The sequence below is a fragment of the Petromyzon marinus genome, chromosome 1, assembly GCF_048934315.1.
Source record: "Petromyzon marinus isolate PM22_M1 ecotype Great Lakes invasive population chromosome 1, UKy_Petmar_22M1.pri1.0, whole genome shotgun sequence".
Classification (NCBI taxonomy): Eukaryota; Metazoa; Chordata; class Hyperoartia; order Petromyzontiformes; family Petromyzontidae; genus Petromyzon; species Petromyzon marinus.
In genome coordinates this window covers 8,766,915-8,839,003 of record NC_133667.1, presented here as the reverse complement: position 1 = coordinate 8,839,003, position 72,089 = coordinate 8,766,915, and the positions used below count along the sequence as shown (strand labels likewise).

The 72,089-nt window shown below is 46.1% G+C and overlaps 3 protein-coding genes across 5 annotated transcripts in view; 2 read left to right on the top strand and 1 right to left on the bottom strand.

Moving 5' to 3' along the window:
• Nucleotides 1-2,748, bottom strand: part of LOC142912166 (dual specificity tyrosine-phosphorylation-regulated kinase 4-like) — a 15,369-nt gene extending 12,621 nt beyond the window's left edge. For both annotated transcript variants that reach the window (XM_076060467.1, XM_076060478.1), the window contains exons 1-2: nt 1,993-2,748; nt 497-633 (exon numbers count right to left, since the gene is read on the bottom strand). In XM_076060467.1, coding sequence (XP_075916582.1) covers nt 497-633; nt 1,993-2,157 — 302 coding nt within the window. In that variant the 5' untranslated portion in view covers nt 2,158-2,748. The remainder of the gene's footprint in view (nt 1-496; nt 634-1,992) is intronic.
• A 15,417-nt stretch (nt 2,749-18,165) lies between these two features.
• Nucleotides 18,166-38,139, top strand: LOC116941496 (pescadillo homolog). Its single transcript, XM_032952623.2, has 15 exons — nt 18,166-18,319; nt 21,179-21,258; nt 21,690-21,843; nt 22,654-22,763; nt 23,370-23,541; nt 24,277-24,366; nt 25,145-25,261; nt 25,730-25,795; nt 27,090-27,194; nt 29,036-29,166; nt 30,737-30,862; nt 32,294-32,469; nt 33,102-33,253; nt 36,240-36,404; nt 37,836-38,139. The coding sequence occupies exons 1-15, from the start codon at nt 18,296-18,298 to the stop codon at nt 37,914-37,916; spliced, it is 1,749 nt and encodes a 582-aa protein (XP_032808514.2). The 5' UTR covers nt 18,166-18,295; the 3' UTR covers nt 37,917-38,139.
• A 4,160-nt stretch (nt 38,140-42,299) lies between these two features.
• LOC116943213 (NADH dehydrogenase [ubiquinone] iron-sulfur protein 8, mitochondrial) lies at nt 42,300-52,529 on the top strand. 2 transcript variants are annotated; one of them, XM_076060349.1, is made up of 7 exons: nt 42,300-42,384; nt 44,167-44,218; nt 45,551-45,613; nt 46,791-46,880; nt 48,114-48,286; nt 49,684-49,812; nt 51,729-52,529. In XM_076060349.1, the coding sequence occupies exons 2-7, from the start codon at nt 44,179-44,181 to the stop codon at nt 51,858-51,860; spliced, it is 627 nt and encodes a 208-aa protein (XP_075916464.1). In that variant the 5' UTR covers nt 42,300-42,384; nt 44,167-44,178; the 3' UTR covers nt 51,861-52,529. The 2 variants fall into 2 exon arrangements, with proteins under 2 accessions (XP_075916464.1, XP_032811817.1); XM_032955926.1 differs by having other exon boundaries at nt 42,383-42,456.
• The last annotated feature ends 19,560 nt before the right edge of the window (nt 52,530-72,089 follow it).

Here is a 72,089-nt window from a genome sequence, read left to right as displayed (position 1 = left end):
AGTAACACTGACGAAACCTTTTTTGGCAATGGTCCACCTTTTTCTGACCTCTTCTTTGTTATGGAGAGAAACCGTGAACCCATCTCGCCACACTCTTGTTATTGCACGCTTAAGAGGCATGAGGATGTACAAAAACTAGGATGACACCACCAGCAGAGCCCCCGAAGACAAGGCTATATGCTCTAATCCCGATTTGTTCTGCTTTCATGGAAAGTAACACTTGTTAATCATCTCAAAAGTTTTTGTTTGATCTTCGAGACAGTCTGGTCCCTTCACCTGATGAAGGCCGCTTGTACTGTGGCCGAAACGTCGTGATTTTTGTTGTTTTTTTGTTGTTTTATTTTTTACCTACGTGACTTTACCCAATAGAACCAAAGAGTATGGATCCTTGCAGTCACGCAAGCTTCAAATCTAGAATCAAATCTAGAATCTCACAAGTTGTGTTCTAGGCACATATCCAGATATAAATGTGGCTATTTCCATCGTGCAATCTCACCGTATGCAGTGCTGCAGCATTTTCAAGGCCACTTTTTCTTTGGTCTTGTGGTCCAAGCAAAGCAGCACCTGGCCAAAACGCCCTCTGCCAAGTACCTTTAGTATCTGGTAACGGTACGCCAGGTGGTCGTTCTTTTTCTGCGACAAAATAACAGAAGATTTCATTATTCAATGCGCCCTTATTCAGTCATCAATCATTACTCAGTCTTAAAGCGTCGCTCAATCAGTGCCCATTTAGTTATTGTTTTTTAAAATGTTTTGTATCGAAACCGATAGAACAATGTCTGTGATGCTTGTGATGTATTTGCCAGATGCCTCATAGCCCACACTGGACACCACTTGATCATGCTATGTAAAATGTGTCATAGACGGTCTCTCATCTCATGTGCGTATAAGTATTCGCTCAGAGATTGGCAGAACGACATTAATTGTGTGTGTTCATCGGTATCCAGCTGAAGCCAACAACTCCATACGAACAATTGTTATCAAGTATGCACCTTAATGAGGATCTTTTTACAAATTTAACACATAGGCTTTGAACCATTATGATTCATGATTGAATTTTGGGTTATATCGACACGTGTGTAAAATGCCAATGTGTGTCACACTCCTAATACCCTAATACAGCCAAATTGATGCTTCAGTGCACTAGCATGTTTTCGAAAGCAATCCACAACATTGAACAACTTGGTACGATGTTTATATTCTTGGTTCTTTCGGTAAAGTCACCACGTAGAAGGGAAACAATAAAATAATAAAAATATAAAACAATAAAATTCTCACGACGTTTCGACTGCAACACAAGCAATCATCATCAGGTGTGAAAACCACAGCAAGAAAATTTTAAAAAGTGGCGGGTTTTTTTTTACGTTAGCACTTTTTTCAAATTTTCTTGCTGTGGTTTTCACACCTGATGATGATTGCTTGTGTTGCAGTCGAAACGTCGTGAGAATTTTATTGTTTTATATTTTTATTATTTTATTGTTTCTCTTCTACGTTTTGACTTTACCGAAAGAACCAAGAATATGGATCCCTGCAGTCACGAAAGCTTTAAATAAAAATTTAACTTGATACGATGTTTCACTGCTAATTACAAACAACACCATCAGACCACACAGAGGATCCCTGAGTTAAATCTTCCATGAAGCTCATAGTCCACCCTAAATTGCATCCGCACAAACCATGGCAGACGCGGATACCTGATGCACAAATGGAAAATTAAAAACTCTCCAGTAGTGTGCGCTTGTGGTCATCCAGAACAAACTGCACAACATATAACGATGCAATGCCCGATCCACAAATACAAAAGGAGACATCACAGCGATATACTCCGCTACTCCTGATGCTGTTAACTGGCTTGACTGCCACCTGAATGTAAAATGGTATTTGTTTCTCTGCAAATACAATAGCCATGCGAAAGACAATTGCCTGGGTTGTTTGGGTTTGCAGTGGGATGTGGACTTGTTGGAATGAACATGGACCATATTGGAGACTCACCGGAATGTAGTCGTTATTTTCGTCGTCGTAGCCATTATTTTTACGGCCATTTCTTACACCGCTAGTCTTAAAATAAAAAATATTTTGGAACGCCTGGATTTCTATGCGTTCAAAAGAAGTCATCTTCTTTCGGAATCTATCCAAGATTTCTGCACCCACACACATACACACATGCGTTAATGAATGAACACATTCATATATGTAACAGAATCGTAATATTTATTTTTACTGAAGGAATCTGATGAGCTATAAAGCTCTTTTTAACAGATGTCCCGGAGGACAACACAAAAGCATGATAGGAGGGCAAAGTATAGGAAAGCTATGCACATCACTTAAAAAAATATACAAATCAAGTTTAAACTATTTTCTTTAACTTACCAGCTAAAGCCCATTGAGCTATTAACATTTTTCAGTATCTGGCCAAAAATTACAACTCTACAAAGTGGCTTATCATGTGGACATTCATAGAATCACAAAGCAACTAAGGACTTATGCATGACTTCAAATGTGCGTGGTCTATTTAAACGCGTAGGACCGTTCAGGGTTTGACTCTGGCCACGTGCACTCTGCTCGAGTGAGTGTGCCATTGTCTTATTAAAGAGCCTGGCGGTATATCACGTGGCTCAAAGATGCAGAATCGAGTGGTGTGGAACCTTGTGGTGTGAAGCTTTTCCCTGCCTTCGATGAGATGACTCCAGGCGCCATGATCGCCTGCCAATCACGAAACATTACAGAGACACATTTTTGTTGTTGTTTTTATTTTACTCCGTAAGACCCGCTGAGCTACAGCGCCCTTTTTCAGAAGCGACCTGGTCACGAATGATAGCTCAGCGAAGTAGCGCATCACGTGCAAATTTACGGCAGCCAAATTCTCGAAACGCACGTTTCTAAATGTGGAGGCAAAAAATAATCGGAGACATGCGTCCGGGTTGGGATCAAACCCACCAACCTCCTGTACACCAGGCGAGGTTGTGAACATCTCCTAGCCACCGTGTCGGTGTATGTGCACGTCGTCATTAGTGGTGGCCGTGGGCAGAAATTGAACTCGCGTCGCTGGGTTTATTGTGCCAAGGCGCTACCCTAAACCAACTCCCCATGTATATGTAAACACACCCAAAGACACGCAGATACGTGGACAGAGAGATACAAACACGGATTCACAGACATGCGGAAGACCCTTGAATATCGTTGGGTTTATCGTTCGCGGTTTCGACGCTATCGAGCGTGTAACGTCTTAGTATACCAATTTAGCTATCGCGGGAGTGAGTTTTTGCCCTTTGCGGGTATACTGTACGAGTCCGTACTGTTGGCTGATACCATGGTGTGGAGTGGGCGAGGGACACCGGACAGTCAATGGCACCTTAACCTTTGAAGTGCAATCATCTCGCGGACATAGACAAAGACCCCAATGGAGCCTTAAGGGGCCGTCCATAAATGACGTCACGCGATTTTGGACGATTTTTGACCCCCCCCCCCAACTTCGTCACACAAAGTCAGACCCCCCCCTCAAATATGACGTCACAAAGCTCTGCCCCCCCCCCCCAAAAAAAACGTGCTTCAAATCGCTTTAAACTATTGTCAATGTAGTGCGTATTTAATGTGACGCTGCATTCTGATGTTGTAGGAGACATTTATGAGGCTATCCACATAAGCACAGAGATAATTTCAACCGAGAAGATGGATTCTGGCTTAGAAATCATTGGAAGGATTTGATAAAACCATTTCAGGTCTTAATTGATTGTTAACGCTTACGGTGGCTTTCAGACAGCATACATTAATTTTTCGTCTCCCCCCTCCTCTTTTCAGAACATAGATGGACTCGTCCTTCTAAATAAACTGCCAAATCGCTGCCCGTGGTGCTAACGGTTTTAATAAATAAATACAAACACCACATTTTTTGCTCTTTCGGTAAATTCACGTTGAAGGGAAACAATAAAATAATAAAATATATACAAAACAATATAAATTCTCACGACGTTTCGACCATAACACAAACGGTCGTCATAACTTGTTTTATATATTTTATTATTTTATTGTTTCCCTTCAACGTGACTTTACGGAAAGAGCTAAGAATATGAATTACTACAGTCACGAAAGCTTTAAATCAAAATACAAACACCGTTTTAAAATAAATAAATGCGAACCACCACTTCTTTCAAATGTTTCTTGCCGTTGGTTTTTCACACCTGATGATGACTGTTCGCGTTATGGTCGACACGTCGTGAGAATTTTTAATGTTATATATATTTTATTATTTTATTGTTTCCCTTCAAAGTGACTTTACCGAAAGAGCTAAGAATAGAACGTGTTAAATTTTGATTTAAAGCTTTCGTGACTGCAGTAATTCATATTCTTAGCTCTTTCGGTAAAGTCACGTTTGTGTTATGGTCGAAACGTCGTGAGAATTTTTATTGTTTTATATATTTTTTTATTATTTTATTGTTTCCCTTCAACGTGACTTTACCGAAAGAGCTAAGAATAGAACGTTTGGCTATATTTATTTAAAGTTACGCATTTTGATGTGACGTCACATTTCTCAACCCCCCCCCCCTCGTCACACATCGTCACAAATGTCTGACCCCCCCCCCCCCCCCCCAGGTGCGTGACGTCATTTATGAACAGCCCCAAACGCTATTATTTAGGTCAGGCTTCGTTATTTAATATCGCGGTTTTGGCTTTCACGGCACTTTTCAAGACCATAACCCCCGCAATATTCAAGGGTCTCCTGTATTTCATCACTGTCACCACCAACACTACCACCATCACAAGCGTTATCACTATCACGACCTCCACAAGCAATTAAACCATCACCTCTGCCACCAACACCAACACTCATAATTAACTTCACATTACCATCACTTACAACACTCGACACGATCATAGAGCAGCTTCCACACCACCATCACCATTACGATCAATACGGATCAAGACAAACAGAATTGTACCATCTTCAACAACATCATCATCACTTACGTTGGATAAATCCCTCGTCGAGAAACTCCCGCACACACACAGTCGATGGGACAGCGCCTCTCAACAGTCACAAGTGGCAGAGCAAGTTTCTTGGGGGGGCGCTGTACCGCGAGCCGCGTGCTGCCTCCACGTTGTCAAGCGAAGAATGGCGCCGCCAGGCTAGTGACGTCAGTGACAACGTCACGGCATCCGGTTTTTTTTTATCAGCGTGGAGAGTAGTCACGTGGGCTTCTGGCCTCGGGACGCGGAGGTCTCGCGAGTTTAAGTGAATCTTAATCCACCCATTTGATAATTACATCGCAGTACAATGAATGTACGCATGTGTGATATCTATATGATGTAGTTGTGCCTATTATACGTGCTTGCATGTGTATATAATATAAATGCGAGTACATATTATGATGATGCATGTGTGTCTATTACACGTATTAAAATAAACACAATGATGTGTTAAACACAATGATGTGTTAAATTATATTAATATGCCTATACATTCAACCCCCCCCCCACACCACAATCATATGTATACTGTAATTACATTGTAGTACGTTCACCTGAAATATTTTTGAGTGTATTAAGTATGATTAATGTGCATGTGTATTACATATAATGTATTTTGAGCATATATAGTCACTACCTGTACTACCACGATTACTATCACTGTCATCGCTATGATCTCCATTGCCATTCGTAAACAGCACTACTGTCATCACGACTATCATCAGCAGTATCGCCACTGCCGTTGACCTGTCCATCATTTCCTACACGATCATCTATGTTACAACCAACACTATCACTGTAATCACCAACAGCATCTAACAATTCTAACAACACCACAAGTTCCATTGCCATCGCTAACACAATCACGAATATCGCCATCACCACCTCCACAAATAATTAAACCGTCACCTCCACCACGAACACCACACTTATAATTTACCATATTCACATTACCGCCACTTACAACACTCGGCATAGAGCCGTTTCAACACCACCATCACCACTACAATCAACAGGGTCGAGACAAACAACGTCATCGCTTACCTTGGATAAATCCCTCGTCGAGAAACTCCCAGACACACGATGGGACAGAGCCAAGACCTAGGGGGCGCTGGAGCGCGAGCCGCGTGCTCCCTCCGCCAAAGTTCAACGAAGAATGACGCGCCAGGCTAATGACGTCAGAGGTGACGTCACGGCATCCGTTTCCTCTCTCGTGGAGTCACGTGGCCTTCTGGTAATAATCATCGGCTTCTTGAGACGTCACTGAATGCCTCGTGTCCATTCACATGGGGACTCGTGGGTTCCCACCTTGGTTTAAGTAAATCTTAATCCACCCATTAGATCGCTAGATAACAGTACAATGAATGTACACGTGTATGATAACTATATGATCTGTCTATTATACGTGCTTGCATGTGTATATAATACAAATGCGGTTACATATTATGATGATGCGTGTGTATATTACACGTATTAAAATAAACACACGGATAAATACGTGCTAAATTATTTTAATATGCCTATACACCCCCCCACACACACCACCATCGTATGTATACTGTAATTACATTGTTGTACGTGCACCTGCAATTGTTTTTGAGTGTATTAAATATGATTAATGTGCATGTGTATTACATGTAATATATTGCGTGCATAGTCACTACCTCTACTAACACGACCACTATTATTATCATTCCACTGCAATCATCTATGTTTTTACCGTCACTATCACTGCTATAACCGTCACCACCATCACCACTACAATCAACACTTTCAAGACAAACAGCATTGTACCATCTTCAAAATCAACATCACTTACCTTATTCTTAGTTTTTTCGGTAAAGTCACGTTGAAGAGAAACAACAAAATAATAAAATATATATAAAACAATAAAAATTACAAAAAATAAACAATTTTATTGTTTTATATATATATTTTATTATTTTGTTGTTTCTCTTCAACGTGACTTTACCGAAAAAACTAAGAATATGAATAACTGCAGTCACGAAAGCTTTAAATCAAAATCACTTACCTTGTGAGTCCCATAGATTGAGATCAAACATAATAGTATGTGTATATAGTATCGTTTAATATTATGTACATGATGTAGTGTATATAAATTATGTACTTCCACGTGCACATAACACATATGCGGGCACATGCTATATATGATAGGAATACACATTTTGGAACGAACGTGTTTCATTACGATTTAAAGCTTTCGTGACTGCAGGGATTCATATTCTTGGTTCTTTCGGTAAAGTCACGTAGAAGGGAAATAATAAAATAATAAAAATACAACATATAATACAATTATCACGACGTTTCGGCCACAACGCAAGCAGCCGTCCTCAGGTGAAGAAACAGAGCTGTCGGAAAGACAGCGTACTAATGAACACTGCTAAGCTTGGCAGCGTATTTTAAGCTGGGTGGAAGGAGCAGAGCACCTTGACAAAGAAGTTTACATATCAACAGAGGAATTTAGCATATTGATGGCAAATGCCGATATGGGGTTAGTCACTCCTTGTGGAATGTGTAGGCGGTGGGGGGTCTCAAAGTCATATTATGCTAGTGGATTATGTAGGATTAGCAGTAATAAAGAGAGAGATTTTAATAATAAAGAATTGCAACAGCCCAAACCACCGCGTATAAAGCTCGTGCATTATGTGGAAAATTAAACGGGGAGTTTCTAAAGAACTACACATACCCTACTCCCATACAATAAACCGATGTGAAAAAAAATATAAACTACATCAATATATTCAATATACTCAATATACTCTCCAATAAGCTGATCTGTTAACATTAAGTAACTGGGTATACGCTACACTATATAATGACTAATGCCTACCATAGAGTAAACTGATAAAAAAGAATAACTAAAATATAAACTACATCAATAAATTTTGATTTAAAGCTTTCGTGACTGCAGGAATTCATATTCTTGTGTTTTTTTTGGTAAAGTCACCACGTAGAAGGGAAACAATAAAATAATACAAATATAAAACAATACAATTATCACGTTTCGTCTGTAACACAAGCAATCATCATCAGGTGTGAAAACCACAGCAAGAAAATTTGAAAAAAATGGCGTTTTTTTAACGTTAGCACCACGGAGAGCGATTTGGCAGTTATTCAGATGGACGAGTCCATCTATGCTCGGAACGGAGGAGGGGGGAGATAGAGAGAAACAAGCACAACTTTCCAATAAGCTGAGCTATTCACATTAAGTAACTGGGTATACACTACACTATATAATGACTACCATATAGTGAACCGATAAAAAAAAACTTTAATATAAACTGCAACTACCCTACTACTAACAATAAATTATTATACATTACAATTTTACGTTTCTTAACGTCAATATGCTAAAGTCCTCTGCTGATATGCAAACTCAGATTATTGTAGAGTATATTGATTATATTGATGTAGTTTATATTTTAGTTTTTTTTGTATATATATGGTAGTCGTTATATAGTGTAGTGTATATCCAGTTACTTAATGTGAATAGCTCAGCTTATTGGAAAGTTGTGGTTGTTTCTCTCTATCTCCCCCCTCCTCCATTCCGAGCATAGATAGACTCGTCCATCTTAACAAAGCTCGCCGCTTTCCGTGGTGCTAACGTTAAAAAACCCGACGCTTTTTTCGACATAGAAGTGTAATGTATAATGACTTATTGTTATTAGCTCAGCTTATTGGAAAGTATATTGAGTTTATTGATTATATTGATGTAGTTTATATTTTAGTTCTTTTTATTAGTTTACTATATGGTAGTCATTATATAGTGTAGTGTATTCCCAGTTACTTAATGTTAACAGCTCAGCTAATTGGAGAGTATATTGAGTACACTGATTATATTGATGTAGTTTATATTTAGTTTTTTTTTCACATCGGTTTATTGTATGGTAGTAGGATATGTGTAGTTCTTTAGAAACTCCCCTTTTTTATTTTCCACATAATGCACTAGCTTGATACGCGGTGGATTGGGCTGTTGCAATTCTTTATTATTAAAATGTATCTCCCTTTATTACTGCTAATCCTACATAATACACTAGCATAATGAGTTTGAGACCCCCCCCCCACCGCCTAGACATTCCACAAGGAGTGACTAACCCCACATCTGCATGTCATCAATATGCTAAATTCCTCTGTTGATATGTAAACTCCTTTGTTAAGGCTCTCTCCTGCTCCCACCCAGCTTAAAATAGGCTGCCAAGCTTAACAGTGTTCATTAGGACGCTGTCTTTCCGACAGTTCTGTTCCTTCACCTGAGGACGGCTGCTTGCCTTGTGGCCGAAACTTAATGAGAATTTTATTATATTATGTTTTATTTTTATTATTTCCCTTCTACGTGACTTTACTGAAAGAACCAAGAATGTGTTTCATTCCCTTAACATTGTCAATCTTCCTTCAAAAAATATCCTGCAGCAGATGATTAGTAATCCTCAGCCATGTATCGATAGTTAAAATTTAATGTGCAATTCAATTGGGTTGTCTTAGTGTGTTCTGGGACAGTTTTGTTATTTTCCTGTCTTGCCAAAGCTTGCATTTGGTACTCTTTGGTTCTATTCGGTAAAGTCACGTAAAAGTATAAAACAACAAAAATAAAAATTCACGACGTTTCGGCCACAACACAAGTGACCTTCATCAGGTGAAGGGACCAGACTGTCTCGAGGAATGTATGTACTTATGCCGGGTGTTCAGGGAGGACGCCCAGCTGTCGGTTTCTGGTGGTGGAGTCGGTCTGATCGAAGACACACGTGGCCAATTACACACATCTACACCATACATGGATCTCTTTATACAAATCCACACAAAAAGACAACGTTACAAAATACACATACATACACTTGGGTCCATTATGCACACATCCACGTATCCAGTACAGGAGAAACGCAAACGAATATACACGCGTGCACACACATTGAGGCTCATGACACACAGACCCATTACACACGCACACGAATATAAACACACAGGTCAATGACAAACAACACGCACCCATGTTGTAATGGACATACATCGACGCAGTCAAAATCACAACATTTATCCGTACTGGATGAGTCCGATGAGCTATAAAGCTCTTTTTATCAGACGTCCGGAATAATGTAGACATGCGTACATGTGCAGTCACAAGGCTAAACCGAACTTGTTTGGCCCAGGCTAAGCTCTGATAGCAAGCATCACTGCGGGGAGGGTCAGGAATCTAACTCGGTTTGCAAAAAATTACAGCACAGTCCAACAAAAACCGCTGCACCTCCACTGTTCCCCATAGCAATGCACGAACACACACACCCACACCCACGATGGCTCTACTCTGAATTAAACATTTAAAATATAATCATATTCGGATAAACATGTGCACACATACTCTTTGTTGTTTTTTTCGGTAAAGTCACGTAGGTAAAATAAAAAGAAAACAGCTGAATTAAATCACGACGTTTCGGAGGCAACACAAGCTTCCGTCTTCATGTGGAACAGTCACAGCAAGATAGCTGCATGTTTTAACATCTTTTTTTGTTTTGATTTAAAGCTTTCGTGACTGCAGTAATTCATATTCTTAGTTTTTTTCGGTAAAGTCACGTTGAAGAGAAACAACAAAATAATAAAATATTTATAAAACAATAAAAAACAAAAAATATATATTTTATTATTTTGTTGTTTCTCTTCAACGTGACTTTACCGAAAAAACTAAGAATATCTTTTTTTGTATTGCCAGAAAGGGTCAAACTTATTCTCTTTGGTTCTTTCGGTAAAGTCACATAGGTATAAACGAAAATAAATCACGACGTTTTGATCGCAACACAAGCGGAAAACAATCGAATCCAGCAGTGAACTTCTGGAAACGTCGTGATTTATTTTATTTTCTACCCACGTGACTTTACCGGAAAAACCAAAGAGTATGAATCCTTGCAGTCACGAAAGCTTCAAATCTATGTGTACACATGTTTTTTACCTTTAAACTGACATGACCATCTTAAGACACTCGGACTCCAATACTGAAATGCAAGCCCTCAAAAAGGTGCTGGCGCTGCGTCTTTCAATCAGCCCCCTCACAAGCGAAAGTCCCACACCACAGCAGGTTTTGAATGTCAGCGGGTTCTGGTCGAAGGATTTAAACGGGGTCACCTGTTTCGTCCCCATCCACCGCGTTGCCCCATATTTTTTGTTACCCAAAAAATTGGGCTCCTCGCGCAGTTGCGCTGCCTAGTTCATTCGCTCCACTGCTACCGCCACTGACATTCGTAGTGCTGGTGTAGTGCTCTGACACAGGTATACAGCATCGGCGTCCCACGAGAACCACCACCAATCGACACCAATCATTTATTTTCTTAATAAATGTTCCCTCTTAAACGAGATGAACAAACGGCCCAAGGCACTTGATGGTGGCCACCTGAAGCAGCTTGAGAGCAGATCCAAAACCAAGCGTCCCTCAAGAACGAGCAGGTGGGCGAGGCCTAACTCCCGGCCGCCTGCCCGCCATCCTCCAAATTAAAAGCCTAGTATCGGAGGGAACATAGTGAGGGTGTGGTTAGAGTACCGAGGGTCTCCCTGTCTCTCACCTATCACTGCCCGCCCACCCCCGGCCCACAGGTGGCTTTTTAGATGGAGAGGACATTCAAGCGAAACATACTTAGTGGCCAATAGTGGCCGACTCCGGTACCCTGTAAAACCACTCTGCAATAACGAATTCCAATATTTTAATAATATTTACTTCATACCATATTGCTTTTATATATGTATGTATGTTGAACTTCTTTCAAATTCTGGATTTGATGACGGTATCCCTTCATTTCTCACCTGATGACGAGGGCTTGCGTTTGCCCCCCAAAACGTCGTGATTTATCCTTATTTAACGTGAATTTATCGAAAGAACCAAAGAGTATTCCTTCGCATTGTACGTAGCCATCCGTGCCAATCGTAAGTGCGGAGGAAGGACAACAAACTAACACAAACATCTGTTCTAAAACGAGTTTGCATACTAGAATTAAATGTGCACAGCTTCAGTGGCATCACTAATATCGGAGGGAAGAGCGTTCCAGACGGCCGCAGAAGCTCATCTGAAAGTGCGCGATGCAGTAGCCGTCTTTGTTCGATGGCCAGCCAAAAGTCGCTACGAGGATGACCGGAGTTTTTGTGATGGTTTGACGAAATCAGCAAGATATTGCCGTTCATTTGTGGGGTAAGCACTTTGTGTATAATGAATGCGACCTCGCAATGTATTTCTTCAGCAACCGGAAGCCAACGCATGCCATCAAGCACTGTTACTGACAAGTTTGAAAGTTGCAGTTTTCTTAACGATACATGCCAAATAACTTTTGTACAGGCTGCAGCTTGTTAATGTTAGGGTAGCGAGTTGTAATAGTTGATCATTGTTGATACTATACCACACGCCACCGTCTTGGCGATGCCATGACTCAATAGCGCTCGAATGTGTCAGAGCCCTGATACGTGTCATAGAGCCCCGAGTATATTTTTGTATTTTCCTTGGTGCAAGGTCAATAACGTGTCTTCAAGACTACTCATAAGAGTCTCATCATCAACATCTGGTCTTCCTCTTGCTCGCTGAATTCTGAATACCACTCCAATGCCTATCTCACTTGCCTGCCCTCCTCAGTCCTGCAGACATTTCCCACCCATCACAACCTCCTATTTTCAATTACACCCACAACACTCTCTTACCCTGTTTCATACTGAACCTGCTCAGTTGCCTATACTATGATGTCATGGGATGTTGCACCAATATTAACGTGACAGATGATTTTATTGTGCCTATGAATGTATTTATATTGAACTTCTTCCGCACCGTACGTCGCCAACCATGCCCATCATCGTTCCCTTCAAGATCTCTTGGCATGTACAGTAACTGACATCACCCCTCCCTCAAACACTCACCTCTCAACATTAAAATCGGTTTGCATAGTGTATCAAGGATTCATCTTCTTTGGTTCTTTCGGTAAAGTCATGTAGAATGAGAATAAAATAATAAGTTAATTAAATACAATAACACGTCGTGAGAATTTTATTGCGCTATTTTATTTTATTATTTTATTATTTTATTCTCATTCTACGTGACTTTACCGAAAGAACCAAAGAAGATGAATCCCGGGATAATATGCACACTGCTGCCCAGACCCACAGGGTTCTTCACTGCCTGGCTCTGTAACCTGCTCTCCCGTATGTATGCCGATCTTATCGCGCATTGTACCCAGCCAACCAACTGTGCTAGTCGGAGGTGCGGGGGAAGGACAACAAACGAAAACACAAAAAGCGGTTCTAAACAAATGAGTTTTCAACCTAGATTTCAAGGTGCATAGCTTCAGTGGCTTGCTCCCCTTCATCCTGCACACGAGACCCACTCATAGCATTCCGCATCTCTTCCCGGTTGCATTTGAGGACGCCGCTGGAGCAATGCCTTATGGTCACTTCGTTGAGACAGAGAGCCGCTGCTTCAGGACCACGGCGCCGTTCGCGACCTGCAGCGGATGACAAGCAAAAAAACAAAAATACAGACACCTGCATTAGATCGTGCGTCGTGCAGAAACTTGTATCGCCGTACTGCGTGTCCACGCAACCCCCCCCACAACCCCCAACGTGAATCCTCCCCAACCTTGACCAACCAACCCAGCCTGACGAGCGTGGAAAAAAAAATGAATGTCAAGGCACCACCTCGACCCGAAAGAAGGCACGTGGGAGGGCAGTCATCCAGCGGCGGACAGACAAACGCGCCGCACGTTATCGTGAGATAATAGTTGCACGCAGAAGTGATATCGGAGGACTGCGTGGGATGGGCGATGGCACGGGAGAGGCCTTCATTCAGAAGCCGGACAAAATAAATAAACGGTGCACGCAGTCCTCGACTTATGCACACCCGACTCACGAACATCCGCACTTACGAACCAGCTTCGTTCGATGAGATTTTTTTCAACATTTACTTAAAAGGGCGAACATCCAATGTGCAAACTGAACCACTGAGCTGTTTTGTTAAGCGGAGCGATGCCCCCCCCCAACCACCGCAAGATGTAATGAGTCAGCTTCGCGCTGGGAGTGTTTGCGCGTGTACACGTGTGTGTGCGTGTGTGTGAAAGTACGTGTGAAAGTGAGTGTGCCCCTGTGTTCGTGTTAGTGGGGAGCGGGAATGCAATGGGTAGCACGCTGCGAGACCCACGTTCGATTCGCGCTCACGGCCAACACCAACAGTGACGATTTTATCTGGACCGGTCCTGGGCCTCCCCTAGGTCGACTCAGCCTCAAATGAGGACCTGGTGCGATGTGTGAATATCGCCACTGGGGAGACAAAGGCGGCCGGGCGTGGTGCTGGTCACCCACCTCCTCGCGTACCGTGCCGGCCTTCATCGGGTGCTCGCTAACAGCACTTGCCCCTACGGTCTGTTAAGGCTACACGGGGGGTCTTTGTCTTTGTGTGTGTGTGTGCGCGTGTTCCCCCGTGTGTGTATGTGCAATTGTGGGGACTCATTACTTTATGTTTTATTTGCCGTGCAATATATATGACATTGTTACATGCAAATGTGCAATATTCATTTGTGTTTCTGAGTTTAACGATAATTCCCTTTATTGTTCAACGGTAACGCATTTTATAACACTGACCGTATGTGCATTTTAATACATTACATTACTGTGAACCGACTTGTGAATGGAACCAATTCGTAAGTCAAGGACTGTCGGTAAATCATTCCAATATTTACTACTGGTTTATTGTATAAAACTAGCTCACAATGGCCTATTGTTCCAATGATGTCATGAAACTTTTTAATAACCATTTAAAGATGGCAAACTGTATTTTAATAAATTTAACACGTAGGCTTTCGCAACCAATATTTCTAGTAAAAGTTAGCGTGTCGTTAACCCACCACCACCCGACACAGCCAATTATTAAGGTTTGTCACGTAAACAAAACGTGCCAATTTGTTACTCCTTCACACACCGAGAGGCACACCCACGCACAGAGAGAGACACACACAGAGACACAGAGAGAGAGAGACACATATAGAGAGACACATAGAGACAGAGAGAGACACACACACAGAGAGACACAGAGAGAGAGACACACACAGAGGGACACACCCAGAGAGAGAGACACACACAGAGACAGAGACACAGACAGAGACACACCTAGAGAGACACCTAGAGAGACACAGAGAGAGACACAGACCTAGAGAGACACAGAGAGAGACAAAGAGAGAGAGAGACACACACAGAGACACACACAGAGGGACACACCCAGAGAGAGACACACACACAGAGACACAGAGAGAGACACACCTAGAGAGACACAGAGAGAGACACACCTAGAGAGACAGAGAGAGAGAGACAGAGAGAGACACACACAGAGACACACACAGAGGGACACACCCAGAGAGATACACACACAGAGAGACAGAGAGAGAGAGTCACACCTAGACAGACACACAGAGAGAGACAGAGAGAGAGACACACAGAGACACACACAGAGGGACACACCCAGAGAGAGAGACACACACACAGACAGAGAGACACAGAGACAGAGACACACCTAGAGAGACAGAGAGAGACACACACCTAGAGAGACACAGAGAGAGAGACACAGAGAGAGAGATACACAGAGACACACACAGAGGGACACACCCAGAGAGAGACACACACAGAGAGACACAGAGAGAGACACACACCTAAAGAGACATAGAGAGAGAGAGACAGAGAGAGAGACACATAGAGACACACACAGAGGGACACACCCAGAGAGAGACACACACAGAGACAGAGAGAGAGAGACACAGAGAGAGAGACACAGAGAGAGAGACACACACAGAAAGACACACCCACACACAGAGAGACATACACACAAAGTGACGCAGAGAGACACACATACACACAAAGTGACACAGAGACAGACATATAGGGAGACAAACAGAGAGACACACAAAGAGACACACACAGCAACATCACACCTGTTTTATTGCTGAAAGGATAAAGCCTATTATATATTTTTTCGTCATTTTGATACTGCCAAAAATATACAACAGAGTTATGAAGAAACTGGACCTCAACATACAAACCCCATTATAACAAGGCGTCTCGGTGGCGACATATAAACTACCTCGTCTGGTATGCAGAATCACGTGGGTTAGATCCCGACCCTGACGCCTGCATGTTCTCCCCGTGGCTGCGTGGATTTTGCTCAGAGCCCTCCACATTTAGAAACAACGTGCGTTCTATTTGGCCGCTATAAAATTTTCACGTGAGTATACCACAAAAGAGCTGTGAAAAAGAGCTATATAGTTCGGTGGGTCTCATCTGCAACAATAAATAAATGTCATGCGACCTCCCATGCCAGTGTCGAAATACAAGAATAGGTTTGACCCTTTCTGGCAATAAAACAGTTGTGCTAAGATGTTAAAATAATCAAATAGAAACCCTTTGAAAGGGAATCGTGTCCGCATGAACCACGTGTACTTGTGGTGAACATGCAAACAATAAAAGACATGCTCTGGTAGTGTACGATGATGGCATTGTCTTTGAAAGTGATTGGTCCACACCAGAGACAGCTTTCTTTAGAGCCTAGTCTCAAACGGTGTTCGACCAGAGGACGCCAAAAGGCACGAAGACAACGCCGTTATCAGGACATTGAGAGCTCGGGGTGAGCAGCCGCATGTTCACCACAAGTGCATTGTGGTTAATGCTAGACACGATTCCTTGTTAAGGGTTCCTGTTTGGTGTTTTAACATCTGAACACCTTTTTTTTGTATTGCCAGAAAGGGTCAAACCTATTCTCTTTGGTTCTTTCGGTAAAGTCACGTGGATATAAACGAAAATAAAGCACGACGTTTCGATCGCAACACAAGCGGAAAACAATCGAATCCAGCAGTGAACTTCTGGAAACGTCGTGATTTGTTTTTATTTTTTACCCGCGTGACTTCTTTACCGAAAGAACCAAAGAGTATGGATTCCTGCAGTCACGAAAGCTTCAAATCAAGTTTAATACAAATACATACAATAGTAGTGAAAAGCATAGGAAAGTTAAGCAAATCACTAAAAAAATACAAATTAAACTATGTTTTATTTTACCAGGTAAAGTCCACTGAGCTATGAACTTATTTTTCAGAAGCGACCTGGCCAGAAGTAATAACTCCAAGATGGGGGTTAATTATCACCTGGAAATGTATAGCAGCCAAATAATGTAAATACTATACTTGGTTCTTTCGGTAAAGTCACGTAGAAGGGAAACAATAAAATAATAAAAATCTAAAACATTATTTTATTGTTTCCCTTCTACGTGACTTTACCGAAAGAACCAAGAATATGAATCCATGCAGTCACGAAAGCTTTAAATCAAAATGTAAATACTATACTTATTGGTTATTTCGGTAAAGTCTCCTGCTGAGGCAGACCACGCTTTCTCACCTGATGACGGACGCTTGTGTTGCGCCCGAAACGTCGTGATTTATTTTATTTTCTACCCGCGTGACTTTACCGAAAGAACCAAAGAGTATGGACTCCTGCAGTAACGAAAGTTTAAAATCAAGGTAAACATATTCTTATAATAAACAAATACGGGATAGTCCTCTACTCACGATCGACATGCGTTACGACGACCCCAATCGTAAGTCAAAAATATCGTAAGTCGAAGATGGCCCTAGCCTACCCAGGAGTCTTAAAGAATGTTGATAATTTAGCAAAACAGAGGCAATTTACACAACCGTACTGTATAAACTATATACTGTATGCATTTATTAATTACAATACTGTATTGCACAGTAAAATGTAAAGTAAAAAAACAAGGTAAATTCTTAGCCTACCTATATGAACCGCAATTTAATACTGTAGAAAGTGTTTTTTTTCAGGAAACAATCCTATCTGCTATATATATTTTAAAAACTTTTAACATGCATTGAACGTATGTATCGTATCGTGATAACCCTAAAATGAAATCGCTAAAGCTACGTATCACACGCGCATTGAACGTATCGTTACGTATCATATTGTAACTGTACTCGCCAAGATTCTGTCCTATCGCTATCGCCATCGTAAGATCGAAATATCGTAAGTCGGGGACTATCTGTAGTTTTAATTGCTCAGCCCTGTAACCTAAGAATGTGACCATTGCCCCTTTAAGTGACCCAAGCAGCCTCGCAGTTGACCCCGGCGGCTCTTGACCAATTACGTGCCGAGCCTAGGGCCCCCCCCCCCGCCGCTACACCCCCCTCCCCACCATTCAACGCTTCACCACGTGTATCGGCACTCCACGTGGAAACACGCGGCGTGTTAATTCGCGCTCGCAATATAGCTTTCGACTTTTAACACAAAACACGAGCAGCAGCAAGCCACGATGGGGGGACAGCCGAAGAAAAAGGTACGCTATGAGCGAAATTCACCTCGCAGCAAACCGTTCGTTGTGAAGCGTTAAGCGTGCCGTGTTTAGGCCCCAACGGGCGCTACCGGTCTGAACTAGAGGCGGCCGCCCGCTCCCCAAGCGCATTGCGCGGTCGGGTTTCTTGGCGAGGCCGAGGCTTAGGCCTTTTGCGGCCTTGGTGCCGTTTAAAGTTGCGCCACGCTCTGAACGGCCGCTGTTTTCAGCGATGTTTAGCTACTTGTGCGAAAGCAATTTACCGAACTTCTTACATGTAACTGATAACTGAAGGCATTCCCCATCTCGTCTCGGCTACGTGTGTTTGACTATACTTCACCACGCTGGTTTTAGTGCGCTTTGGTGAAGGAGGTTCCGGAGACGGTTCAGATATCACTCAAACGAAACTTTTTATTTTATTTTACCAGGTAAGGGGCCCACCGAGCTGTATAGTTGCGATCGAAACGTGATTTGTTTGATTTCACTTCAACATACGTGACTTTACCTACAGAACCAAAGAGTACTATATAGTTATTTTTAAGAATCGACCAGTCCACACATTCTAGATTTGAAGCTTTCGTGACTGCAAGGATCCATACTCTTTGGTTCTATTCTATACCTACGTGACTTTACCGAATAGAACCTAAGAGTACAGTCCACACATGATAGCTCAACGAAGTGCCATATGTGAAAATTTATAGCAGCCAAATACTCTTAATCATTTTAGCCGCAGATGGGATTTTTTTTTATTTTGCCTGCATTCTGAATATTTGCCCAATGCCATTGCATTAATTAAAAGCTTTCCATCTGGGAGGAAACCCGGAGTACGCAGAAGAAAACTCAAGACTCTACACGTAATAGATTCAATAATCCCAGCCTTGGCATGTCCTGGCCATCTCTCAGTCCACGAGGTTCCTGATATATCGCTCCACTGATCCGTCGCCAGGAATGGAACTCTGGTCCGCCTGGTTTAGCGCGAACTCGCGTGCACACGTGATAAGAAAGAACCGTTAGGATTTATAAAGCGACTAAATGCAGTCGTTTCTGAAGACGCTGCAAGCTCAGGGAAAACACAACCGTCTAAAGAGTTTTAAAGGTTTAGAGCGGGGAAGGAAGGGGGGTGGTGTGTACTTTGTAGGCCCTAGAGACGACAATGGAAGAAGTGCTGCAGAATAAAACTTGTAAAATAACGCGTGAGGATACTGTATCTGCAGTTATCCGCATGGCCATAGGCAGAGAAGGTTCACTGAGCATTTTTACAGTGCTTTGTTTTATGGATGATGAAAAGAGAGACTATCAGAATCTTTATACTGCAGAAATCCGATGAGCTGTAAAGCTCTTTTTCACACATGTCCAGCAGGGGTGAGTTAGAAAGCTACAATCGAATGAAACCGGAATAGAGCACTTGGAAATCTGATATTGTTTATGAAATATAGTCTGGCAGTGGGTCTAAAGATATGGATCGCAAACTTCAACGAAAAGAAAATGGGAACAGAACTTAAGAAATGTGCAAACCGTAGTGAAGTGCATGCTTGGAATTACACTGAGGCACAGCAAGAGGACCATATTGAACAGGGGACCAAAAACAAACAAGTTACAGTCCATCGTTGATTGTTACGAAATGTACGATACGTGGGTTTTCGTGGGAGACATCACTGGAAGGGACGGCCACCAGTGAAAGAGACTTGGTGATTGGACAAAAGAACAGTGGGAAAATGGCCAAAAGAATGACCACCGCGGAGATGAATCGATGAGATCAGCTCCTATGCAAGATTTAGGTGGAGTGTGGCATCACTAGTCAGTGAGGCGTGGGTGATGGCATGGGGAGGCCGTCAACCAGCAGTGGATACGACATGGCTCTTAATGAGATGTGTTTTAAGTCGTTTATATTGGTGCAGTTCGTCCTTCCGAAGGAAAAAACAAATTGCACGACTGGCTCGGCACTAACAATTTGAGTTTATTTTGTAGCGAGAGCAATGACACATTCAGATGCTGGGGGCCAGTCTCAATATGACTACTGTTGACTTATTACAATGTGGTACTGTCCTCATTTTAGCTACCTTGATGGAATGATAGGCTGATTAGACTCCCGACTTTGTAGTCCAGTATTAATATCCATCCACATGGTGCTATCACTCGTGACGTTTTAAGCGTGTTCTAGTTTGGTTCAGGTTGCTAGCGTGGTTCTTGTCATTTAGATGTTTTACTGTGGTGTATTGCAACCCAGAGTGAGTTGGTGGTGGTGTTGACCTTAGCACATGATGCTCTGAGAATGGCTACCACCAGTGGTGAGTGATTACTGAACCCGCCGCGCTGGGTCTCTCATCCACCCTACATAAACATTCTCTGAGCTATATGGTAAGTTCAGTGAAACAACCTCCATGACTGACACAGCATGTCCTTCGCCCAGGGCGCCACGATGCCGAGATGTTAACTACATCGCCTGGTATGCAGGAGGTCGTGGGTTCGATCCCGACCTTGACGCCTGCTGTATATTTAGGGTTTGCGGTGTCTCCCCATGGTTGCATGTATTTTTTTGCGGGTCCTTTGGTTTTTCCCTCCGCATTTAGAAACGTGTGTTGAGAGTATTTTCACATGATCGACCACGTTGAGCTATCATTTGTGGCCGGTTGCTTCTAAAAGAAAGCTATATAGCTCAGTGGGCCTTAGCTGGTAAAAAAATATATTAACAAAGGGTTCACAGTTAATATTGTAATGAGCTGTTGTACTGTAATGTGGTGTGATGTGACCCATTGTACTGTTGTGTTTTGGTGTAGTCTTGGATGTGGATGGTAGAATGGTGTTGTGCGGTCGTGTATGGATGGAGGTGTGGTTGTGTTGTGAACGGCGCTGTGCTCTGTGCAGTACACAAGCGGCGAGGCCACGAGTTACATCACCCGCAACAAAGCTCGCAAGAAGCTCCAACTCAGCCTGCCCGACTTCCGGTGAGTGAGGTGGAGGAGTGGCGCTCTCAACAAGGGTCAGAGTTGATTCGTCAGTCATTTAACCTGCAACATCTGGGTGGTTTTTCACTGCTGAGCTATCTGATTGGTTGCGCAGAGAAATTCAGAAAATTCTGTTGTAACGTACTTGTATGCTTCCACATTTATGCTCCCAGTCTTCAACCACACTGACCAGCTTGGTTAAGTGTGCTCAAATAACCCCACAACTAACATGGTATAGGGAGGCCCTCATCCAGCATAGGATAGGCATAAAGGGCTGTGGGTTTACCTGATGACCTCCAGCCCTGAAAGCCTTTGCGACTTATGTGGGCCCCAAGCTGTAACTTAGCTTGCAGTGTGTCCCGGTGTGTTCCAGGCATTGCTGTATACCCAATGGCATGTACCCTGACCTCGTGTGTCCCTGCGTCCGCCAGGCGTCTCTGCATACTCAAGGGCGTGTACCCTCACGAGCCACGTCACAAGAAGAAGGCGAACAAGGGCTCGACGGCGCCGCGCACCTTCTACCTCGCCAAGGACGTGCGCTTCCTCCTGCATGAGCCGATCGTCGCCAAGTTCCGCGAATACAGGGTGAGGGAGAGCATCGGGAGAAGTGAGTGAGTGTACGATAGACGGGGGACGAGAGAGGTGGAGCATGTGTGGGAGACGGGGAATGTGTGTTTGTGAGAGAGTGGGAGGATTGAAACTGGGGAGACAAAGGCGGCCGGGGCGTGATGTTGGCCAACCACCTACCTCATTTGCCATGCCGGACTTTAGAGATGCTCGCTAACAGCACTTGCCCCAACAGTCTGTTAAGGCTGTTTGCAGGACCTTTTTATTTGTTGTGTATGAGAGTGGTAGAGTAGCGGTTATGTTGCGGCACTGCGAACCTGGCGATTATCTGAACCGGTCTTGGGCCTCCCCTAGGTCGACTTAGCCTCAAATGAGTGCCACTGGGGAGACAAAGGCGGCTGGGCCTGGTGCTGGCCACCCACCCCCTCATGTACTGTGCTAGCCTTCATGGGTGCTCGCTAACAGCACTTGCTCCAACAGTCTGTTAAGGCTATACAGGGGACCTTTGCGTTTGTGGGCGGGAGACAGGGGAGAGAGGTGGAGTATGTGTGGGAGACGATGAGTGTGTGTTTGTGAGAGAGTGGGAGTGTGTGAGAGAGGGCGGGGAGGGAGTGTGTGTTTGTGACACAGGGGAGAGGGGCAGAGTGTGTGAGAGATTGGTAGTGTTTGTGAGAAAGACATGGGGAGTGTGCGCGACAGACGGAGTGGGAGTGCGCATGTGTGTGTTGAGAAAGGGAGTGTGTCATCTCTAATTGACGTTCGTGTCTCTAATCTCTGTGTCTTTGCGTCTGCATATCTCCCCATCTCTTCGTTATTTCTGTCCGTCAGGTGTTTGTGCGGAAGCTGCGCAAGGCGTACGCCAAGACACAGTGGGGCCGAGTCGACCACCTCAAGTCCAACAAACCCACCTACAAGCTCGACCACATCATCAAGGAGAGGTGACCTGCCCTCCCTTGCCATGTGTCCTCCCTTGCCTTGCCCATGAATTGTAACAATGTATCCATGTCTATGTGCCATCCTATGTTAATTTGTGTGCGTGTTCCTGTATGTCTCCCTGTGTGCCTACATGTCTTCATGTCCTTGTGTGTCTCCGAGTGCCCTGTGTCCTCGCCATGTGTCACCAAGTGCCCCGTCTCCATGTTGCCTCTGTGTCTTCTTGTGTCCCTGGTGCCCAACGTTTGTGGACATGCCGCATGACGTATCTGCACTTTCCTTGGGCCCTCTGTGTCTGCGTGCATTGCCAATGTTGTCCCCCCTTTGCATCGCTGTGTGCTTCACTCTGCCTCCACCTGTTTCTCTGCCCACGTGTGTCCCTCTTGTGTCCACGTATCTCCCGTTGTGTCCGCGCATCCCTCTGCGTGTTGATACGTTTCTTTCCATTTCGCGCTTGTCCCAGGTACTCTGGTTGTGGACGGGCTGTGGGACGCGGTCTAAACGCTGTCCGCATGATGATGTCTCTTCTGCGTTTCTCCGTGAATCTCTGCATCGGCGTTTTTATATCCCGTGTACGACTTGTGCCCCCTGCGTGTGTGTGTGCATCCCAGGTACCCGACCTTTGTGGATGCCCTGCGGGACGTGGACGATGGGCTTTCCATGTGCTGCCTCTTCTCGTCGTTCCCACGCTCGGGGCGCTGCCACGTGGACTCGGTGCAGCTCTGCCGTCGCCTGTCGCTCGAATTCCATGGATACGTGGTGCAGGCACGCGCCCTGCGCAAGGTTCAAGCCGGCCCCACAATCACAACAATACATCATTGCACACTCACAATAACATGCCAATACAGTACACTGTAACACAGGCAGGCTGTTGTGGCAAATGCTGTGGGCTAACATCTATTAATGCCAGCACGCCACTCGAAGGAGTGGTGTGGCCACCACTACACCCAGCCAACTCGTCTCCACCGCAGCATGTACTAATTTATGGCCGAGTTAACCTTGGGGAGGCCGAAGACTGACTGGTTTATATATGCTAACTGTGTAACGTTTCTGCGTGCATGGTTCAATGTGCTTAACACTACATCACCACTCCCCCATAGAGGAACAAACAAAGACAAATATCCCCCTTGTATAGCCATAACAGACTTTTGAAGCCAGTGCTGTTAGCGAGCACCTTTTAAGGTCAGCACACAAGGGGATGGGTGGCTCACACCACGTCCGGCCACATTTGTCTCTCCAGTGCTGATGTTTTCACACCACCATCAGGTACTTGTTTAAGGCTTAATCAACCTCGGGGAGGCCCAGGTGGTGTATGTATCAGTGGTCTCGGTTAAGCCATAAGACCTAGGCCTGTCCCGTGATCACCTGCTCAGGAGCCTTTCACACCTCACTTGGTCTCAAAGTGCGCATAGCCTGGTATAAGCACTGTGGTGACATCACCGCCACTTCGTGGTGAATGGTAGCTGTTGGTGTGTTTATGTGCCTGTGTTTTATGTGCGTGTGTTTGTGCATTTGCAGGTGTTCTTGTCGATAAAGGGAATTTACTTTCAGGCTGAGGTTCAGGGCCAGACGGTGACGTGGGTCATGCCTTATCCATACTCGCACAACGTGAGGACACACACACACACCTACACCACGTTTTGTGTGTGTGAGATCGTGTTTGTGAGTGTGCAAATGTGTCTGTGAGTGTTATCATGCGAGTAAGCGCAAGTGAATGTTACTGCGTGCGTGAGAATTCAGTGTCTGAGTTTGTTTGCAAGTGTGGGTGTTGGCGTTTTTTGCAGTGTATCTGGCTGTAACTGTATTGGTTTTTGGTATTTGTGTAGTGCAACGGATAGCGCGCTGCGAGCCCGGATTCGATTCCCACTCGTCAACACCAGTGACGCTTTTCTGAAATGGTTCTGGGTCTCCCATTGGTCGACTCGGCCTCAAATTAGTACCTAGTGCGATGTGTAAACATCGCCACGAGTGAGACAGAGGCAGTTGGGTCTGGTGCTGGCCACCCACTCCCTTGTGTGCTGTGCCGGCCTTCATAGGTGCTTACTAACAGCATTTGTCCCAATAGACTGTTACAGGCTTCATGGGATATCTCTTTGTCTTTGAGAGTGTGTGTGCATTTTCACATTGGCTGCTATACATGCTAAGCCACTTGATTGGGCTATGATTTGTGGCCAGGTCACTTCTGAAAAAGAGCTATATAGCTCATTGTGCCTTACCTGGTAAAATAAAAAAAAATATTTTAGCTTTAGGGTTGAGCGGGGTTTTAAAAGCTCTTAAAAAGGATGCATGAGGAAAACTCTGTGCGTCAATTGGTAGATGTTCCATGATGGGTAATGCTGTTGGGCTTTGCATGTACTTGATTTGTGTCTTGTGTGCGAGTGTGCAGCATCCCACGGATGTTGACTACCGCGTCATGTCCACATTCACCGAGTTCTACACCTCCCTGCTCGGCTTCATCAACTACCGCCTCTACCAGAGCCTCAACCTCGCCTACCCGCCACGGGTACAGCCACCCCCTCATTGGACATCATCGGTGCACTGCATGACCTTCCACGAAACTCGTGGTCCACCCTAAACTGCATCCGCAAAAAACCATGGCAGATGCGGGATACCTGATGCACAACTGGAAAATGTAAAACGCTGCAATGTGCGACTGTGGTCATTCAGAATAGACCGTAAAACGTATAACGACACAATGCCCGCAAATACGAAGGAGGCATCGCTGCAATGGACTCCGCTGCTCTTGATGTGGTTGTCTCGCTTGACCACCTGAATTTTGGAAATTACAGTTGTTGCTCTGCATCTACATCAGCCATACGAAAGAAAAAGAGAAGTGCACTGCAGCCCCGGTGCCCAAATCCCGGCCAACGTTACATTATCGCCATTCATCCTGCGTGCTTATATTGACGTGTGGCGTGCGCGCGTACAGGCGGGGCTATAACAGGTATCCGTTGTGTTTGTTGGGGTGCAGGTGGAGGGCTCTGCTGAGGAAACTGCAGGCGGTGTGTATGCCATGGACTCGGAAGCACACCTTGAGGTGACCGCACCACGCACCACGCGCACGCATACATGCACACAGTGATCCCACCCGTCCAGCCAGAAACGAGTTGCTGCGTGGCAAGTGCTGTTAGCGAGCAGCTGTGAAGGCCCGTGGTGTGTGGTCAGCACCTAACTTTGTCTCCCCCGGTGGGTGGCGCTGTATGTTTACGCACGGCTCTTATAGGTACTGCACAGTAAAACCTTGTATTGCGAGTAACTCGGTCGGCGAGTGTTTTGTTAAGACGAGCAAACATTTTAAATAAATATTACTTTGATAAACGAGCGAGGGTCTTGAAATGCGAGTAGTAGTACGTATAGACGCTTTGTACTGCCGAGCGTCACGTGATCACAACTGATATACGAGTGCTTTGGATATACGAGTGCTTTGGATTACAAACACGTTTCCGGAACGAATTATGCTCGCGATCCAAGGTTTTACTGTACGTTGTTTTAAGGTTGCGTTGACCCCAGATCAGCTAAAATGGTCATGCCAGCAGAGTAATCGATCCACTACTGATAAGATCAGCATTGTTACGTGATCAGATGAAACCGTGGTATGGACAGCTTCACGTGATGACATTATTTGGTGATGCTGCTGCATTGGAAGCGGTGCACAAGCACACTTAACAAATACACATCTCAACACACTCGTCAATAGCACTGTTGCCTTCAAAGAAAAAAATATATATCATCGCTGTTGTTTTAGGCAATGTCCCTTAATGTGATTCGGTTTATGTGTTGCGAAGAAAGACCATTGCCCAAAACGTTGCCGATTTTTTTAGATACACTTTTTTTAAGGCTTCAGTTTTGTAGAAGACTGTATGTGAGTTTTTACGTGAAACCAGCGTCAACTGGGTTGTGAGTTGAAACAAACCAGGTAGGGGTTAGACGTTAGGAAGTGACCGTGGTGTGTAAGCACCACGGCCAGCTCACCATCCACAACTGCGCTCTTGTCATTTGAATGAAGAGTGTTGTGTTTGATGTCAGAACGACGTGTGTAGGTGTTAATGCTGTGATGCTGCGTGGATGTAGCGGTTGTGATGCGGTGTTGATGCTCTGATGCTGTGTGGATGTCGAGGTTGTGATGCGGTGTTGACTGTGATGCCGCGTGGATGTAGAGGTTGTGATGCGGTGTTGATGCTGTAATGTGGTGTGGATGTAGAGGTTGTGATGCGGTGTTGACTGTGATGCCGCGTGGATGTAGAGGTTGTGATGCGGTGTTGATGCTGTAATGTGGTGTGGATGTAGAGGTTGTGATGCGGTGTTGATACTCGGATGCTCTGTGGATGTAGAGGTTGGCCGCACTGTCTCAGTCGCTGGCCCGGATTCCCGGTTCCAGCAGTAACAGTGAGGAGGTGGCCGAAGAGGAGCGTCCAGATGAGTTCCTCGTTGAAGAAGTATGCACGTACACACACTCGTACACACGCACACACACACACACTTGCACACACGCACACACACTCGCACACACTTGCACGCACTCGCACGCACTCACATGCACACACACACTCATACATATATGTACACACATCAAAGATCCCCCATATAGCCTTAACTGACTGTAGGGGCAAGTACACGAGGGGGTGGGTGGCCAGCACCACGCCCGACCGCCTTTGTCTCCCTAGTGGCAATGTTTACACACCGCACCAGGTACTCATTTAAGGCTGAGTCGACCTAGGGGAGGCCCAGTTCAGATAATCGTCACTGGTGTTGGCCGTGAGCGGGAATCGAACCCGGGTTGCCAGGTTCATAGTGCAGCGCACTAACCGCTACACTATCGCTCCCCACTCACACACTCGTACATATATGCATGCACACATGCACACACTCATACATATATGCACGCACACGCACATATACACTCACACATGCACACACTCATACATATATGCACGCACTCGCACACTCACACATGCACACACACACACACTCATACATATATGCACGCACACACACGCTCACACATGCACACACTCGTACACTCGTACATATATGCACACACACTCACACATGCACACACTCATACATATATGCACGCACACACACACTAACATGCACACACTCACACACTCATATATATGCACGCACACACACACTCATACATGCACACACTCACACACTCATATATGCACGTGCACACACACACATGCACACACTCACACTCATACATATATGCACACACACACTCACACATGCACACACTCACACACTCGTACATATATGGACGCACGCACTCAAAAACACTAAGTGCCCCTGTATAGGTTTAAAACAGATTGTTAGGGAAAGTGATGTTTGCAAGCACATATTAAAGCCAGAAAAAAGGGGGTGGTTGGCCACGCCCGATCGCCTTTGGCTCGACAGTGTTAACCCTTTACAGACCGCACCAGGTACTAATTTAGTGCCGAGTTAACCTAGGGGAGGTACAGGACCGGTTCAGATATTCGCCACTGTTGTTGGTCGTGAGCGGGAATCTTAATCCCACGGGGGGCCTGATGAAAATTTTTAATTTATAAACTTTTCTGCTGACCAGTTATTAAATTGTCAATGCATAGCGACCTGATCACAGTTATTGAGTAACAGACACCGTTCGGTAGTAAAACAACAAAGTATTACTCAATAAACTCGTTTATGTTAAAAGTTAATTAAAAAAATGTTGCTGGCACAGTACATTTTCCGCACCTCCGATTGGTGTGGTTGGCTATGTACTATGCAAAAGAAGTTCAACATACATACAAGGGATTTTTCCTATCGGCACAAGTGGATTCCAAATGGATTCAAGAATCCATTACTATGCTGTCATCTCCTGGCTGCCTTGCATCTCGAGTGTACAACACTTGGTGGTCCTGGAAGGTTTCCCAAATGCTCATCAGGCCCAGTATTATATTCTTGGTTCTTCCGGTAAAGTCACGTAGAAGGGAAACAATAAAATAATAAAAATATAAAACAATAAAATTCCCACGACGTTTCGACTGCAACACAAGCAATCATCATCAGGTGACTTTTTCCAAAAGAACCAAGAATATGAATCCCTGCAGTCACGAAAGCTTTAAATCAAAATTTAGGCCCAATATTGCTAAGCTTCGGAGCTCCAGCAGGTTTGAGTGGAATCAAGGTGAATCGTCTTTTCGAATCTGAATTGAGAACTGCGATTTCCCCAGCGCTGCTTCACCTCTTTGCCTAAACGTGTCACTGTTGTGTCTCCGCTTGTCCCCGTCTGCCCCTGTGTGTGTCGGTGCAGGAAGACCGTGAGTTGTCCGAGCGACGGAAGGCAGACGCGGCTAAACAGGCAGCACTGTGTTCTCTGTTCGAGGGCACTAAGTTTTTCCTGAACAGAGAGATCCTGCGTGAGATGTTCACATTCATCATCAGGTGTGTGATTGTGTGTGAGCGTGCGTGACTGGGGAGCGATAGTGCAGCGGTTAGCGTGCTGCACTACGAACACGGCGACCAGAGTTCAATTCCCGCTCATGGCCACCAATATAAGTGACGATAATCTGAACCGAGCCTGGGCCTCCACTAGGTCGACCCAGCTTCAAATGAGTACCTGGTTGCGGTGTCGGTTAAATGTCTTTACATTAACGGGCTAAATGTCTCACTAACAAAGCTCTCGTTTTTTAGCAGACTAACTGGCTGTAATTTTGTGGTGTGTGTCTCTGTGTGCGTGTCTCTCGGTTAGTGTGTCTCTCGGTTTGTGTGTGGCTCTCTCTGTGTGTCTCCCTATATGTCTCTCTCTCTCTCGTGTCTCTTTGTGTGTGTGTCTCTGTGTGTGGGTGTGTCTTTCTGTGTGTGTCTCTCTCTGGGTGTGTCCCTTTGTGTGTCTCTGTGTGTCTCTCTCTGTGTTTCTCTAGGTGTGTCTCTCTCTATATGTATCTCTCTCGGTGTGTCTCTGTCTTTGTGTGTGTCTCTCTATATGTGTCTCTCTGTGTGTGCGTCTCCCTCTCTGTGTGTGTGTGTCGCTCTGTGTGTGTGGGTGTGTGTGTCGCTCTGTGTGTGTGGGTGTGTGTTTCGCTCTGTGTGTGTGGGTGTGCCTCTAGGTGTGCGTCTCTCTCTCTCCTTCCCTCGATGTGGTGTTGTCCCCCGTTTGTTTCCCCCGTCTTTCTAACGAGCTGGACGTCTCGCTAGCACATCCACCGTTGCAGTTGGTTCGTTTACATTGACATGCTAGTCTCTCACGATACAAAGGCCACCTCCCCAGCTCTCGCATCAACCACAACCCCCCCTTCCCCCCCATCTCGGTTCCCATCTTTGGATTTCCCACTCGCTTAGGCACAATCTCTAGCCCCCACACTCTTGTCCGATGCGGCAACCCCCCCCCCCCTCCTGGCTCTATATATAAATAAGGACTTGTTTCAGCAGCCTGTTTCTCTCTCCCACCTGAAGACGATTGCTTGTGCGGCGATAGAAACGTCGTCATCTAATTATTTTTTCCACCTACTTGACTTTACCGAAAGAACCAAAGGAGTATGGTTGCGGTGTGTAAGCATCGCTACTAGGTATATAAAGGTGGTCGAGCGCGGTGCTAGGCCACCAACCCCCTCGTGTGCGCCATGCCGGCCTTCATGAAGTGCTCTCAAAGCAGCACTTGCCCGAAAAGTCTGTTAGAGGCTATACGGGGGATCCGTGTCTTGTGAGTGACTCTGAATGTGACGAACACGGCAACCCGAGTTCAATTCCAGGCTTCGTTTACCGTCAGTGCTGTGTGATATCTACACCGGTCTTGAGCCTTCCCTGGGTCAACCCGGCCTTAAATAAGTATCCGATGCGATTTGTAAGCATCAACAGTGGGAAGACAAAGGCAGCTGGGAGTGGTGCTGGATACACCGTCCTCTTGAGCGTCTCGTGCCAGCCTAAATAGTATCTCTATTAAAAAAAAACATCACTTTGCCCCAGAAGTCCAAAAGGCTGCGTGTGGGGGGATTTTTGTCTTTTTTGTTCCTAGGAGCTTTGGGGGTCAGGTGTCGTGGCACTCGTCCGTGTGCATCGGGGCAACGTACCCCGAGACGGACGAGACTATCACCCACCAGCTGGTGGATCGGCCCAATCCCCCGCAGACGTTCATCAACCGGTGAGTTCGCTCAACGCACACAATATACACGCTTGCACACGAAAACATACCAAGACTCGTGTTACAATACAGCCAACACGCTGCTACGCACGTTATACATGACCATAACCCCCGCAAACCTACATCAACCGGTGAGCTCGCTCAATGCACACAATATACACGCTTGCACACGAAAACATACCAAAACTCGTGTTACAATACAGCCAACACGCTGCTACGCACGTTATACATGACCATAACCCCCGCAAACCTACATCAACCGGTGAGCTCGCTCAATGCACACAATATACACGCTTGCACACGAAAACATACCAAAACTCGTGTTACAATACAGCCAACACGCTGCTACGCACGTTGTACATGACCATAACAAACACAAACCTACATAATATATACTAGACTAGCTTTACTACCCGGCTTCGCTCGGGACTTGGATTCACCACGCCCGGCCGCCTTTGTCTCCCCAGTGGTGATGTTCACACCACACCAGTTACTCGTTTGAGGCTGAGTCGACCTAGGGGAGGCCCAGGACCGGTTAAAATTATCGTCACCGGTGGTGGCCGTGAGCGGGAATCGAACTCGGGTCGCCGGGTTCGTAGCGCGGCGCGCTAACCACTACACTACAATGCGTTACGCTTCCACATGCGAGGGTCACGTGACAGATTTGACGTCACAGCTCACTTGCCGTGCAAAAAATAAAAGCATTATTGAGCTCCCCACCTCCCCCCCCCCCCCCCAAAAAAAAGTATTTTTATAATGTTTGCATGGTGTACAGTCTGGAAAGTACCCACATGGCAAATTTCAAGTTTGTTGCATGTCGGGAAGTACGCTAAACATTTTGAACAGACACACATATTCACAACTTTGCCTTTTTATATATATGGAGATATATATAATGCATACTATTCACTGCACACAGTAAACTACTTGATCAGCCCATGGGCTCACACAATGCATAATAGTACAACAATACATAATGCACAAAATACACTCAACACATACAGTACACAATACATACATTGCCTGTACAATACACATGACGCAATATACAGTAAAACCTTGGCTTGCGAGCATAATTCGTTCCGGAAACGTGTTTGTAATCCAAAACACTCGTATATCAAAGCACTCGTATATCAGTTGTGATCACGTGACGCTCGGCAGACAAAGCGTCTATACGTACTACTACTCGTATTGCAAGACCCTCGCTCGTTTATCAAATTAATATTTATTTTAAAAATTTTGCTCGTTTTGCAAAACACTCGCAGACCAAGTTACTCGCAATCCAAGGTTTTACTGTACACACCAACACCCCCGTGTGCCTTGCTGACCTCCCATCGGTGCATCTCACGAACAGCGCTTGCCTCGACAGTTGTTTTTAAAGGCTCCACGGGGGATCTTTGTCACCGTCGTCGTGTGCGTTTGTGCTCGTAGGTGCTACGTGCAGCCGCAGTGGGTGTGCGACTGCGTGAACGCGGGGGTGCTGCTGCCCGTGCAGGATTACTTCCCGGGAGTCCTTCTGCCCCCCCATCTCTCCCCCTTCGTCGAGGAGAAGGAGGGCGACTACATTCCCCCGGAGAAGCTCAAGCTGCTCGCGCTGCAGAGGGGAGGTGAGGGGGGGGGCGCCCGCCCGTGCACGCTTGGGGTCGCGTCGAGTCGCACGGGAACGCAGGCGTCACACGGGGACGTGCCGGTTCGCGTCGCGGTACACGTGCGGTTGCACGGGGGTTACACAGGAAGACGGGGGGGGGATACAGGCTCACACGGGACACACGGACATGGGGGACACGTGGGGATACACAGGGTCATACGGGACACACGGGGTCACACAGAAGGCGTAGGAATACACAGGGTCACACGGGACACACGGACATAGAGAGATACAAGGGTCACACGGGACACACGGACACGTGGGGATACACGGTCACACAGGACACACGGGCTCACACAACAGACAGGGTTGCATAGGGACACACGAGAGTGACACAGGAACAAGAAAGATCATTGAGGGACGTGTGGAGACGCACACGCGGACACATGAGGCATGCAGGGTTACACGGGGACACGTGGGGGCGCACGGGGTTTCACGTGGGTCACAGAGGGTCACACTTGGTCATAGAGGGTCACACTTGGTCATAGAGGGTCACACTTGGTCATAGAGGGTCACACGGAGATACGTGAGGAATATGGGGTCAAAGAGTTTCTTCATCTCTCTCTCTATCTCCCTCGAATGGCCTTCCAGATACAGGCGCCGAGGATGACGAGGAAGAGGAGGAAGTCGATGATGATGGCGGCGATGACGACGACGAGGACGACGAGGACGAGGTTGACGCTGTGGAAAAGAAACAGGAGAAGAGTTTAAAGAAGGCGGAGCGCAAGAGGATCGAGAAGAAGGTGCTGTCTCGCTTGTGTGTGCGTGCGTCTGTGGGGAGCGGTGGAGCACTGCGCTACGAACCTGGCACCGCGAGTTTCATTCCCCACTCACGGCCAATGAACGCTATACAGTGGTGAATATATAAACGAGTTTTTGGACTCTGGATCGTCTTAGCCTTAAACAAGTACTTGGTGTGATGTGTCAGCATCTTTACTCGGGAGACAAAGGCAGCCGGGCATGGTGTTGGCCACCCACCACCTCGGATGTTGTCTTGGCCTTTATAGGTGCTCGTTAATAGTACTTGCCCCAACAGTCTGTTAAAGGTTATACGTGGGTATTTTGTATGAAAAACAATAGATTTTACCCTTTCTGGCAATAAAACAGGTGTTAAGACTTCGATTTAAAGCTTTCGTGACTGCAAGGATTCATCTTCTTTGGTTCTTTCGGTAAAGTCACGTAGAATGAGAATAAAATAATAAATTGATACAATAAAATAACACAATAAAATTCTCACGACGTTTCGGCCACAACACAAGCGGCCTTCATCAGGTGAAGGGACGAGACTGTCTGGAGGACAGCGCTGGAGCGAAAAAGCCACGCTCAGATCGCGACCTTTAAGTTGTGTGAGAAGAAACAAAGCGCCTTGACAAAGGAATTAGCATATAATTTAGCATTGAAATAGCTGAGTGATTAGCTTGTGACTGGTCACAGAAATGGCTATATTAAAGTCAGAGCATACACATTCACAGGTGCCTCTGTGAATGTGTATGCTCTGACTTTAACATAGCTATTCACAGGTGCCTCTGTGAATGTGTATGCTCTGACTTTAACATAGCTATTTCTGTGACCAGTCACAAGCTAATCACTCAGATATTTCAATGCTAAATTCTATGCTAATTCCTTTGTCAGGGCGCTTTGTTTCTTCTCACACAGCTTAAAGGTCGCGATCTGAGCGTGGCTTTTTCGCTCCAGTGCTGTCCTCCAGACAGTCTCGTCCCTTCACCTGATGAAGGCCGCTTGTGTTGTGGCCGAAACGTCGTGAGAATTTTGTGTTATTTTATTTTATCAATTTATTATTTTATTCTCATTCTACGTGACTTTTCCGAAAGAACCAAAGAAGAGATGTTAAGATGTTCAAACACCAAATCGAAACCTTTTGCAAGCAATCAACTCTGCATTAACCACACGCAGTACTTATGGTGAACATGCAGATCCCATAAAAAAAGGATCCCATGCTATAGCTGCCTCCACCCCAAGCTAGAAATGCCTTTTGGCATTCTGTGGTCTGACACTGGTGAGACTAGGCCAGGGGTGGTCAAATGTTTTGACTCGTGGGCCACAATGGGTTCTAAAATTTTACAGAGGGGCCGGGCCAGGAACAGATGGATGGAGTGTTTGTGTGAACTAATATAAATGACATGTAAAAATAATTACATGAAAGGATTTGGCCTTTAACAGGTAGCAGAGCATTTAGTTGCAAGGCAATTTAACAAATTGCACGAACATGAACAATACAAAAACATGTTGTAACGTGACTGATCAAACATCATGAAAACATCTAAGGCCTGCACCCAAACCAATGACCTCACTTGAACTTCTTTATTATCTACATTAACAGGTTAGAGCAGCCACGCAGGCTGTGTGTCGGAGATTTGGCTCCAACCTCGCTGCAGCAACACATCATCACTTTCACTCCCGGTCAAAGTGCGCCATTTAATGGGGAAATGGGGGCATTACAGGAGAAAGGTAAAATTTAATTTAATAATAATATTTGGACAAGTTCGGCAGGCCGGATTAAAAAGACCAACGGGCCGTACTTTGCCTATGTCTGGACTAGGCCAATAAAGAAGGCTGTCACTGGTGTAGGCCAATCAGTTTCAAACACGATGCATATTGTAGGAAAATCAGCTCGTTATGTTCGCACGTTCAACACATGTACTGTGTGTGGTTAATGCAGACTTGATTCCTTGCAAAAGGTTTCTGTTTGGTGTTTGAAAATCCTAACAACTGTTTTATTTCCAGAAAGGGTCAAACCTATTTATATGTTCCATGGCTATTTTGTCTTTGTGTCCGTACTCGGGTTGTCTTCTGCGCATGGGTGTGTGTGTGTGTATATATATACACGTAGTTATCTACATGTGGTCAATCCAGCTTCATCAATGGTAACTTAAAAACTATGGAAAGAAGTCCACTTTCGGTTTACCATTCTACACTAACCCGCACTGACTAGCGTGGTCAGCAACGCTCAAACGTGTCCCACGAATGGCACGGTGAAGCCTTCATCCAGCCGTGGGCTGACAGAGAAGGGTACGATATCTGCGTATAAACTTTGAACCAATTACGTTTTCACACAACCACTGATCTGTGAACATTTGCGCCTGCCAATCTGTTCGATCGCTATTAAAGTTGAACTAGATTCGAATTATCAATGACTCAGAATCTATAATCGATTTCATAAACAATTATCTATAAGAGCTCTTCACAACCACAGTGCCTTGGCTCGCTAATGTGTTAGCGGGTTGTGTCCTGCATCGTTTGGTATGATTACTGACGTTTTGATCCACGTATTGGCACCATCTTCAGGAAGTGAAAAGCGCGTGGAGAAACTTATGAAACTTCAATAAACTATTTGTATTTTTCCAGGTAAGGCCCACTGAGATATATAGCTCCTTTTCAGAAGCAACCTGGCCACAAATGATAGCTCAACAAAGTGGCTTATCATTTGGAAATGTATAGCGGTCAAATACTCTTAAACGCATGTTTCTAAATGTGGAGGTGAAAAACCGGAGGACCCGTGGAAAAATCCACACGACCACGGGGAGAGAGATGTGTGAACTCTAAATATACAAACAGGTGTTGGGGTCGGGATCGAACCCACAACATCCTGTATACTCGACGGCACAACCATGCAAACCTACGCCGCCGTGCTCTCTAGTCCTGACGTGCGTGCTTGTGCCCGTGTGTTTGTCCATGCCAATGTCTCCTCGCGTGTGCGCGTGCGTACAGGAGGATGTGCGCGTGACGGACGGGCGCTTGCGCGTGACGGACGAGGTGCGCGTGGGCGCCGAGCAGGAAGCAGAAGAGAAGCGCCTGGCGCTCATGATGATGAAGAAACGCGACAAGCACCTCTACGACAAGATCATGAAGACGCGCAAACGCAAGCGCAAGGAGGTAGGAGATGCACGGCACACACACACACACATGTATTGCACGCTCATACACCCGCACACACCTATATACGCACGGACATGCTACACTCATACTCGCGCACACAACACTCATACAAAGACCCCCCCTTATAGCCTGAACAGACTGTTGGGGCAAGTGCTGTTAGCGAGCACCTATGAAGCCCAGCACGGTACACGAGGGGTTGGGTGGCCAACACCACGTGCAACTGCATGCATCTATATATACACACACACACACAAACACACTATATTCTCATACACACACATGCACAAATTACATTCATACACCCGCGTGCACACATACACACCCACGCGCACATACTACACTATCCAAACATACTAGGGATGTAAGATCGCATCGGTTAACCTGTGAACATGGATTGGTATTCTTACTATTCATGTATCGATTTGTGCAGGAGGTGATATGTTATTGTGGGAGTACAGGGTCACCGATCCATGTTAATCCTCTGTCTTACAGTGTAATTCCGAGCATGCACCTAACCATGCCTCTTTTACACACCTTTAAGCTCTTGCTGTATGTATATTGTATGCATATAAATGTCTGGCCAGATGATTCTGCGGTTCGAGTTGTCTACTTACAATCTGAAGTTTATAAGTTTAAATTCCAGTTGGGAGTTGACTTGACCCATCCATCATCACCCCTTCCTCTGCCATGGCAACTAACTGTCGGTTTTTAACAAGCGAATTTCAATAGTTTTTCATGCCCGCAAAGTTGTTTAAAAATCAAATATTTGAGATTCGTTTTTGCATTTTGCATATGGTCATATCACCCGTATTGCACCCGATTGGATGGGTAACCAGCATGCAGATGGCAGTGCACCAAAATACTGTACTTCTATGCTGCCACGTCTGTGTTCCCCATGCCTTCGCTTAACCCGCATTGAGACCAGCATGGTGAAATATGGTTAGATAACCCTAATGACCCACGTAGTGTTGTGAGGTCGGCCCCTCGCACAGCGGGAAATTGACAAAAATCACATTTGCACGATAAAATCAGCCTGCAGTCCATCCCATTGCGAGACAAGGAACTGAGATGAGTGTACGCCTACCGCGTACTGTATCAATCCGCTCAGCCGTGTAGCTCGGAAAGTAGTCTGTCGTCGACCGCTCTGAAATTGCGTTATAACGGTGCGCATTCAGCATTATAACGTGCGCGTTCTGCGTTGTGAGAAAAGTGTTCCCGAATGGAAGGACCGTTGTTGTCGCAAAAGCACATTGTGCGAATACGCGTTAAGCGAAGAGTTGCCGTACATGTAACGTATGTGTTGCTGTACGATGGCTTCAGGGCAACCTTTGTGGCATCGTCGTATCTTTGCTCTGACGGACTGAGAGGCTCACTGTGGATGTCTGATTGCGTGTGCATTCTCTCTTGCCTGTGTGTGTTTGCGCACAGGCGAACAAACTGGTGGCCAAGCGGAAAGCCATTGACGCATCGGCCAAGGTGGCCAAAAAGCAGAAAACTAAGCAACGCTAAATGGCTCTTTTAGAGCTTTTGCTCAGTGCCAGGACAACAGTGGAACTTAACTCTCCAGCCATTTTATCATCTTCAACATCCAACTGTGCTGAAGTGCGAAGTCTTGGCTCTGTGTAACATCATTATTAATATTTCCTTTGCTGTGCGAGTTGGCCACTGTGAGCCATCTTCTTTAAAGAGCAGCCACACTTTAAAAAAAAATAAAAGCATAAGACTTCTCGGCCCTTTGTCAATCTACTGTTCCTCTTTGTTTAAGTCATGGTGGGGGGGGGTCCTTTACCCATACTTCGTTGTAGATTGAAGTGGGGCCAGGACTCTTTCGAACATCACTTCCACACCCAAGTTAGCTTGTGTTGGGAAATCGCGAACCCACATCGCTGGGTTCATAACAATACCTTAACCACAGCACAACTGCTCCATGGAAGGGAAAAAAAAAACATAACAGCAATTCTGTTGCATATTCTACCAGGTTGAACTGGTGGGATTGACATGACAGCCCATCACTATCTCCTCTGGGTTCAGTAAATCAAAGCTATGTGGGAAGTTTGCAGCAGATGTATGTTCTGAAGACAGAGACTGGCTCCTACCATGAGAATGTGGAAATTAAACAACTGCCTTGTGGCTATCAACAAATATTCACCGTCTGACTTGTTTGAGACATGCTTGTTTGAGCAGACACATTGGCATACACAACAATTTTGAGACGCGTGACGTTTATTGGTTTGCATGAATACGAGGATTGATAAAAGAGTTTTGAGATTTAAATTAGTTTGAAAAGTTTCCGAGTGCTCCCCTCAATTGTTGGAAGCACCTGTGGTGGAGCTCGTGGTTTCAATAATCATTGGAATGTCACAAAACCTTCCTTTTTCGAGCAGTGTTTGGCTCTGGGAGCGGAAGAAAAAAGTCGGATCAGGAGAAGATTGTGAGAGGCCAAGGATGGAAACGGCACTGCTTTGTAAAAAAATATATACTGGTGCACAGAAGAGCTTGTCCACTGGTGCATTATTGTGCTTCAAGTTGCACAATGAACCTTCATTTGAACATCGCTTATGAGTTGCATCTCCCAGGTGCTGAAAAAGAGTGATAGAATTCCTGGTTCACTTTGCCACTTGGTGAAATGCACCAATGCGTCATATTCAAATAAAATAATTTGCAGAGCCATTTTTCTCAGCTTTGCAGAGATGTATCGCATACATTCAGGCTTTACATCGCTTGTGGTGACCGGCATGATACCGTTGTTTTGCTCGGCTGTCAGAAAGTTACTGCGTGGGAACATCATGGTAGACGGTGGTGACTTGTGGACACCTTTATCCAACATTGGATTGACTGGCTGGTAGTGCGACCCATACAGTGTCTACTGCCTCCTCGGATAGGTTCATAAAACTTAGCAATCATTTGTAACATGTTTCAAAACTGTTGCTTCTCTCATTGGAAATGGAGATGCTGATATGGTCCTACTGTGCAGACTGCCACCTCTAATGAGTCAGAGTCCTGCTTTGGGCATTGTGTGAGCACATCCCATCGTAATCTGGTTCAACTTCACATCTACATTCCCATAAAATCAGTTATGAACGTTCTGCATAAACTGCATACAATAGCTCATCCACACTCCTGTGTGTGTGCCGGTTTAAATATGGAGAAACGATTTTAAGAATTTTTAGAAAAATGTTGAATGACCGAGAATCCTGCACGGTTTGTATGTAAACTGTAATGATGCATTCGTTAAATAAAATCTATTATTTCCCTTATGCATTGAGTCATGCATGTGTAGTGACATAGCCCTGACTGTTGGACAGCAGCAGCAACTGCAGGTGGGCGCTTGGCGCACACGCGGGTGTGCCGGCAGGGCGGATGAACTGGGGCAAGGGTCATGATAGCCCTCGTGTGGAAGCCCCTGGAACCCTCGAGGGTTTGAGAAGGGAGGTGCGGCTAGGGCGGAGCGAAGTTGTGTCGAGGGGAATATGAAGCAGCGGAGAGCGAGAGCTCTGGGCTGCCAGTCGTCGCTGTCACCTTCGCCCGATCATTGCGTGGCCGGACAGTGGTTGGCTGTCCCGGTCGACGCCGTCGTTGCAACGCGGACAGGGTCGTGTCTGGGACGGGGCGCGCGGCAGCGGGGTCGTGTGTGTGAGAGAGAGAGGGGGCCCGAGTGGTGGCGTGAGCTCGGCAACAACGAATAAAGAGGGCAGAGCGGTGCCTCCTGCGACCACCTCGTCTCCGGCTGACTGTGACGCACGCACAGGCGACACTACACATGTTCGAAACCATTTTGATTTATATGCGGTGGGTTAGAATCAACGCTACAGCCACTAGGGGCGCGAAATTTACAATATTTTATTGACATTAAACTGCGACCCTCAACAGGGGCAAGCCATTATGTACCTGTATAAAACAATAATTTGGTGGTGGTGCTGCTGCGTTGATATTAGTGCACAACTACAATTGAGAAAATTCGTCACACTGCCTTAAAACATTGGTGATTCTGGAAACGGCCCTTCTAGATAGCACAGAGGCCAGAGAGATAGAGTTCATAATTATCATACTAATCTTTGGTTCTTTCGGTAAAGTCACGTAAGTATAAAATAAAATAAATCGCGACGTTTCGGGCGCAACACCCAAGTGTCCGTCATCAGGTGGGAAAGCGATGGTCTGCTGCTGAGGCAGACCGTTTTAAAAGGTTTGAAATGGGTGTAGCCCAAGGGTCATAAAGAAGTGGGCGGGGCTAGTGATGTTATAAATAAGTGGACGGGGCTAGTGATGTTAATGTGAGAAATTAGCATGTAACTGTAAGATAGGAGAGCGGCCTCCTAAACAAGGGCACGGAAGTGGCTATGTTAATGTGAGAGATTGGCATGATGTTAATGTGAGATTGGAGAGCGGCCTCCACGAGGCGAGAGCGTCAACGCAAGAGAACCACTGCAACAGTGGCCATACCAGTGAGAGACACAGCCCCATAATGCAGTAAGAACCAAAGATACATCGAGGCTAAGGGGGCAGAAGTGGCCATGTTAGTGAGACCCCAGCCCGTTAATGCAAAGGCATCCCACAGGGCAATGCAACTCAGAGTCAGCAGGAAGGATGGAAGCATCAAAGCGAGTCATGACTTTACCTGGTTAAGTCCTGCATTTGGTTTTCATTTTAAGACGTTTTCAGCCAGTTAATTTGATTTACTGATGAGTATTCTTGGTTCTTTCGGTAAAGTCACGTAGAAGGGAAACAATAAAATAATGAAAATATAAAACAATAAAATTCTCACGACGTTTCCACTGCAACACAAGCAATCATCATCAGGTGTGAAAACCACACCAAATGTTCTTGCTGTGGTTTTGACACCTGATGATGATTGCTTGTGTTGCAGCCGGAAACGGCGTGAAAATTTTATTGTTTTATATTTTTATTATTTCATTGTTTCCCTTCTACGTGACTTTACCGAAAGAACCAAGAATATGAATCCCTGCCGTCACGAAAGCTTTAAATCAAAATTTTACTGATGAGTGTTTATTATACGTGTGGGAAGTAAGCTGTAGCACCCAGAGAAACCATGTGTGCTTGGTGGTGGGGGTTTGAGGGGGCAACGCTCTATCCCCGTACAGATGGAAACAGATGGCGATGTGTCCACTTGCTGTGCACCGCCTTCTCCCGGTGAGCCCAGGGTATGGCTCCTCGACATCCACAGAAAAGGGATGTTCACTATATTTGTGTGACCCACCAACGACCTCCATGGATTACGGGAGTTCCGAACCACCACCGCGAAGCTTCACCATCTCATCCCCGTCTCAAAGAGGCTATGGAAACCGGCCACCTGAGTTTGATTCCCGCTCACGGCCACCAACACCAGTGACGATTGTACCGGTCCTGGGCCTCCCCTAGGTCGACTCGACCTCAATCAGCATTCCGGTCGGGCCGATAAAATAAGTAATAAAAAAAACCGTTTTAAACTTTTATTTTATTTTACAAGGTAAGGCCCACTGAGCTGTATAGCAGGAGGCAAATACTCTAAACCCGTGGAGGACCAGAAGAGAATCCACACCGAGTAAAACACACTTTACATACTCTTTGGTTCTTTCGGTAAAGTCACGCAGTTAGAAATCAAATAAAAATATAAAAAAAATATTTCTACCTACGCGACTTTACCGAAAGAACCAAAGAGTTTGGTGGATTCCTGCAGTCACCAAAGCTTCAAATCAAGACTAACTCTTTACATAACCAGGCTGCAACAGAATCGCTCCACCCTGAACCTGCACCATCACTTCTGCACCTGGAATCGGTGCGAGGGGGTTCTTCACGCCGATTCGCTTCTGCACCTGGAATCGGTGCGAGGGGGTTTCTTCACGCCGATTAACTTCTGCACCGGAATCGGTGCGAGGGGGTTTCTTCACGCCGATTCGCTTCTGCACCGGAATCGGCGCAGCCTGCTGTGGCGCTCCCACAATGCACCGCGGCGCGTCGCGAGTCCAGGGCGAAGCGAAAGGTGAGAAGGATGGCGGCGTCGGTGGGGTCCGCGCCCGCCCGGGCGGTCAACATCATTCATGGGGTGACGGTGGTGGGTAGTGGGTGGAGGTTTAAATGTCTCGCGCAAGATATTGCAGGTGGGCGATCCAGAGGGGGTTACTTAGCAGCGTCACGGTGTCGTTTCTCAAAAAAGCCGCCGCCCCCCAAAAAAATTAAGGACGCGAGGCCTAACTCCGGCGAGCTAGGCCTCACGCGACACCTCAGGTGTTTCCTGAAAGCTTTGGCCGCCCGAGGCGCGAGGCGACCACGGGAACTTGGTCTCGGGACAGGCAGGCGGGCGGGCGCGGGTGGGCGGTAGCGCTAAAACTTTTAAGTGCGCGGTGGCTTAAGCTGACCTCTTAAATGATGTGTTCTGCGCATTCAGTGTAACGAGGCATGAGCGGAGCGGCGATTGAAACGCGTTGGGTTCTTCTGCTCCCCGTGTTTGGTCGAAGTCGCTGGGTTCAAGGGCAGCGACGTTTTGCCCCCCCCCCCTACTGCCCGTGAAGCGGAAAGTCACTGAACTACAACCTCAAGAGAGTCGCCAGATGTCGCTGGAACTGTTAAAGTCAATTCTAGATTTGAAGCTTTCGTGACTGCAAGGATCCACAACACACTCTTTGGTTCTTCTTCTTTGGTTCTTTCGGTAAAGTCACGTAGAATGAGAATAAAATAATAAATTGACAAAATAAAATAACACAATAATGTCTTCCAGACAGTCTCTTCCCCTTCACCTGATGAAGGCCGCTTGTGTTGTGGCCGAAACGTCGTGAGAATATTGTTATTTTATTTTATCAATTTATTATTTTATTCTCATTCTACGTGACTTTACCGAAAGAACCAAAGAAGATGAATCCTTGCAGTCACGAAAGCTTTAAATCGAAACTCTTTAGTTCTATTCGGTAAAGTCACGTAGGTAAAAGATAAAACAACAAGAATCACGACGTTTCGGCTGCAAGGCCGCTTGTTTTGTGGCCGAAACGTCGTGATTTTCGTTTTATTTTTTTTACTTACGTGACTTTACCCAATAGAACCAAACTGTTAAGTCGTTGAAATGTTACTACGGTAGCCAGTCTTGGACAATTATTTACCAATTACATTGATTAAACATGGTAAAACCGTATTCTTGGTTCTTTCGGTAAAGTCACGTTGAAGGGAAACAATAAAATAACGTGACTTTACCGAAAGAACCAAGAATATGAATCACTGCAGTCACGAAAGCTTTAAATGAAAATGGTAAAAACCGATGCAGCATCCGAAGTACATAACTGGAATCGTCCCCTAAAATTGCATAATGTGAGACGAATTTTTCGGTGTGTCGCTTCGACAACATGTTGAACGGGATAATCCAAATAAATCGCCACATTCAGCAACAATCGCCAAATTTACAACACTTAGCGGCAGCGGATGGGAGAAGTCGCGAGACTCATCGGACGGAATTGTCATTCGCTGCGAGAGGGAGACATGACTTTATTTAGAAAAGGGTGGTAGATGTATATTCTTGGTTCTTTCGGTAAAGTCATCACCACGTAGAAGGGAAATAATACAAAATATAAAACAATAAAATTCTCACGACGTTTCCACTGCAACACAAGCAATCATCATCAGGTGTGAAGAAAACCACAGCAAGAAAAGTTGAAAAAAGTGGCGGTTTTTTTAAACGTCATTTTCAGTACTGCCATCTCCTGGTGATGGCAGTACTTCTTAACCACAGTACACCCCAGTCGTGTATTAAAACTTGCAATGGATGCGCGTGTGTCAGAAGTGTACAGGCATGGCTGCACTGCGTCTGGTGTGTGCCATCTCCAAGGCTGGTAGGTTCCACGCGAGTGTCACCAAAGCGCAATCCACCTAGGATTTAAAGAAGTACTTAATTTATTGGTATCTCACAATGCTGGATTGTCATTCTACCATCTTGAAACCCTATCATAGACCTGTCTGTGAGTGTCGTCAAGAAACCCCATCGGAGGCAACTCTGTCAGTCTATTTTCAAGAAACCTCGTCATAGGCTTTCAGGCAAATATGTGAATATCGCTTCAGAGACCAGTCTACCAGTTGATTATTGAGACATATGTTAGAGGCCAATATGTCAAGTATTGTCTATAGACCATATAAAATTATGCATCAATCTTTTTTCTGTAGATCCCATATTAAAACCAGTGTATCAGTACAGTCTGTTCTGCTATAACGCGTGTTTTCATAATGTTAATTTAATATAGCATGATAAATGGATGCGAATTGGATATAACGACATTGAGTGAACAGAACTATGTTGCGTGAGTAGGAATAAGCGGTTGTACGGCTGCCTCGGCGTAGCATCACACAAGGCGGACTGCTGTTGGATGCTTCTAGATGCTACTCACGCACCTCAGATTTTGTTCAGCCTGCATACGCATCTCACGTGTTATCGCGGACTGTGCTTTACCCTATATTATTTATTATAACGCGATTTTTCCACAATGCGGTGTTCTTCAGGAACGCAACTACCGCATTATAAAAGAACAGACTTTATTTCGAAGACCCCATCCGGTTACAGTTACTTAACATGTACAAGTTGATTACTTTTCAATTGTTTTATTTTGGGGAAGGCTTTAGACTCCAGTCTACATGGGGGATTTGAAAATCGTAATTGGTGTACACTGCTGAAACAGAAGTCTGGGATTTGAGAAGTGAATTGGCAGGTTTATTTTTTATGTACACGAGCAGATTGAAAAAGTCTCATTGCCCTGAATTGGAATTGTTTTGATAATGGTATGAAATTCGACTTTTTTACTCTAAAGATGGTCTTCAATTCCATTGTCTTCCCCTCTATTATTTAAGGAACGAAACAGGATTTCTCCACAAATGTGGCTGTCGCCTGACGAAGCTAATTGTAATTACTTGTGAAACGTCGTACTCAGATTTAAAATGTTGTGGTTTTGCTCTTCACACCGGTGCGCTGTACTAGTAACGAATTGGCATGTTCTGTTTACGTGACAAACCTTACTAATTATCTTTGTCGGGTGGTGGAGGGTTTAACGACACATATATTTACGCGATCTAACCCAAAAAAACCTGTATTATGGTTCCATTGTCTTGTTAACTAATGTGAGTGGTCCTACATTAATTTAGTAAAGAGTGATGGTGGTTGGTTCCTCTTATTGCAGCAAGGCCCCTCCCTGGATTCCTCGTCAGACCTCTAAGCCTGTCGGCAACAGCACACTCCTACAGTAAGTGTGTGAGCATGTGAGTGTGTGTGTTTTTGCATTTAGGGTGTGGGGAGAGGTGGTGCAGTGGTTTGCACACTCAGTTATGAACCCAGCGACTTGAGAATGATTCCTGGCTGCAGCTAACATCAGTAGTGAGTTATATCTAAACTAGTGCTGGGTATCACGTATGTAGATTCAGCCTTAAATAAGTACCTCGCACATTTGCTAAGTGAACCTCACACGATTTGATCTTGTACATCTGCGTTACCTGCCAGTGTTATTTGAATGGTGTATGACTTGAAATTTAGATTGCCTCAAATCTATGTTCTACTCAGTGTCGGCAATGTTATGATTCATATTCTATGAATGCCTTTTATTTTACCAAGGTCTTCCCTGGATCATTCTTGTAAAAAACACCTTAATGCTTATAAATCAATCAAATCAACCAAGTAATTTGAATGATGTGTAAACATCAGGATTTTCAGTTTTACGTGCTGTGTGCGTACAGCACGGTATTTCACCGCAAAATAGTCCACGTTCACCACATGCGTTCCTAGTTAAAAAATAACAACGAATATGTGAAACATTACACCGATAAGGAAATGTTCCCCAATACATCGGCAGCGTACATGCGAACTGACGCATAATGCTGCATTTCATAGCGGGGGGGGGGGGGATTCCTGTACTCGCTATGTATGTTCAACTTCTTTCTCACCGTACTTTGCCAACCGTGATAATCGAAGGACAACAAACTAAACACAAAAAGCAGCTCTAACAGCACTTGCTCCAGCAGTCTATGTAGGTTATACAGCGGAGCCTTGCACTTGCCCCAACACACATATGTATGTTGTACAGGAGATATTTGATATTTGTGTGCGAGTGTGTATGCGAATGCATGTGGTACACTGCGAGACAATTTGGTAACTTGGGTTACGTTATTGGTGGTCATCGACCTAAGTGGCACATGATATCGTAACCTGTACTGGCATTCCCCTCGGTCACCCTTAGGTTGACTCGGCCCGAAATAAAAATATGGGAGCAGCGTGTAAACTTTTTCATACTGGGAAATGAACGCTGCCTGGTGTGGCGCTCATTAACACTTGCACCATATGGTTGATGACGCTGAATGGGAAGTCTTTGTATACAATGTGTATGTGTTCATGCTTTTTCGTATGTTCTTGTGCGCATGCGTGTGCAGAATATGTGAACGCCCTTGATGAGAACATGGACTTGAAGGCTGTGACTGACAGGGCAGCACAGACGCTGATGTGGACAGAGCTGTTCCGAGGTTTATACCCCATGTACACACACACACACGCGTGCACACACACATCCGCATATACATCTACACATTATGTACAGCCACGTATGTACACACGTGTCTCCATGCACAGCTCTTTGTCAAATCACTGGGTGAGTTGAGAGTCTCCCCACAGCATACTGGCCGTAGCAGTTATTTAACCATACTTCACCACGCTGGTCAGTGTGTATGTGCATACATGTGTGTTTTTACACTTGTGTATGTGGTTGTGTGTTCTCGTGCGTATGTGCATATTTATCTAATATGGTTCCCGTATACGCTGGGTAGATTGGTAAACAGTCTGGAATCTTCTCAGCATGGCAGTCAGCACTCAGTGACACAATCATGATAAATTTGACCACTGTGGACTACACCACTGCGTCCTGTTGTTTTTGTCACGTTTTTGCGATCGTGCGCAATGTGCCGTTTTTTTTGGGTCGACTTATTATCATTACTCAATGTTTTCTCTGTTTTCAGCACCTTTCTCAATAGGTATCCCAGTGCATGCTCTCATTGCGTTACTGTTACACTTTTTAAAAATGGTTGTTTACTTAAATCTGCTGGAAAGTGCTTGAAGAAGCATGCAAAGGTGCATGTTCGGGGTTGCACTCTGATACAGAAAGAGGAATGCATAGATATACCCAAGTTAGGGACATGGCATATTGGCTGTTAGGTAAATGGGCTTGGGCAGGAAACTTTGCGCAAATGGACGAGCGCCCGGACTGATGACGGAGTAGCAGCCACAATAGGTAACGCGTCCGAGAGAGGACGTTCACCGCCTTCACGGAGCGATGAGATCAGCTCAGGTGCAGGAGCTGATGACGGAGTAGCAGCCACAATAGGTAACGCGTCCGAGAGAGAGACGTCCACCGCCTTCACGGAGCGATGAGATCAGCTCAGGTGCAGGAGCTGATGACGGAGTAGCAGCCACAATAGGTAACGCGTCCGAGAGAGAGAGACGTCCACTGCCTTCACGGAGCGATGAGATCAGCTCAGGTGCAGGAGCCGGATGGATTGTTGCATTGTCCAGGGATGGATAGCCCACAGCTGATAATGATGATCCCATTGTTTTCCAATAACCCTTTGTCATTCAGTGCATTTTTCATGGTATGTTGGTGATTCAAATCAAATAATATAATTCCTAACGAGTTTTAGGCAAATTTTATCCACATAGTTTGCATACCTCTATGTTTGTGTGTGTGTTTGTGTACAAACATACAGGGCTGGCCATGACCCTAAGCTACCTGTTCCGCGAACCGGCCACCATCAACTACCCGTTTGAGAAGGGCCCCCTGAGCCCACGCTTCCGAGGGGAACACGCGCTTCGACGATACCCGTCTGGCGAGGAGCGGTGCATCGCGTGCAAGCTCTGTGAGGCCGTGTGCCCCGCGCAGGTGCCCCCCAGCGCAACGATGGCAATGCATACGGAGTGACTGTGACCGGTGCATGGTACTGGGCTTCGTGTTGAGTGGCACAAAAAACAACACGGTGATGGTAGCGATTATATATATTAAAAAAAATAGGGTTTACCCTTAAAAGACAATGCTTATATTATCGAAGCTTGTTTGTTTGCATGTTCACCGCAAGTACTGTGTGTGGTTAATGCGAACTTGATTCTTTGCATAAGGTTTCTGTTTGGTGTTCGAACATCTTAACACACGCTGTTTTATTGCCAGAAAGGGTAAACACCTATTCTCATTTTTTCATACTTTAAAAATGGCAAAGAGGTCCCAGTTTGTAGCAGCTCACCCTGAGCTATAATGCTCTGTTAGTGCATTATCATTGTACTTTTCGCTTTTTGGCATTCTCTGGTTTGACACTAGTGAGACTAGGCCCTAAAGAAGGCTGTCTCTGGTGTAGGCCAGTCAGTTTCTAAGAAAATGCCATATATCAGAGCACGTTTTTTTTTCCATGTTCACCACAAGTACGTGTGGTTAATGCGAACTTGGTTCCTTGACCCTGACGCCTCTATATTTGGAGTTTGCATGTTCTCCCTGTGGTCGCGTGGATTTTTCTCCTGGTCCTCCGGTTTTCCCCCGCCACGTTTAGAATCTCAACACGCGTTGCGAATGTGTGGATGCTACGAATTTCCACGTGATAAGCTACTTCATTGAGCTATCATTTGTGGCCAGGTCTGTTCTTAAAAGCTGGAAAAGCACAGTGGGCCTTACCTGATATAATACAAAAAATTGTTTAAATAAAAATAATTTGTGGTTTATAGTGTATAACTAGCCTATAGTCCGTCCAAGGACGGGTGTATTGCAGTAAATCTGAAACTTGCAAGCGAAAATCAGACCGCGACGTGACATTCATTGCATCCATGCGTGTGCAGTTTGTAAGGGCGCGGTGACACGGACCTATTTCATTTTAAGGTTATAATCCCTTGTTCATCATGACGTCCTTTTTACTTCGATGTCTCAACAGCGTCACGGAGATCACGTGACGTGAGGGTTCTGCCTTTGTAGTGAGGGTTGTAAGTTGACGCTGAGGAGTCGGCGCCCCCCCCACCCCCCCCCCCCCCGTGGAGTGACGTCACCAGCTCATGATTATTAATGAGGGGGGGTGCTCCATGTGGAGTGACGTCACCCGCTCATGAATGGGGGGGGGGGGGTGCTTCATGCGGAGTGACGCCGCCCGTTCATGATTATTAATGTCGGGGTGGGGGGTCCATGTGGAGGACCCCACCTGTTCATGATTATTAATGAGGGGGGCTGGTCGACGTGGAGTGTCGTCACGCGCGTTACACACAGACATTCTTGGCTCATATTAGTGATGTGTGTGTGTTTGTCAGGCGATCACCATTGAGGCGGAGGCACGCGCGGATGGGAGCCGCCGAACTACTCGTTATGACATCGACATGACCAAGTGTATCTATTGCGGCTTCTGCCAAGAGGCGTGCCCCGTCGACGCCATTGTGGAGGTGTCACACACAAACACACGTGTACAAAGATAAAGATCCCCCCGTATAAGCTTAACACACTGTTGGGGCACGAGGCGGTGGGTGGCCAGCACCCCACACCTGTCATTCTTTGTCTCCCGAGTGGCGATGTTTTACACATCGCATAATTCATTCTGGAAACGTGTTTGTAATCCAAAGCACTCGTATATCAAAGCACTCGTATATCAGTTGTGATCACGTGACGCTCGGCAGACAACGCGTAGACACGTACTGCTGCTCGTATTGCAAGACCCTCGCTCGTTTATCAAATTAATATTTATTTTAAATTTTTTGCTCGTCTTGCAAAACACTCGCAGACCAAGTTACTCGCAATCCAAAGTTTTACTGTAAAGACAAACAGCCCCCCCCCCCCCCACCGCCGTCCCTATCGCCGTACAGATGTTTGGGGTAAGTTTTGGTAGTGAGCACCGATGAAGGCCAACACAGCGTTCAACAGGGTGGTGTGGCCCTGTGTGGCCGTCTTGCATTCCCAGTGCTGGTGTTGACACAATTGCACCAGGTCCTCATTTAAGTTGAGCCACCATAAGGGAAGCTCAAAATCGGTGAGATATTTTCCGCTGATATCCACGGCTGGGAATCAAGCTCGGATCATGTAGCGCAGTGTGTGACGTGCTTTGCCACCACTCCCCACAATATGCATAGGCAAAAGCATGTACAATGATGACAAAGATCCCCCGTATAGTATTAACTGTAATCAAGCCACCTACGTAGACCGGCACTGCACACCGTGCTATGCCGCCTTTGTCTCCGCATTGCTGATGTTTCCACACCACACCAGGTACTCGTTTAAGGCTGCCTAAGTGATGGCTAGGATAGGTTCAGATATTTGGCACTGATGTTGACCGCGAGTGGGGATCGAGCACACGTTGCTAGGTTCAGTGCGCCATGCATTAATCCACTAATCTACCACTCCCACACCTAGGCGTGCTGGCACATGCACATATGTATGTCGCATAGTCTCATAAACGCACGCAAATATACACCTGCACGTGAACACGCAAGTACACTTAAATGCGTGTAACGCGTGTATATTTGCCCTTGTGTGTGCATGCACAACTGTGCGTATTTGTAGTTTGCGTGTGTCCTGGAATGTTTGTTCAGGCACACGTGCTTGTGTTTGTGTGCGGTACTTCTGCGCACGATTTGATCATTTATAGCATCGCATGAGGGGCAAATTATAGGCATGCCTACTGTTTGTGTGTGTATATACTTTGTGTGTTTTTAAATCAAGGAGCGTAAACTGCCACACAAACTGATCATCCTTCCAGCGGCTTTTGGCGAACCATCGAACAAAAACGGTTACTGCATCGCACGCTTTTTAATTCGCTTTTGAGGCCGTCTGGAACGCTCTTCCGATATTAGGAAGCAACTGGAGCTGTGCAATCTTGATTTGAAGCTTTGGTGACTGCAGGAATCCATACTGTTGGGTTCTTTCGGTAAAGTCACGTGGGTGTAAAATAAAATAACTCACGACGTTTCGGGCGCAACACAAGCGTCCATCATCTGATGAAGAGTATGGAGCTGTGCACTTTTAAAATCTAGATTAAAACTAATAAAGGGGTGCTTTTTTAATTCTTGGTTCTTTCGGTTAAGTCACGTGACTTTACCGAAAGAAACAAGAATATGAATCACTGCAGTCACGAAAGCTTCGAATCAAAATTTAGGTGCTTTTTTGTTCTTTTCCCGCACCTGATTAGTACGCTCGTCTATGTACGGTGCGAAAGAGGATGAACATGCATACATCCATACATACGTGTGCGAGTGTCCCGGTGTCTCTGTAAATGCTTCTGTGTGCTTGTTCGTGCGCACGTAACAACGCAAGTGTACTTGGCTGCGCGTGCGCATAACCACGCTCGCGCTCCTTTCTGTCCCTTCAGGGCCCCAACTTCGAATACTCGACGGAGACGCACGAGGAGCTCCTGTACAACAAGGAGAAGCTGCTGAACAACGGCGACAAATGGGAAGCGGAGATCGCAAGCAACTTGCAGGCGGACTTCCTCTACCGCTGACGCGACGATGAAGCCGTGCGCGACGGCAACGCAGCACGCGATGCATGACGACACGACACAATTCACCGCTGAGCACGGCAAAGCCAGGTTAGCAGAGGTCACGGCGCTCGTGCCGACAATCAGAAGGTGGCGAGGTCGTTCTGGTCAGGGGGGGAGCAACGCTGCTTCCCTGTTCTCATTGCGCGAACTAAGGGGGGGGGGGAGGCTTGTCAATTGGTCACGAACACGGCAATGTGTCATTTACATCATCGGTCATGGCCGCCGACAACCCGATTGAGGGGTGACCCAGAGCGCATTTGATCGGTAAGAGGTTTTAAAATTGGAGTTTTATGCAAATACAATAAGACACCTATCTGCATTGCCTTCCTGATGACCTGTCGGGGTGGCTACATAAAGTTAATTTACTCGGCGATAGACACGTACGCACATCGCACACGGCACGGCACAGTTGACACGGCACGTAACTTGGAGATGGACTCAATATATCAACACCGCATGACACAGGTTGCTTGTGTTTGAGGTGATGAGATTACCGAAAGCTTGTTCGAACGCAATTATTATTTACAACTGAAATGTACAGTGATGATGAATATGTCGGAGTGATAATGTTGCTTTCGCATTGTCAACCGTACTAGGATGAACATGCAGCCTTTGTTCACTGAACCCTCATTTGTGTCCTGTTGTCATTTGTGCGTGAATTTTCTTAACTTTTTGCACAGTTACATTCCAGCTGTGCACTTTGGGTCATGGAGATCTTCAGAGAGTGTAGGAGAGGGATGGTGGATCGTGTAGATTTGTACAGACTCGAGGCAATCGTTAAGTGGCTTGTGTACAAGCGTAGATATTCTAAAGGGTATGGGTCTGTGGAACATGTCGATGTGTACAGATTAAAGGCAAGGATTGGTGGATTGTGGAGATTTGTGAAACTCCCAGACCTACTTGGCTGCGAGGTGGTAGTACAGAAAGTGGGTACATGCGTCTGTCTGTCCATCTTTGGGCATGATCCCGTTGTATGTACAGTGGGAATTCTCCGAGTGCTTTGGACTCTTCCCGTAGACCAAATACTCAGTGATGCCAGGTCATCTTTAGAAAAAAAACATCGTTCCTGCATAAAGGCATACAGGTGAGTGGGAACGGGAAAAGTAACTTGACGTACAACTTGACGTCCCTTGGATAAACCCGAGAAGCGTACGAATGTTCCCGTCCTTGGAAAATGTGAAGCTACATTCACGTGGGTGGTGAGGAAGTGCCATACCCTGGCTTGCAACGAGAAGGCACTACAGCAATGTTGGACTCTACCTGACCCGTCTGGGATAGAGTGTTGCCCCTTCGCACGTATTGGTGTCCTCCGGTTTCTTCCCGCAACACCTGAATATAGAGAGAGCTGCAGTGTTGGGGGAAATTTGGCGGTGTCTGCATGGCTGCCTTCCCCCACTTGTGGTTCCGCTCGCCTCCGAATGGTTCTCTCCGACAGAGCGTGTACTGCGCGTGCTGCAAGTTGAAATAAAATTTGTTTTCAGCGGCAGTTACACTTCCGACATTGTGAAAGCGCGGACAGTTTGCGTGAATCTGACATTGGCAGAATTATGACATGGAATCCAGCCACTGTAAACGATGTAATAAGCATGTTAGGGTCCATCCATTTAGTACGTATGCATGGAGGGGGGTTAACCCAAATGCGTACGCTTGAGTATGGGGGGTCTTTTCGATTTAAAGCTTTCGTGACTGCAAGAATTTATCTTCTTTGATTCTTTCGGTAAAGTCACGTAGAATGAGAATAAAATAATAAAATAAAACAATCAAATTCTCACGACGTTTCGGCCACAACACAAGTGGCCTTCAGGTGAAAGGAACAAACCTGTCGGGACGACAGCTTTCACCTGAAGATGGCCGCTTGTGTTGTGGCTGAAACGTGAGAATTTTATTGTTTTATTTTATTCTCATTCTACGTGACTTTACCGAAAGAACCAAAGAATATGGGGGGTCTACTGACAATCTAAGTATGCATAGGAAACGGGAGGGGTGGGGGGGGGATGAAGCCTCGATAATAATTTGTCTACATTGGCCTTCAAATGAGCCACATTTCAGTTTCTTCAGCTGTCAGACAACAAGTACTACCGGGAGAAGTGGCACTGTGGGAGAGGTGTCACTTGTATGCCACCGTACCCCCCCCTGACTGCTCGCTATCACGCAGCTCAGCAGTGAGTCTGACATCGTCTGGCGGCCTGACCCACCATGGATTACCACATATCCTTCAATCTGGCCTCACTGCGGACTGCCGCTGGCTCAAGATGTCAGCTGCTCTGTTCGTGCTACTGCTGCTGCTGCCCGGACTGACACCGGTCTGAACATCGGTCTACTGTTAAAGCAGATGTTCAGTCGACGAACTTTATATAGGAAATAGAGACTGGTTCACCGAGTTTTAATTGTGTGTTTTAAGATCACAATAGACGTGTTTTTGAATAACCAGTCAGGATGGATAACACGGTAAAGTATAACTGTTTGTAGAAAGCTGTGTGTAAAGCCAGGCAGATATTGAATCTGCGTGGATTAAATATCGGCCGTTCTTTAGGATGGGGGGTGGGTGGGGAGAGGTGTAAAAAGTCCGCGTGCGTACAGGGAAAGGGTGGGGGGGGTTAAAGTTTTTGACAGATTTTTGCGTACCTACTCAATGGATGGCCCCTGAACGAACCGCTTGCGGAACGAATGTTGCACAATACCGTTCCCAGGACGGGTGCTGCAATGCATGTGCCGAAGTGGAGCTGGTCTTTGCGTTTCCTGCTAAGTTTCCAAAAACCTTTGTATCAATTTGGTTGGTTTTATATGTGGGTGGGGCGGGGGGGTGGTCTCTCATAGCAACACAACTTTACACTTTGCAGGTGCGCTTCTGCGGCCGTCTGGAACGCTCGTGCGACGTTACTTTTGAACTTTTAAAATCCAGATTGCGAACTCATTCCTTCAGAGCTGCTTTTTTTTTGTTCTGTTCAGTTGCTTGTCCTTCCTCCGATTGGTACGGTTGGCAACGTACGGTTCCGCTTGAAGGTCAACGTGCTCTTAACGTTTCGTTCACATTGGGTCCTCTTTATTCGATTGAGGCTGCGCGTCCCCACACCCCGCGCCCCCAACCCCCTCTCCATCCCTTATTTTTTTGACAATATGGGTTAAGGCTTTCTGCATTCAAGATGCAGTTTTCCGTCGCTGCGGCCGTTATGGAGAGAGAGAGAGAGCGAGAGTTGCCCGCAAGCTTGCGAGAAGAAATGCACCACGCGCAGGCCGACGTCGAGGAAAACGCAAGTTGCTGACGTTGCAGCAACTTGCGCGGTTCAGCTCTTTCTCAATCGCAGCTGGAACGTGCTTAGAAGGGGAGGAACAGCGCCCAGGTTAGGGGCCGTCCATAAATGACGTCACGCGATTTTGGACGATTTTTGCCCCCCCCCCGTTCGTCACACGGCGCCACGAAAAGTCAGACCCCCCCCCCGTCAAATATGACGTCACAAAGCTCTGCCCCCCCACCAAAATAAATAAATTAAACATGCTTCAAATCGCTTTAACTATTGTCATTGTAGCGCGTATTAAATGTGGCGCTGCACTCTGATGTTGTTGGAGAAAACATTTATTAAAAAGTCTATTTAATTAAGTAGAACGTGTTGTCTATATTTATTTAAAGTTGCGCAATTTGATGTGACGTCACATTTCTCAACCCCCCCCCCCACCTTGTCACGCATCGTCACAAATGTCTGACCCCCCCCCCCCACTAGGTGCATGACGTCATTTATGTACGGCCCCTTAGGTGAAAATGTTGACAGTATTCAAGGGCCAAATATGGTCTGTCGGCTGTACGTTCCCCACCACGGTATGTATGTTGAACTTCTTTTGCACCGTACGTAGCCAACCGTGCTAAATCGGAGGTGCGGGGGAAGGTCCGCAAACAAAATCTATAACCGTAAGATCTGATCTATACCGTTAAGAACGTCAGCACTTCATCCCCCTCGCCCCACTCCACTCGCTAAAGAAAATGTCTTGGTTGGTTGCAGTCCCCAATGCCTTCACAAGTCAACGTTCAGTGGGTTTACAACATAAAGTGTATATTATAATGCAATAAACGTTGGCATTCGTCGTAAATTTTGTGTTGGGCAAGAGATGGAAAAACCATCAGTTACACCTGTGACTGCCAAATAGTATTGATAGCAACCAAGCCGCATTGATGCATCATGTTGTGAAACAGGTTGTATATTCCAAGGGTAGCGCGATGAAGAGTCATGTGGGGCCATTCAAATCGGCATTTGGCCTCTTTCATTACATGTCTAAGCGTGTAGGGATGCTTCACAGTGATTTAGACACTTGTCATGTATGCCAATCGGTGCAATGACATCAATTGTGTACGAAGTTAGGTCAGCAATTCAAGACTTAAGGTGTTGGGGCTGATTTAACAATACATATAATACATGTTATTTGTAAGGCGCATTTCATTATAGGATCCCAATGTGCCATTTATGGAAGGCAGGAAATAAGACAGAGCCAGCAGCATAAACGACCATAACTATGGGGAAAGGCCATTTAAAGAGGTGGGTTTTCAGGGCAGGTTTAAATAGCTCTCAAGACTCCGATTGTCTAATTAACGTGTTCCATAGTCTTGTAGCTACACTGGAAAAAAGCCTGATCACCCCAGGAACGGAGCCTTGACCTCAGAATACGAAGGAGATCAGAAGATATCAAGGACCTCATTGGTGTATATATATACACGCGGGTCATTTACTGTAAGTAATATGGGGTTAATGTGGCACATTAGGAATAGACCACTCTTGTAATGAGTCATTACGTGCTGTGCAGTACATCAATGCACGTGTGTACACCAGCATGTGATGACTGAGTTGGGCCTGTGGGTGGTTAATGGCGACTCGGTTGAAGATTGCTGTGTGTGACACACGTGCTGTTGCATTTTACAGATTGAACACAATAAATGTGTTTGCCCTCGATTTGGAGCACTTGCCCACGTCCTTAATTTCGAGTGTACAACATGAACCCATTCACAAAATCAATCTAGAAGCAGCATTCAGAATGAGCTGAAGTCTACAAAGCACCTTGTTCGGAATCCCAATCAGTATTGCTTGCAATAATCAAGTTGGGAGACCACAAATGCGTGGACGAGTCTCTGTAAATCATCGGGCGACAGGAATCGACGCAGCCGGGCAATATTTCTTAAGTGGAAAAATTACGCTCTGACCACTCTAGATACATACGACTCACAGGACAAAGACTGATACAATTGGACACCAAGATTTCTGACCTGTGATGGACAGACATCATGACCATCTATAGACAAACATAGTTTACTCATTTTAGATAAGTGTAAGGGGAAACCAATGAATATGAATCCAGTGGTGTCGGCATTTAATAAGTGAACATTCTTCTGAAGCCAAGATCTCATTAAGAGATAATGATGCAGACAATGAAGAGACTGCCCTCGCACAATCGGAACCTATCCGGACATGAATTTGCGTGTCATCAGCATAGCTGTGATTTGACAAACCCAGGTGTCGTAGCAGCATTCCCAGAAGTGCCATATAGGCATTGAATAGAGGGGGGCCAAGTACTAATCCTTGTGGAACACCGCATTGAACCAATGTAATTCGACATTTGTAACCATCAATTGTAACAATGCACGCGATTCTGCAAATAGGAGTGAAACCACTGTAACACAAGACCAGAAGTCCCCACTGAGTATTCCATTCGCTCAAGAAGGACCCCATGGTCAATGGTGTCAATCGCAGCACTTAGGTCTATCAGGACAAGAACGCTTGCCCCCTGTCCTCTTGAAGCAATAAATCGTTGGTCACCCTTCACGAGAGCTATCTCAGTGCTGTGTGCAGCCATGAAACCTGATGGAAAGGGGTCGATAAGTTGTACACGGCTAGATGCTGACGGAATCGAGAGGCCACAGCACATTCTAGGATCTTAGACAAGTATGGAAGTTGGGAGATTGGACGTACATTTGTTTTGTAAGCTTGGGGTCAAGATCTACCTTATTTTTTTTAAGTGGGGTGACTGCCACCATTTTAAAAGTGCCAGTGCTATAGACGAGTCTCAAATGACTTGTTGAAAAGGCCAAGCACCAATGGGTGCCAATGTGGTCCCTTAGCAGTCTGGAAGGAAGGGATCCAGTGGACAACAGGTTGGTCGAGAACTAACAATCAAAGAGGTGAATTCAGCAGTTGTAATAGTGGGGAGTGCCATTGAACTGGGATGGGGGTAAATCATATGGAAGGAGAATGTGGGGGCAGATAATAATTGGGAACAGATAAGTAGTTTTTTTTTACCTCAAAGCACTGCTGAATAGAAGTCTGTGGAAGATAGAAATTTAAATTTTTGTTTTTATGCAGAAGATGATTGATGGTCAAGAATGAGGTTTGAGCATTATTCATGCTTACTGCAATGTTACTGGCAATATAGTATGCTTTGGCAATTTAAATGTTGACCAAATAGGCACGTAGATGTGCTTTAACAAGCTGGCGATGTATGGTAAGACCAGACTTCCTCCATGTACGTTCAGCACGACGAACAATGGCTTTTTGTGCCCTCAGATCAGCATTGCATCATGGGGAATGTTTCCTCGAAAAGGTCCAACGAGTTTGGAGGGGGTGCCAAATGGTCAAGAATAAGTGGCAGTACAGAGTTATATAATTGAGCAGACCCGTCGACAGGGAGATGACATTGCTGAGCTGTAAGAGAAGTTGGGGTAGTGGATGTAATTTGATGGAATGAAATTCTGTGTCTAGTGGATGACCAGAAGGGGGGCAGATAGACATTAAAGGGGATTATTTAATTATATTATTTCAAAAAAATCCTGGATCCATGTCAGTTACTTCAGTTATTAAAAGCCCAAGAGGACGCACGAGGTTAAGGTTCATCCACCAGAGTGAGACGACATTTCAATATTCTGGGTGTTGTATATATTGTCTTGAAGAACTATAGAAATTAAATGAAAATGAAAAATATGTATATTCTTTGGGTCTTTCGGTAACGTCACATAGATGGTTCAAAGAAAATAACAAAAAAAACTACGACGTTTCGATCACAACACAAGAGATCGTCATCAGGAGGAAAGAGGAGGAAAGCTGCTGCATGCAGACTCTTTTTATAGGGTGTAGTCCTAGGGTCATAAACGAAGTGGGCGGGGCTAGTGATGTTAATGTGAGAAATTAGCATGTTAATGTAAGATCGGAGAGCGGTGTCCGCGACGAGTGTGCGGGTGGCTATGTTAATGTGAGAGATTAGCATGATGTTAATGTGAGAGATTAGCATGTTAATGTGATAGATTAGCATGCTGTTAATGTGAGAGATTAGCATGATGTTAATGTGAGAGATTAGCATGATGTTAATGTGAGACATTAGCATGATGTTAATGTGAGAGATTAGCGTGTTAATGTGAGAGATTAGCGTGTTAAAGTGAGAGATTAGCATGATGTTAATGTGAGAGATTAGCATGATGTTAATGTGGGAGATTAGCGTGTTAATGTGAGACATTAGCGTGTTAATGTGAGACATTAGCGTGTTAAAGTGAGAGATTAGATCGCAGAGCCACCGCGACATAGTGGTCGGCGTCCGGAGGGGGCCACGTTGGCGCGAGAAATTCAACCTGTTAATGTGAAATCAGAGAGCCAAAGCCACGGGGAAAAAATAAAAATTAACATCGGAAGGTTGCAGGAAGAGAACATCACAGCCAGTTATGACTTAAACTGGTTGATAACGTCCTTCCAATGATTGCTAAGTTTGTACCCATCTTCTCGGTTGAAATTTTGTCTGTGTTTATATATATGGATGGCTTCATGAACGAATGTTTGTTGATAGCCAGTGGGTTTGCAAAGTATCTTCCTCTTAGAGAAATACATTTCGTGTGAGCCCACCGCATTAAAACAATGATCAGCCACTGCCAAAGTGTTGGTCCTACAGTGTTTCAGATCTGCCTTGTGCTCATGGACACAGTCCAAGACATGTCTCTTAGTTTCCCCAATGTAACTACTGCTGCAGACACAGCTTAGTTTGTAGATGCCGGGGTATTGCATGTCAGGGATCACATCTTTCACAGATGGGATCAGATCACGAATTTTATGTACTGTGTTAAATCGCACCTGGATCTTGTTTGTTCATGATTTTGGAAAAAAAATTGGTGACCCCTGCCATGTATGGCAAGGTGATGGTTTTGATTGGGTCCTGAGATGGTTCTTTCCCAACGGTTGGGGTGATAGCTTTACGGATTGTGTAGTCTGAATATCCATTCTTCTTGAGGGCTTGGTGTACGTGCTCCAGTTCACTGGCTAGGTGATGATGGTCGGAAATGCATCGAGCTCTATGGTGTAGAGTTTTGATGATGGAATTCTTCTGGGATGGATGGTGGTGGGAGTCAGGTTTTTGGTAGGCATCCGTATGGGTGGCTTTCCTGCAGAGAGTGTCCCATTGAGCCATCTGGTCTCTTTTCGATTACAACATCCAAGAACGGTAGCTTGCCATCCTTTTCCACTTCCATGGTGAATTTGATGGCTGGGTGTATGGAATTGATGTGGTTGAGGAATTGGTTCAGAGCTGGTCGGCCATGTGGCCAGATGACGAACGTGACGTAGAGTGGATGCCTGGATGGCATCTGTCTCAAATTTTTCCATTAAAACATTGGCTACAACTGGAGATAAGGGAGAACCCATTGGGGGTACCTTCAACTTGTTTGTCGAATGTTCCATTCCAGGTAAAGTAAGTGTTGGTGAGGCAGTGTCTCACCAGGACAGGTACATCAGCATTCAGTCCTTGTTTGACCAAATATTCAATGATTGCAATGGTGTCAGGCACAGGAACTTTGGTAAACAAAAGAGACTACATCGAAACTAACGAGCAATTTACCTGGAGATTGTGAAAAATATGTAACTTATGAAATGATGCTAATGTATGCAATTATGATCATTAGGCTCGGCTTCGTTGTCTGGGGGTGTATTACCAATAGTGATAATACAAGTGTAGTGGATTAACACGCGCATACAGGGGCGAATGGTAAAGACGCGCGAGTTATGGACAGTGGGGTTATGTTGGGCCAACCAGGTGTGGCGGCAGGAAACTGTGCGGTAATGACGGGCCAATTAAGCCGGGGAGCGATGTACGGCTGTGATTGGTTGGGGTTGTTGTCAAGGGCGAGGTGGCGCCGAAATGTCTGGGAATAGAGGGGGGCAGGTAACAGGTGCGGGGGGGACGCGGGGCGTCGGTGGCACGCGGACTAATTAATTGGGAACGGGGATATATTCGGGAGACGGGAGGAACGAGGGGAGTTGTGGTTGGGACTGGAACGACGGAGGTGTGAGAGAAACGGGGAGAAGACATAGGAGACAGAACAACTAGCAGTGGAGCAGAGACAAGCAGAGACAAGGAGCGACTGAGAGAAGCAGAGACAAGCAGAGACAAGAAGCGACTGAGAGTGATAGAGACAAGCAGAAACAGAGTGAGACAAAGGGAGACAGAGAGAGACATAGATACGGAGAGGGAACGGAGAGAGACAGGGAGAGATAAACAGAGTGAGTTACAGAGAGACAGAGTGAGACAGGGAGACAGAGAGAGACATCGATATGGAGAGGGTACAGAGAAAGACAAGGAGAGATAACCCGAGTGAGTCATAGAGAGACGGAGGGAGACAGAGAGACATAGACACAAAGGGAGTACAGAGAGAGACAGGGAGAGATAGCTGGAGTGAGACAGAGGGAGAGACGGAGAGAGACAGAGATGCAGAGTGGGAGAGAGACCGAGACAGCGAGTGACAGAGAGAGACAGAGACAGCGAGTGACGGAGAGAGAGACAGGGACAGCGAGTGACGGGGAGAGAGACAGAGACAGCGAGAGACGGAGAGAGAGACAGAGACGGGGAGTGACGGAGAGAGACAGGGACAGCGAGTGACGGAGAGAGAGACAGAGACAGCGAGTGACGGAGAGAGAGACAGAGACAGCGAGTGACGGAGAGAGAGACAGAGACGGCGAGTGACGGAGAGAGACAGGGACAGCGAGTGACGGAGAGAGAGACAGCGAGTGACGGAGAGAGACAGGGACAGCGAGTGACGGAGAGAGAGACAGAGACAGCGAGAGACGGAGATAGAGGGACAGAGACAGCGAGAGACGGAGAGAGAGACAGGGACAGCGAGTGACGGAGAGACAGAGACAGCGAGAGACGGAGAGAGGGTCAGAGACAGTGAGTGACGGAGAGAGAGACAGAGACTGCGAGAGACGGAGAGAGAGACAGGGACAGCGAGTGACGGAGAGAGAGAGAGACAGAGACAGCGAGTGACGGAGAGAGAAACAGAGACAGCGAGTGAGGGAGAGAGGGTCAGAGACAGCGAGTGACGGAGAGAGGGACAGAGACAGCGAGTGACGGAGAGATGGACAGAGACAGCGGGTGACGGAGAGAGAGACAGAGACAGCGAGTGACGGAGAGACAGGGACAGCGAGTGACGGAGAGAGAGACAGAGACAGCGAGAGACGGAGAGAGGGTCAGAGACAGTGAGTGACGGAGAAAGAGACAGAGACAGCGAGAGACGGAGAGAGAGACAGGGACAGCGAGTGACGGAGAGAGAGACAGAGACAGCGAGTGACGGAGAGAGAAACAGAGACAGCGAGTGACGGAGAGAGGGTCAGAGACAGCAAGTGATGGAGAGAGAGACGGAGACAGCGAGTGACGGAGAGAGGGACAGAGACAGCGAGTGATGGAGAGAGAGACAGTGGGAGACAGGGGATGAAGTGGAGCGAGCTGCAGCAACAGAGGAACTGTGAAGTCAGAGACGCAATGTGGAAAGTTGTAATAAAAGTGGTGTCGGAGAAAAGAATAAAGTTATCCGCGTGAATTCGACCACTACACAAGGACAAATGTGTCATTTTGTGAGGTTATGCAATGTTGGCGATGATGCAAATTAGGCTCGGCTTTGTTGGCTAAGGGCGTATTACCAATCGTGATAATACAAATGTGTCATTTTGTGAAGTTATGCAATGTTTGTGATTATGCAAATTAGGCTCGGCTTCTTTGCTCGGATTGTATTATCAATCGTGATAATACAATGATTCTCGCCTTAACTTTTACTGATTATGTTTTAGTGTGTTTTTTGTCAGGTCTCAAAATTTGGATCTCACCGCAGGATACAGTTCTTATAATCAAGGTTATTACGCGTGAACTTAGGAAGGAACCACTCAGACTCATCTGTGTTAAGCAACTTTAATATCTAAAAACACTAATATGCGAACACTTATGCTCGGAATTGTCAACACAGTATTGCTGGAGATGTCCTACTCATTGATCCGTACAATTAACCCTCCTCAATGGTTACGTTTGTTAAAACTGAGCAACGGAACAATCGGTTAATTTCTCAGAGTAGAGCGATAGGAAAAAAAGTCCTTAATAAAAAAAAAATATGACAATATTCATACGTTACAGTGATAAAGACACATTCCTAGAGCAAAAGTAGACATCAATGAATTCATTGGTAAGATTGTGAAATGTCCTGGAACAATAGTGGGAGCAGTGTGCCTGTTTGCCTAACAGATGCTTATCATACTCTTTGGTTCTATTCAGTAAAGTCACGTAGGTAAAAAATAAAACGACAAAAATCATGACGTTTCGGCCACAACACAAGTGGCCTTCATCAGGTGAAGGGACCAGACTGTCTCGAAGACTGCGCTGGAGTGAAACGTCGTGATTTTTGTTTTATTTTTTACCTACGTGACTTTACCGAATAGAACCAAAGGGTATGGATCCTTGCAGTCACGAAAGCTTCAAAAATAGAGATGCTTATCAATTGGCTAATGGGGCTTCAATGAATTCGCGGCCAAGATTCTGTGATCAAAATGGAAAAATCTCAACACAATAGTATTCCTGTGAGTGTGTAGCTTCACAACATAGATGCTTATAAATGTTTAGTGTCATCGTAGTATGAATTCATTGGTAAATTTGCGCAATTTAACGAAAACGAATGACTAAAATACTTCCAAATGACCATATTCATGCAACCTGCGGTACCACGACAACGAAGCCGCTCCGTGCGAGCCGTGCCTGCAACGGGGGTGCTGGGACAGAGAAGCCACCAAGCTGCCGTCACGGCGCTCCCGACACCACCCCCCACATAAACAAAGACAAAGATCCCCCATATAGCCTGTAACAGACTGTAGGAGCAAGTGCTGTTAGCGAGCACCTATGAAGGCCGGAACGGTACACGAGGGGGTGGGTGGCCAGCACCACGCCCAACCGCCTTTGTCTCCCTAGTGACGATGTTTACACACCGCACCAGGTACTCATTTGAGGCTGAGTCGACCTAGGGGAGGCCCGGGACCGGTTCAGATAATCGTCACTTGGTGTTGGCCGTGAGCGGGAATCGAACCCGGGCCGCCAGGTTCATAGCGCAGCGTAGCGCTAACCGCTACGCTATCGCTACACTAACCCCCGACATAAACACACACTCACACTCACGTAGGGCCTCGTAGGGAGGGGGCACCTGCCCTGAGTTTTTACCCGAGAGGCCCCCTCGTGGGGGTGCTCCACGGTTTCTCAGGGTCAGGGAATTGGCAGCACCCCCCTCCCCAGGCCGAATGACACTCCGGCGCCGTGGATTAACTTAGAATTAAATGACCACGGCGAACTCGCTGAGAACCGCAGCGAGGAGATGCCCAAGACACACGTGGACCCAGCAGGCAGGTGGGGAGCGGGGCAGCGCTGGTTAAACGTCTCTACCCGTGATGCACCGCGGGTCAGCGCCTCTACCCATGATGCACCGCGGGTTAAACGTCTCTACCCGTGATGCACCGCGGGTTAGCGTCTCTACCCGTGATGCACCGCGAGTTAAACATCTTTACCCGTGATGCACCACGGGTTAGCATCTCTACCCATGATGCACCGCGGGTTAGCATCTCTACCAATGATGCACCACGGGTTAGCGTCTCTACCCGTGATGCACCACGGGTTAACGTCTCTACCCGTGATGCACCACGGGTTAACGTCTCTACCCGTGATGCACCACGGGTTAGCGTCTCTACCCATGATGCACCACGGGTTAACGTCTCTACCCGTGATGCACCGCGGGTTAACGTCTCTACCCGTGATGCACCGTGGGTTAGCGTCTCTACCCATGATGCACCGCGGATTAACGTCTCTACCCGTGATGCACCGCGGGTTAACGTCTCTACCCGTGATGCACCATGGGTTAACGTCTCTACCCGTGATGCACCACGGACTGACGTCTCTACCCGTGATGCACCATGGGTTAACGTCTCTACCCGTGATGCACCATGGACTGACGTCTCTACCCGTGATGCACCACGGGTTAACGTCTCTACCCGTGATGCACCACGGACTGACGTCTCTACCCGTGATGCACCGCGGGTTAACGGCTATGATGCGGCACCGGCTCGCTTATTAAGTTGGCAGTACACTTGGTTAAAGAATGGGGGGGGCAGGGCGTCGGAGAGGGGGGATGACCCGATTGGCCAAGACCGTTAGGGGGCCAGAAAGGAGGAGAGGGGGTCTTTTGTTTCTCTTTGTGCTGGGGGTCAACTGGAGAGGGTGATCGAGGAGTTGTCAGCTCCCTGCCACTTGAACGTCCGCGTGACGAGTCAGAGGGCAGCCGGGTCCAGTCTTCCCAGCCAAAGCCACGTGCAGCCTCGCCTATCCGCGGCTCCCTACCCTTCGAAGTCGGAGCGTAAGTATAGAGAGGAGGTAAGTCTGAGGAGAAAACCCCGTAGAAGGGGGAGTAGGCAGAGACTAGGCAAATTGAGCTCTACACAGTAGAGAGATGGGTTAGATCTGTCCTGCTGGTCTACACTGACACGGGTAGATGACCTCTAATTGAATAGGGAATAAAGTACCAGTAGACCACTAATCCGTGTCGTGTGGTTTCTGTGTTTATGCACGGGTGTGTAATTTCACCCACGTGTGCGCGCTTCCCTTGCACGTTAACCCGTGAGCCTGCGTAGTTCGCCGTGATTATAAAGTGGGTAGTATCGACATTTGAATCATGCTTCTGCGAGGAGCAGCGGCGAGGGGGGGGAGCAGGGGAGAGCGGGGGGGGGGGGGAGTACAGGAGAACGAGGAGTCGAGGGGCAGCAGCCCTAATAATTTGACAGCATGGGAGAGCGGTGGGTCACAGGAGAACGGGGAGGTGAGGGGGTAGCCTCCTTAACAAACTCATTGGACAGCAATGTTTTTCACGATCAGCTAAAAATTTTTACGCACAACCTTGGGATGACCACCCTTTTCGAAACACAAAGATAACTTTTGGAGCAATCTTATTAGTCCTGATATGTGCGTTGTGTGTGTGTGTGTTGTCTTCTTGCTTAACTCTTTGAGTTAAGCGGGCTCCGAGGCTAGGCGTTACTCTCCACTGCTCCGTGCTCTCTCCCTTGGCTGAAGCTGCCAGCTTCGAGCAAGGCACCCTGGGGTGCCTCTCCCGCCCTTCCTCCAGGGGGGCTCCTGCTTGAGCCGCTGCTGGGAGCTGGCGCCCAATGTAGAATCACCTTCAGCGATACTTTGTCTGTCAGCGCCGAACTCGCACTCGGCAACACATCGCTTCCCTCCTTGGTGCTTTCGCCGTGCATGGTTCATTGCGGGGCCCACCGCCGGAGCTTGCCGCAGCGAGACTCAATTTCCGTTTATCCTTGTAGACTCGATCTCTGCTGGTGTGCAGTGCCAGTCGTCCCCCCCTTCTTTTCCAAGAGATGTCTCTCCCAGTGGTCTGTATAACTCGTGCTGCTCAGAGGACACGCTATAGATCAGGGGTGGGGAACCTTTTTTCTGCCAAGGGCCATTTAGTTATTTATAACGTCATTCGCGGGCCATATTAAATTCTCAACTTAAAAATTAGCCCGTTATATTTGGTCAAACATTTCATTAACTCACCCCCTAATGTGATGGGGCTGGAACTGCTTCTCTTTGGCGAGGCGTGTGATGATGTTAGCTGGTATTGATGATGTTAGCTGGTATTGATGATGTTGCTACCAGCAACTGCTTTTCCAGGTTTGCTTCTAGATTTATTGAATTTCGAGTCCTGCCTGCGGTTGCAATGGCAGGGCCAGACGATCCCCACCGCTGCTATAGATCAAGGTATATAATTCCATGTCAGTCTCATGTTCCGCGCCTATCCTTCCCTTCACTCTTGCGAAATAGTGGTTGTACCGGTTTTCCCTCCATGGCTCGACTTTGATCGGAACACAATCGGAACAATTATATTATCAAGTTTCATTTTCAAGTTTCATTTATTAGGCATAGCCCTGTGAGCAATGCGGCTCTTAAGTTGGGTGCAACCGCAACAAACAACATTTGAACACAGAGCATCTTAAAGCGACAACGCGTAACAGAAACATCTTGGAATAAACGAGCAAATATTCCACGCAAAAAAAAACTTATTAAAACGCTGTGTGCAAAAATCACAATGTGGTGCAAGCCAACAACAACAACCATAGGACAATTTAGATTAACCATATGTTTTCGAATCACCAAAATAAAGGTATAAAAACAATGTTTGTATAGCTTTAACCAACACTTACGATCACTCCATGATCGTAAGTGTTGGTCGTACACCGCGACCTTGCCATTGAAAATTTGGTACAACATGGACTAGACCCCGATACACCTGCGCTGGTTAGGCACTGCCTCACCAATATCTACTTAACTTGGAATGGCACCTTCTACAAACAAAATGAGGGTACCCCCATGGGTTCGCCCTTGTCACCAGTGATAGCCAATGTTTTCATGGAGAAATTTGAATCAGACGCCATCCAGACTTCCACCCTCAAACCTTCCCTGTGGAAGAGATATGTAGACGACACTTTCGTCATTTGGCCACATGGCCTCCCAAATTTGAACCTTTTCCTACACCACATCAATTCCAGACATCCCGCCATCAAATTCACCATGGAAGTGGAGAAAGATGGCAAGCTGCCATTCTTGGATGTTCTGTTTGAGAGGAGACCTGATGGCTCATTGGGACATTCTGTCTACAGGAAACCCACCCACACAGATGCCTACTTGAAACCTGATTCCCACCACCACCCAACTCAAAATAATTATCTCATCAAAACGTTATACCATAGGGCTCATTGCATTTCGGACCAACACCACCTGACCAGTGAATTAAAACACGTACATCTGGCCCTCAAGAGAAACGGATACTCTGACCGTACCATCCGCCAAGCTGTTTTTCCCTCCATACAGCAACAACCACTTGATACTCCGATCAAAACCATCACACTACCATATATAGCAGGCGTTACTAAAAAGATCTCCAAAATTTTAAACAATCACAAGATCCTGGTCTGGTTCAATTTAGTACACAAAATCCGTGACCTGATCCCATCCGTGAAGGATGTCATTCCTGACTTACAGTACCCCGGGGTTTACAAATTGTGCTGCACCTGTGGTGATTGCTAGAGACGAAACGACGTCTCTGACCGAATTCGCGAGCACAAATCATATTTTAAACACGGCAGAACGAATTCTTCTGCCGTAGCTGACCACTGTTACAACGCTGTGGGTGATCACGATATAGTTTTCTCCGATACCAAGGTCCTCTGCAAACCCACGGGTTTTCATCAGAGATTTATCCACGAGGCAATTCAGATTTACAAACACAGACACAATTTCAACCGAGAAGATGGTTTCAAATTAAGCAATCATTGGAAAGATGTTCTAAATCATACCAAACATTAAACTAATTTTCAATGGTACAGTATATTTATTCAAGTAGTGATATACCAAACTTTCACAGCAGCTTATTTCCCTTCACACCAACGTTTGTTAACTCCCCCCCATCCCCCCCCCCCCCCCCCGTGCCGGTCCTCTACGTGCTTTACGGTCATTTTATGCTAATTCCTTTGTCAAAGCGTTTTGTTTCCTCCCACACAGCTTAAAGGACGCGACCTGGGCTGGACTGTCTTCACTCCAACGCTGTCCTCTAGACAGTACGGTCCCTTCACCTGATGAAGGCCACTTGTGTTGTGGCCGAAACGTCATGATTTTTGTTGTTTTATTTTTTACCTACGTGACTTTACCGAATAGAACCAAAGAGTATCATTATTACTTATTTTATTTCACCCTTATTCAACTCATTTATTGTATATTTATATCTATGTAACTTCACCAAGAGAACCAAGGAATGTGAATTCTGGCAGTCAAGAAAGTGAGGCCTTGGTTATATCTCCAGCCTCGGGATATCAAAATATAACTCGAGATTAAAACACCGATCCCTGATGACACAGACTTATAACAAAGCTTGGCAAACCCTCGGAAGAATGGTGGTAACAACGAGGGGCATTACGAATCTTGGTTAAACATAAACCAAATAATAACCACGAGATATTTGACCGGGGGTAACTCATTAGAGATAAAAGAAAATGGTCAAACACACAAGACCAGATAATATGTATTCCATGAAATCAGAGCCTCCCCGGCCACCTTTGTCTTCCAACAATTTGACACAAACACATGGTAGCCATAAAATGCGTATGAAGGGGGCTTCCCCTCCCTTTTAGCAGACACCACGAAGGGAGGGGTTGGGAATGCAAACAAAAACATAAACTATCAAAGGTCAAAAAGGGGGGGGGAGCAGGGGGCAGCCAGGCCGCTGTGGCCATGGGAGGAGGACGGTCACATTGGGCATCTGTTTTTTTTTCTCTCCCGAAAGAGACGCGGAGAGAGGAGAAACAATTTCGCATTTAAGCACGGACACAGATCATGCGAGGGGAGTGCTGCGAATGACAGAGAGTACTGCGACGGGCAGGCTCTGGGGCGTGGCCTTCGACATTAGCAATGGGTGCTGTGTCTCGCAGTGAATAGGGGCGAGGTGATGTTAGGTGCTGAGTTCGGCATGGACCGCCAGAGTGTCGCTGAAAGTGATTCTACATTCATGCTGATGTTCTGAGCCGCTTGCAGAGTCAAGGATTGCGATAAGTTGCGTTGTACTAAGCTATCAGAGTTTGCGTAAGAGGTGTGCGAATACAATTGACAAGTTTTGAGAGTGAGTGCCAGCTCCCACGAGCGGCTGCGATCGGCAGGCTCCGGGAACCTGCCCACGTGACCGGCACATCGTCAACGAGCTGCACCAGCAGAAGCCACGAGTCTACGATGTTTCTTTTGTTCGTGTTTTTTGTTTGTTTGTTGTGGTTGCACCCGATTCAAGAGCCGAATGGCTCACAGGGCTATACCAAAATAACTGAACTGAACTGAACGAAGTCAACGCAAAGGTTCATCTTCTTTGGTTCAGACAGTCTCGTCCCTTCACCTGATGAAGGCCGCTTGTGTTGTGGCCGAAACGTCGTGAGAATATTATTGTGTTATTTTATTTTATCAATTTATTATTTTATTCTCATTCTACGTGACTTTACCGAAAGAACCAAAGAAGATGAATCATTGCAGTCACGAAAGCTTTAAATCGAAATTCAACACAAAGGGTTGAGCTCGGCAAGGGACAGTTCGGCGAGCGACAGAAGAGGGCGGCGAGCGGCAAGCTCCGGGGTGGCACTCTGCAATGGACAAAGGATGGCGAGGCTTGCCGAGTAGCGATGTGTCACCGAACAGCTCCCAGCCGGCATCAGCACGATCAAGGAGAGCGATAGAGTGGCGAGCAGCGACGAGCAATCGACCGGGAGAAAGGGCGGAAAGCGCCAAGCATCGACCCAGCCAGCATCGCAGAGAACCAGCTGCACGCGCAATCGGGCATCGCCAAAGAGCACGGAGCCGGAGAGAGCGCGCAGCAGCGCCACCGAGCAAGGGTGTCAGCTGCCAGCGGACAAGCGTTGTGCCGACTCGGCTCGTCCAGCAGGGAAAAAGAGCCTGACCAGCCGCCCGTGAGGAAGAGGAGAGCGCCGGCGAGAGCGCCGTGGGTTCGACCCACACACTCCCACCAGCGTCACCAAGCAAAGGGCGTCAGCTGCCAGCGGACGAGCTGCGGGCGCTATCTGACGATGGGATCATCGCGCGCCGACGGCGAGCGTTGTGCCGCCGACTCTTCCAGCCAGCTGTGGACAGAAACTGTGGCCCACCCCCGAGCAAGAGAGAGCAACGAAGCCGTTTGCATGACACGCCCACCCTCACACCCTCACCGCTCCGCAGGGAACAAACACATTTGTGATACAAGGGATGCCCAACCTCGGCGTCTGCTTAACGCAAAGAATTGAACAAGTGGAAAAGAAGGCACACACACACACGACACTCATATCGGGACAAATGAGATTGTTCCAAAAAGTTATCTTTGTTTCAAGAAGGGTTGCCATTCCAAGGTGGTGCGTTAAATATCAATTGATCGTGAAGAACATTGCTGCCCGTCGAGTTACATGAATCCAATTGTAGAAGTATTTTAGTCATTCGTTTTTGTTAATTGCATAATCTTGCCAATGAATTAATTGATAACGACTCTTGCTTTATGAACATGTTTCTTTATTGCCATTCGCATGAATATCGTCGCATGAATATTAAGGACGTTTTCCAATCGCCGTATATGCTCGCGTTATTCTGAGGAATTAATCAATTATTCTGTTACCCAGTTGAACAACGTAATCATTGAGGGTTAAAGGTACGGATCAATGAGGGGAACATCTCCAGGAGTACTGTGTAGATAATTCCAAGCATAAGAGTTCGCATATTAGAGTGTTAAGTTTTTGGTCAGAAATTAAAGTTGCTTAACACAGAAGTGTCTGCGTGGTGCCTTCCTAAGTTCATGCATAATAATCTTAATTATAAGAACTGTATCCTGCGGTGAGATTTGAATTTGGAGACCTGACATAAACACACTAAGACATAATCAGTAAATGTTAATGCGAGAATAATAAGTGTATTATTCTGATTGATAATACGACCCCAGACAACGAAGCCGAGCTTAATCTAGCATGCTTACAGCACACCTGCATAACTTCATACAATTAATCGTATGATCCCGATTGATAATACTACCCTCGACAGCGAAGCATGGCCTAATTATCATAACGGCTTGCATTAGCATAATCGCATGCAATTGTACAACTCAATACGAGAACACCCCCCAAATTAACATAATTTGTGTGCATAATTACATCAATTAACACAATTTCGGATAATTACGCATTTTTTTAAATTTCATTTAAATTTTACTATTTTTATTAAATTTTCAAGACCCGGCATATACAACACGGTGATGTGGCCGCCGGCGAATGATTCGTCCCATGATGGTGATTTGGCCGGCCCGGCGAGAAAGCCGTC

What these genes read in the sequence shown, in the direction of transcription:
- LOC116941496 (XM_032952623.2), top strand. Translation starts at nt 18,296, where the DNA reads ATGGGGGGACAGCCGAAGAAAAAG. An exon ending in ACCTCGCCTACCCGCCACGG is followed by an intron (nt 25,262 to 25,729) that starts GTACAGCCACCC and finishes GTTGGGGTGCAG; the next exon opens with GTGGAGGGCTCTGCTGAGGA. An exon ending in ATGAGTTCCTCGTTGAAGAA is followed by an intron (nt 27,195 to 29,035) that starts GTATGCACGTAC and finishes GTGTCGGTGCAG; the next exon opens with GAAGACCGTGAGTTGTCCGA.
- LOC116943213 (XM_032955926.1), top strand. Translation starts at nt 42,394, where the DNA reads ATGGCGGCGTCGGTGGGGTCCGCGCCCGCCCGGGCGGTCAACATCATT. An exon ending in GTGGACAGAGCTGTTCCGAG is followed by an intron (nt 46,881 to 48,113) that starts GTTTATACCCCA and finishes ACAAACATACAG; the next exon opens with GGCTGGCCATGACCCTAAGC. An exon ending in AGGCCGTGTGCCCCGCGCAG is followed by an intron (nt 48,287 to 49,683) that starts GTGCCCCCCAGC and finishes TGTGTTTGTCAG; the next exon opens with GCGATCACCATTGAGGCGGA.